This window comes from Phyllostomus discolor, chromosome 12 (genome assembly GCF_004126475.2).
Source record: "Phyllostomus discolor isolate MPI-MPIP mPhyDis1 chromosome 12, mPhyDis1.pri.v3, whole genome shotgun sequence".
Taxonomy (NCBI): Eukaryota; Metazoa; Chordata; class Mammalia; order Chiroptera; family Phyllostomidae; genus Phyllostomus; species Phyllostomus discolor.
Window position 1 is genome coordinate 6,476,486 of NC_040914.2, and position 68,794 is coordinate 6,545,279.

The 68,794-nt window shown below is 53.4% G+C and overlaps 2 protein-coding genes across 4 annotated transcripts in view; both read left to right on the forward strand.

Annotated features, from left to right (window-relative positions):
- The first annotated feature begins 8,310 nt into the window (after positions 1 to 8,310).
- Positions 8,311 to 53,195, forward strand: PAK4 (p21 (RAC1) activated kinase 4). 3 transcript variants are annotated; one of them, XM_028529815.2, is made up of 10 exons: positions 8,311 to 8,454; positions 41,428 to 41,501; positions 43,021 to 43,277; positions 46,182 to 46,643; positions 46,860 to 47,294; positions 48,560 to 48,693; positions 48,923 to 49,049; positions 50,148 to 50,273; positions 51,619 to 51,753; positions 52,273 to 53,195. In XM_028529815.2, exons 3-10 carry the CDS (start codon positions 43,074 to 43,076, stop codon positions 52,426 to 52,428), a joined length of 1,779 nt encoding a protein of 592 aa, XP_028385616.1. In that variant the 5' UTR covers positions 8,311 to 8,454; positions 41,428 to 41,501; positions 43,021 to 43,073; the 3' UTR covers positions 52,429 to 53,195. The 3 variants fall into 3 exon arrangements, with proteins under 3 accessions (XP_028385616.1, XP_028385618.1, XP_035869206.1); XM_036013313.1 differs by lacking the exon at positions 8,311 to 8,454 and adding an exon at positions 33,112 to 33,309 and having other exon boundaries at positions 52,273 to 52,607; XM_028529817.2 differs by lacking the exon at positions 46,182 to 46,643.
- A 13,475-nt stretch (positions 53,196 to 66,670) lies between these two features.
- NCCRP1 (NCCRP1, F-box associated domain containing) overlaps positions 66,671 to 68,794 on the forward strand; it is a 2,782-nt gene continuing 658 nt past the window's right edge. The window contains exons 1-5 of the mRNA XM_028530430.2: positions 66,671 to 67,048; positions 67,596 to 67,658; positions 67,742 to 67,793; positions 68,092 to 68,187; positions 68,721 to 68,794. The exon at positions 68,721 to 68,794 is cut by the window's right edge and continues 65 nt beyond it. Of these exons, the coding sequence (XP_028386231.1) occupies positions 66,733 to 67,048; positions 67,596 to 67,658; positions 67,742 to 67,793; positions 68,092 to 68,187; positions 68,721 to 68,794 (601 nt within the window). The 5' untranslated portion in view covers positions 66,671 to 66,732. The remainder of the gene's footprint in view (positions 67,049 to 67,595; positions 67,659 to 67,741; positions 67,794 to 68,091; positions 68,188 to 68,720) is intronic.

The window sequence follows — 68,794 nt, forward strand, 5'->3', positions numbered from 1 at the left end:
TCTCAATAAAAAAAGAAAACACTATTATAGGATATGGGTGAGTTTGTAACCTGTTTTTCTTTCCTACATAAGTTTAACATGGGCTTAATATCATCTCCATTCTGGGTTTGTTTGTTTTTTCATTTTTAAGCATGAATGTTATTTTTAAAATAGTTTTATATTCACAGAAAAATTTCAAAGATAGTACAGAGTTCTCATAAACCCCATAGCCAGTTTCCCCTGTTATTAAGATCTTCACCTCAGTAGAATTCATTTGTTACAATTAAGGAACTGCTATAGATACATTATTTTTATTTTACTTTTAAAAATAATTTTAAAGTATATTCTATTGATTATGCTATTAGTTTCCCTATTTTCCTCCTTTATCCCCCCTCCCTCCTGCACCCCCCTCCAGCATCCCCCACTTAGTTCATGTCCATGGGTCGTACATATAAGTTCTTTGACTTCTGTTTCCTATACCATTCTTAGCCCCATCTATTGTAGCGATACACTGTTATTCATTGGAGTCCATACTTTACTGCACTTTAAAAATGTTTAAATATAACTTCATTAAGAGGGAATTTAGTATAGTTAATTTTACCCTTTCAAAAAGTTCAATTTGAGTTTCGACAGATGTACATTCCTATGAAGGAGCCACCGCAACCAAGATTCAGAATGTTTTCATCACCCCAATGTCTTTCCTGTCCCTTTGCTGTTAATCCTTCCCTTGGTCCCCAGCCTCAGGCAGTAACCAGCCTGTCCTCAGTCACTAGAGGTTTACCTTTTCCAGAATGCTACCAGTGGAGTCAGATACAGAGCATCTTTGAAGCCCTTTGAGGTCGGTTGCTTTCACCCAGCCTAATACACGTGTAACCCATCCTCGCCCTGATTATCAATGGTTCCTTTTGGTTGCTGAGTGCTGTCCCATGGCATGGATGCACTGCAATGCATTTACCTGTAACCAGTTGGAGGACATCTGGGGCTGTTTCCAGTTTGGGCCAATTATGAAAACAATTGCTATGAATGTCCCCGTGCACTGCTGTGTATACGCATACGTTTCACATCTCTTGAGTAGATACTTAGGAGTGGGGCTGCTGGGTGCTCTGTCTCCCGCATTCTGTGGCTGCATGGGTATGTTCCATGACTTGAGCTCCACCATCACTTTATTTTATGGCATATTATTTATTTGTTCATGTGTTTATTATCTATTTCTCAGGCATCTGTTCCCTGAAAAAGAAGAGAAATATTCAAGAATTAGGAGCCTAAAGCCCGGCTGCCTGTGTGACTTTGGAGAAGTCACTTAACCCCTCTGTGGTTGTTTGCAGATTTGTCAGATGAAGATAATATTAGTGCATTGGGTTGTTGCTTAGATTAAATGAGGTAGCAAAGGGCCTGCTATATACAAAGTGCTCAGTAAATGTTTATACTTATCATTTTTCAGCGTGCTTGCCACACAGATGGCATTCAAAGAACATATTTATTGAATGAATTTGAGCAGTGTTTAAGAGCATCAGCTCTAAAGTGAAACTTCTTGGTTAAAACTCCAGCAGAGCTGCTGAGAAGTGGTGGGACTTTGCTCCACTTCACACTTGACCTCCATGTGTCAGTTTCCTCACCTGTTAATTGACGTAAGGATCTCATCTATAGATAATTGATGAGAATTAGGTAAGCTCATGTAGTGTGTAGAGATGGTCTGGCAGAGAGAGCAGAAAATAATTGGAAGCAACTTAAACGTGCAAGGATAGGGAGAATGTTAAGTACAGTATATACACCAAAACTTTAAAAAATGGTGATTTAAAAAATTTAAGTTATATATTATTGATTATGCTGTTACAGTAGTCCTGATTTTTCCTTCTTTGCCCCCCTCCACCCAGCAACTCCCACTCCCTCAGGAAATCCCCACTCCATCATGCATGTCCATGGCTCATGCATAGAAGTTCTTTGGCTACTCCATTTCCTATACTGTACTTTACATCCCCATGGCTATTCTGTAACTTCCTATTTGTACTTTGCAATCCCCTCACCTCTTCACCCATCTCCCTACACACACCTCCCATCTGGCAACCATCAAAATGTTCTCTGTATCCATGATTCTGTCTCTGTCATTCTTGTTTGCTTAGTTTGTTTTTTAGATTTAATTGTTGATAGATATGTATTTATTGGCATTTTATTATTCATAGATTCAATCTTCCTCTTTTTCTTAAATAAGTCCCTTTAATATTTCAGTCATAATAGTTTGGTGAGGATGAACTCCTTTAGTTTGTTCTTGTCTGGGAAGATCTTTATCTGCTCTTCGATTCTAAATGATAGCTTTGCTGGGTAGAGCAGTCTTGGCTGTAGGTCCCTGCTTTTCATGACTTTGAATATTTCTTGCCAGTCCCTTATAACCTACAAAGTTTCTTTTGAGAAATCAGCTGACAGTCTTATGGGACAGTCTTATGGGACAGTCTTATGTGTAGGTAACTAACTTTTTTCTCTTGCTACTTTTAAGATTCTTTCTTTATCTTTAACCTTTGGTTAATTATATTATTTGGAGTTGGCCTGTTTGCATCCATCTTGTTTGGGACTCTCTATGCTTCTTGGACATGCATGTCTATTTCCTTCACCAAATTAGGAGTTTTCTTTCATTATTTTTTTAAGTAGATTTCCAATTTCTTGCTCTTTCTCTTCTCCTTCTGGTAACCTTGATGAGAATGTCAGACCTCTTGGAGTTGTCCCAGACATTGCTTACACTATCCTAATATTTTTGGATTCTATTTTCTTCTTGTTATTCTGATTGGTTGTTCTTTGTTTCCTTATGTTCCAAATCATTGATTTGATTATTGGCTTCATCCACTCCACTTTTGATTCCCTGTAAAATGTTCTTTATTTCAATTAGCTTATCCTTCATTTCTGACTGGATCTTTTTTATACTGTTGAGGTCTTCGCTCAGTTCCTTGAGCATCCTTATAACCAGTGTTTTGAACTCTGCATCTGATGGATTGCTTATCTCCATTTTGTTTAGCTCTTTTTCTGGAGTTTTGATCTGTTCTTTCATTTGGGCCGTGTTTCTTTGTCCCCTCATTTTGGCGGCCTCGCTGATTTTTTCTGTGTGGAGCTGCTTTGATCCTGAGCCATGGCAGTAGTGTGGCCAATTGTAATAGGGTCCCGTAGGGTCCAGTGGCACAGCCTCTCCTATCACCCAAACCCGGTACTTGTGGTGCAACCTTTGTGTGGGCTGAGTACATCCTCCTCTTATAGTTGAGCCTTGGTTGCCGTTGGCAGGTCAATGAGAGGGATTTACCCAGGCCAGTCAGCTACAAGGACTGGCTGTGACCACTGACCACCAATCTCTGTCCTCTGTGGAGAATCAGCTGTGCAGGGGCAGGGTGGTGGTGCTCTGACATGGTCTGTAGCTAGCTGTCCACTAGGTACACTGGCCCTGGGGTTTCCTGGGTGGTGCAGGCCAAGGTCAGTCCCCACCTGTGTTTTGCCTGGAGCCACCCTACCTGAGCTGTAAGGCAACCTGAGATGGCTGCTACTTGTTCTGGGCTTGGAGATTCCCAGGCAAAGACAAGTTGTAAATCTAATCTGGCTGCTGCTAGTGCTGGGCCCAGGGCTCACTGAAACTAGCTGTTGCTTGTTTGATAGGATTTAGGAAGTTGTGTAGCCTGAGCCAAGACCAGCCATTCACATGGAAAAGCAGCTTGGGTGGGCCCATTAGTTGGGTGGGGCAGAGTCTGTGGGGATCTCCAAGGCGGGTAAAACAATGTTAGCAAGGTTGTTGGAATCTCAGATATGGCACCAGCTTACTAGCTCTATGGGAAAAGGATTTAGAAAAGGGACAATGGCCTCTGCTCGTCTTGTTGCCAGACACTTCAGTTTCTCCCTGTGTATCACTGGTGCCTTTTAAAAAGATGTTCCCCGGTGCTGGAGCTCAGAGGAAGTAAGTCTGAGTAGGTGAGTCCACGTGTGGGTTCTTTCAGAGGAACTGCCTGGGGCTGCAGAAGTTTCTTCACCAACTCAATCCCTGCTGGTTTTGCAGCCAGAAGTTATGAGGATTTATCTTCCTGCCACTGGAGCCCTGGGCTTGGGGGTCTGGTGTGGGCTTGGACTCCTCTCTCCTGAGATATCCCTCCCGAATTTTTATCCGCCACGTGTAGGTGTGCAGCTAGCCCATTCTGTGTCTGCACCCCTTCTATCAGTCTGGATGGATGCAGTTTCCATAGTTGTCAGACTTCCATTCAACTCGGTATCTGAGGGTTCTGGGTGATTACTGTTTTTTATTTTAGTTGTAATTTGATGTGGTAGTGCAAATTGGTGAGCCATGTTTGCCTATACAGCCAACTTGACTGGAAGTCCTCCCCCCAATTTTTTTTAAAAGATTTTATTTGTTTACTTTTAGAGAGAGGGGAAGGGGGTGAGAGAAACATCAATGTGTGAGAAATCGGTTTCCTCTCGCAGGCCCCCATCTGGGGACCTGGCCTGCAACCCAGGCATGTGCCCTGACTGGGAATCGAACCGGCCACCTTTCAGTGCAGTCAATCCACTGAGCAACACTAGCCAGGGCAGAAAAATGGTGATTTTAAAAATTCTTACTAAAAGAATGCTAACAATAAAGAGCTGACGTTTACATATTTGTCTATATCTCTTTTCCTGTAAGAACATTTCCTAGAAGTGGAAGTGTTGTGTTAAACACCAGATAGTGTTGCCGAGTCCTCTGGTGGATGGCACCCAAAGCCTGCCCTAGATCAGTGGGACAAGTGGAGTGTGGGAGTGGCTGTTATTTAGTATTTCAGTAGCACTGATTGTAATATTTAAAAATATTTTGCTAAGAGATGAAAAAAGGGGATCTGTTTAATAGTGCTGAAGAACAAAATTCAAATACACTTGAGGACCTAATTGGCTTTATTAAGTGATTCATGAGTAAGGCAGCATTTTATCTAGCAACTAGAAGGGAACTCCAAGGAGTTGTATAAAGTGGCAGGTTTTAGTAGACAGAAAAAGGGTGGAAATAAGAAAAGAGTAATCTTTCAGGCAAGGTCACCTTCCCGTAGGGGAAGCCACGGGGATTCTTACTAGGCAGATTATCTCACTAGTGTTTGTCAAGAAATTCCTGCCTGATTGGTTTAAAACTCCATTCACAGGAGAGGCTGGAGCCACAATTAGGTTAGTTATTAAGTTTTGGTTTGGTGACTGGTTTAGCAAAAGTAACTCTATTTGGGCTCTTTCTTTCTTTGTTTTTTAAAAACAATAGCCATTTTATTAATTTCTTGTTCACCTACTCCATTAGTTCTTTTTAATTGTTTGTATGTTAATTTTTTTCTGTCCTTTGCTTATTTTTCTACTGTATGTTCACCTTTCATATTGATTTCTAAATGTTCTGTACATATGATGGACAAAAAGCTTTGTTTGCCATTCATATATTGCCACTTATCTTTTTCCTTGATGTATTGAAATGTATCATTTTTATTAAGCTAATTCACTTCATTCACCTTTCCTGTTTCCATTTTTTGGGGGTCACCTCCTCACCACCACCTCCAAGAATCTTTCTCTGTAGAAGGCTTGGGCTGGGGATCCGAGGTGTGTGCTCCCAGCGCTCACTGGTGGTGCCCAGCCTGCCTGAGCACTTGTGCCCGTGGGGCTGATTTCTCTCTCCCAGGACCCCAAAGTAAGAGGGCCTGGTCACCCATTCTTAGTAAGTTCTTGGAGCAAGTCTGTAGCTAGGATTGTTCCAGGTGTCTGACCTCTGACTGAAATCCCCAGCTAAGTTATGAGAGCGCTTTCTTAAACATGGGTTCTAGAGAGTAATAATGCCTTGCAATTTTCAGGCAAAGGCTGCACCTGGCCCTTCTCCCATCACTGTGACCTGAATAAAGGTCCGTCATCTGAGTTACTAGCCTTGCTTTTTTTTTTTTTTTTTTAACGGAAACTCTGTGAGGGGATAAAGATTTCAAGAGTGCACAAAACCAAGGATGTTTAACGCTGGCGAGGAAGGGTAAATTCCCTGTGAATGCTGATGGGAGTACGAATGGGATCCCTGCAACACAACCTGGCGATGGGCGTCTCTGGCCGTGGGGAGGCAGCAGAGGGCAGTGAGTGAGCGCCTGGAGTCAGCGCGGGGGGGGAGCTCTGCTCTGCCTCTGCCTATTTAGCTTGTGTGGCTTTGAGCAAATGAAGTTACTTCTGTAAGCCTCGGTTTCCTCCTCTGCGAAACAGGGATAGTCGCAGCCTCTGTTGTTAAATTACACGGCTTAGCACCATGCATAGAAATGCTGAAAACATGGAAACTGTTACTATTATTAAATCTTCAAGATGTACATTCCTTTGACCCAGCCGTTCCATTTGTGGTAATCTATTCAAAAGAAATAATTATCGATGTGCAGAAGTATTTGGCTGCTTGTTTTTTTTTTTTTGTTTTTTTGTTTTTTTTTTGTGAGGAGAGATTATTTAACAGCAAAATATCACAGCTTAGGTGTTCAACAAGAAAGAGGGGTTAAATAAATTAGAGTTCATTGATAGAACGGCATCTTATGCAGCCATTAAAACTAATGGTCTTGAAAAATACTTAATGGCATGAGGAGATACTGGTGATATTTATAATGCTGCTTTAAAAATACACAATTCTCTTCTTTTAAAATATATTTAATTTTAAAATTATAGTTGACATTCATTATTATATTAGCTTCAGGTTACAGTATGGTGGTTAGGCATTTATATAACTCACCAAGTGATCCGTTTGATAAGTTTAGCACCCACCTGGCACCACACATAGTTATTATAATATTATGGACTATATTCCCTATGGTGCACTTTACATCCCTTAACTATTTTCTAGCTATCAATATGTGCTTTTTAATCCCGCCACATTTTTCACCTAGTCCCCCAACCCCACTCACTCCTATCTGGCAACTATCATTTTGTTCTCTGTTAAGACATACAAAATTATTTTTGTTTTTTCCTTTTTCTTTCTTTTTTTATTGTTATTTTTTCCATTACCATTTATCTCCCTTATACCCTCTTCCACCTCCCCCCATCCATTCCCCCCAAATTCTTTGTGAATGTGTTTTTCTGGTTCTGTTTAAAACTGTAGATAAAAGTACAGAAAAAAATGACTCATGCAATCATTTATTCATTCATTGCTTCTGCAGACATTAATTAAATGCCTATTATGTACTAGACACTGTACTGGGGCAGGGGAGATGCACTAAAACATTTAAGAGTATCTCTAAGGAGACAGAATTACGATTCATCCAACCATACATTCAACAAATGTTTATTGAGCATCTACATGCCAATAATGCCAGGGCGCTGGGCATGCACAGTGAACAAAACTCAAAAATCCATTCTCTCATGGATCTGACATTCCAGCAGGGGAGACAACCAAAAATCAATAACTACAAAAAGCTACTAATTAACTAGTATGCTAAAAGGTGATTTGAGCAACAGAAAATAAGGAAAAGCAGACAAAGTTAGGGATTTACTAGCATGTGAGAGGGACGTTTGCTGCTGTAGTTAAGGTGGGGAGGAGCAGTCCTGCTGATAAGGTGACATTGAGGAGGGGAGGGAAGGAGCCCTAAGGATATGCTAGGGAGTATTCCAGAAAAGGGAAAAGTCAATGCCAAGACCTTGAAGTGTGAGAGCACCTGATATTTTTCTGGAAGAGCAAAGTGGCTGGAGCCCAGTGAGTGAAATTATAGAGAGGTTGTCTGAATTTAGTTTCTGATTTCTGATGCTAGGGGTTTATTTTTATTTTTATTGTATTCATACACACACACAAATCAATTACTTTTAAAATTTTATTTAAAAGATTAAGATCAAATAGTGTCTTGGTTCCAATTAGAGTTTCCGGACTCTGACAGACAGAAGTCCATAACTCAGTATTTACTTCCTGTGATCCTAAACCAGTTAGTTAGCCCCTCTGAGCCTCAGTTTCTTTATCTGCAAAACGGTTATCAATAATAGTGAGTATTCAGCGAGACAATGCAAGTAAAGCACCTGGCTAGGAGTCTGGCAGGTAGTACGTGCTTAAAAACTGTTTCTGGCCATTATTGCGCAATATTGCCCTCCACCTCCTAACTCCTTTCGGAGGAAGGTAGGAATGACTGTTACTAGAGAATAGTTATTTCCCCTTTAAGAACTCGAGTAGGTTGGGAATTAGCCTTCCCGCACCCTTTCCAAATTTCCCAATCCCGACTCGGCATTTTCCTCCCAAAGGTCTCTGATTGGACAATCTTCACCAATCAGAGGCTGCAGAGGGCGCTGCCAGGCGTACAGCTCCTCCCTTGAGTGGGCCCTGCCCCCCACCTGGTCAGTCCCGTTGCTATGGGGACTGGTGGGCGGTGATGGGGGGGAAAGCCCCGGATGTTCGTTGGGTATTCAACATGGCGGCGGCAGTGGCCGCGGTGGCGGCGGCGCCGGAGAGCTGAGGGGGACGCGAGGACGCCGGATTCCGGTCCCAGCAACTAGACCGCGAGTGACTGCGGCACCGAGCCGGTAGGATAAGCGGTCTAGCTAGGGGGTTGGAGTGGGCTGGGGGATGGGTGTGGGAGAGGGTTAACGCACGTAGGGGGCGGGGCCGGTGGGGTCAAAGTTCACTCATGGTGGGAAGGGTCGTGTCGGGGGCGGGGGTCCGAGGTCGACACTGAGGCGGAGAAAGGTGTGGAGGTCAAAGGTCAAGCCAATAAAGGGGGCGTGGCCTGTGGGAGCGCAATGTTCGAAAATTTGAAGTGGGGGCGCATTTCGGGAGGTTGGGGCGAGTGTCAAAAAAGGAGGGTCAAAGTAATTTGAGGAGAGGGTGCTCCTCAGGTGGTCAGAGGTCACAACCACGGGGGCGGCGGGTCAGAAGATAAAGGCAGCAGTCAGCGGAGCAGATGAATGAGATATAGGTTGGGGGGCATCTTCTATAAGATCAAAGTTGAGGAGTGGCCAAAGGGGACAGAGGTCAGGCTCTGATTGCAGGACAGATCATGTTCCCAAGGGTGAAAAGTTAAAACCCAAGTGGGACATGTTGCTGGGGAGGAGGGACAAGACATCCAAGAGAGGTCCGAAGGTGCTTCCTGGTGGGGGAGAGGGGAGCCCCCTCCCGCGAATAATGAAAATAGCAGCACTGGTAAAGCACTATGTGTCAGGCCACATTCTAAACGCTTCACATATTGAATCCTGACTACAACCTTATGGTGTTCGTGCCGTTACTAAGAGGCTAAGTGACTTGCCCAGGGTTACCTGATGAGGAAGTTGTGCACTGGGATTTGAACTCTGAAGTTCCAGGCCCCAGGTTCTGCAGTCTACTGCCTCTTAAATAGTCATAGTATTAGTTAATATTTAATGAGGCCTAACACTCTCCACAGTGCCACGTGTGCCTGGACTTACTATACCCCTATCTTGTGAAGTGCGTACCAGGTACACTTTGCGGGCAGAAAAAATAAGGTTCAGAGGCAGATTCCAGGCTGGGTCTGAATTCCAGAGCTCCTGCCCCTGCTCACTGCATTGTAGACTTCCAAAGGTCTGTTTTTGGAAGCAGGGGACTGGGCAAGGCCTGGCCACTCCCTGAGCAGAAAAGGATTGTCTGTTTGGCCTCCATGGAAGGGTGTGATCTGGGAGGAGAGGTTCCCCTGGGCCTATGGGATGGGGTGTTTGTGGGTGGCCCAGAGTTCAAGTGTGTCTAATGGACTTCTGGCTGGGGAAGATGTCCTTGGGTGGTACCCTGTACAAAGTTGGTGTTCTCTGTACTTAAAACCCTAAGCTCTCATCAGGTCCTCAATCCCCCCCCCCCCCCCCCACACCTCATTTCCTGCTGCTCTCTCCTTGCCTTGGTCCAACCACCCTGGCCTCTTTGCTGTTCTTCAACTCTGCAGGCTCACGCCTCCCTCCAGGTCTTTGACCCTCCTGTTCCCCGTGCCTTGATTCCTTTCCCCACCCTGCCCCCTCACTCATTTGTTAGTCACAGCCCTACCAGGACCACCCAGCTCTCCCTCCCCTGACACTTTTTCACAGTTGCTTTCTTCCCAGACCTCACTCTGTCCTTACCTTGTTGGTTGTCATCCCCTCCCACTAGAATGTGAACCCCGTATTGGGCAGGAGTTGCGCGCTCATCGCTCCTTCCCTGAATCCCCACCTGAAGTGCTGCCTGGCAGAGGGTGCTCAGTGGGTGGGGGTTGAATGTTCAGTACTTCACTGGGTGCTGGGACTGCAGCAGTGGACAAGACCCGTGGAGTCCCTGGCCTCCAAGGGCTCTCGAGTGTCCCTCGGTGGGAGCAGACTGAACCCAGACCCCAGCTGGTGATACATGGCTACATGGCTACATGGAAGGATGAGTAGGAGGGATGGGAATCAGCAAGCCTGGCAGAGGGAAAAGGCCTGTTTGCAAGGGGAGGTCAGGGGATGGGTACAGAGTTGGGGTCACATGTAGCCTCTGTAAGACCACTAGGTGCCTGGCCTTGGAGGGGGATGGAGCAGGGGCAGATGAGCATCTTCACATGTCTGTGGAGCTGTGAAGCAGTACTGGGGAGTGGTTCTGACCCATCACTCACAGGTTATGTGACCATGGGCAGGTTGCTTAACTTTTCTGGACCTCAGTTTCCTCTTCTGCAAAATGGGCATGATAGTGGCTACCTTACAGAATTGCTGTGAGGATGTACAGTGCTTGGCCCAAGGCCTGGCGCACAGTAGGTGCTTCGTATGCACTAGTCTTGCTGCTGCTGCTGCTGCTGCTCTTGCTACTTAGGGAGGGCCTCAGAGATGGTGAAGGGGCCTCTCTCTACCTGCCTCCTGGCTTTCTCTGGCAGCTACCCTACCCCTGGTTCTGGTAGCATCACTGAGTGGGCAGGCCCTCCAGGCAACCTTGTGAGGCCAGCCCAGTCTCGGGCCTTTGTGGTGCAACCTCACTCAGCATCTGAGGGCTGCACAGGGGAAGGAGTGGTGGGACCTGGCATTGTTCTGGTCCCTGCCCTGCTACTTATCAGCTGTGGGACCTTGGGCAAGAGATTTCTTTTTTTAATTTTTATTATCTTTTAATCCCTACCTGATAATATATTATTATTGATTTTAGAGAGGAAGGGATAAAAGAGTGAGAGAAACATTGATATGAGAGAAACATTGACTGGTTGCCCACTCCCCCTGCCCCACCCCTGCGCAACCTGGGTATGTGCTCTGACTGGGGATCGAACCTGCAACCTTTTGGTATATGGGATGACGCTCCAGTCAACTGAGCCACCTGACCAGGGTGGTCAAGAAATTTTTTATGTGCCAGTTTTGTTCCTTATGATATATTTTAGACTATTGAAAAAAAGTAGAGCTTCCAATACACCAAAATACCTGCACCTCCGGTATTGGCCTGGGACAGAACACATAGAGGACACAGTTAAAGGCTCCACTGCTCTGCCCATGCCCCCACTGCGGGTCCTCCCTGCTAGGGGCAGTTTCTGAACTGGAATTTGGTGCACAGCATTTCTTTACAGGCTTTTATACTTTTGCTGTCCTTGACTGTATTCACAAATGCTAGAGCTTCAACCCCGGCTGCACATTGCTGCATATTGCAGTCACCTAGAGAGCTTTCAAAACCGCTGTTGCCCGGGCCCACCATAGAGATTCTGACACGGGTTCTTGGTCCAGGCTGGGGCCAGCAGCAGCACGCGGTTCTCGTGACCCGGCAGGCTTGGTCACCACTGGTTTACAGTTTATAGACTGTGTGAGTGGGATCAGGATGAACACTCAGCTTCTGCTCAGCCTGAGGCCTTCGGTACGTCTGTGTGTATGTGTGGGTCTAGGACAGGCTATTCATTTCCTTGCTGCCAAGTGTGTCTGTTGGTGATTTTGCCACACAGGAGTTCCATTCACCTTTTGGTGGCCATTTATGTGGTTTCCCACTGGGACTGTAACAAACAGTGCTGCAGTGAACCTTCTAGAAGGTGTTTCCTTGTAGACCATGGCTAGAGTCTCTCTTGGGCAAATGTCTCACTGGATCTTCCAAATAGCTTTCCTAAGTTATTGTACCAGTAGGCTTCCCAACTGGACTTGAGGGTTGTCTTCGCTCTGTGTCCTGCTTTGGACAAGTTTGTGGTGCTTGCTGACATGGTTTACTCAGCCATGAGATGGCAGGTTTTATGAGCTTGCAAGCCGGTGGGGAACAGCTGGGGAGATGGTTCATGGGACCCACCTACTGGGGCTTGGCATGCACCACTGAACCTCAGAGGGCTTTGACCTTTGCCTTCTAGGGCATCCGGGACAGTGGCTGCAACTTTGACCCAGGTCTTCTTGGGGGCTTCTTCCAGGGCTGATAGTTGGGGAAGGAAATTATACTGATTTGAACCTCCTCAGGAAGGAGGCAGGGAGGCAGGAGGTGAAGCTTGGAAAGGGAAGGGCAAAGCCGTGTTAAACTCTTAGGCGTCTCACCATTGGTCTCAGGGGTGACCAGCGGAGCCACTGGCCCCGCCCCTCCTTCTCTGACCCATAGTACTACAGTACAGTGAGGGGCACAGACTATCCTCAGACAGTGACAGCCCAGAGTGGTCAGGGCTGGGCTATGGGAGGCACAGGGTCTGTAGGAATCGTGAGGAGGCACCTGACCTAGCCAGCCTGGAGAGTCATTGAGGGCTTTCTGGAGGAGACATCTGATCAGTGAGAGTGAGCTAGGCCTAGAAAGACGATGGAAAGAATAGGACGGGTAGTGAGTACTGAAAGTGCAAAGGCCCTGAGGTCCAAGTTAGTTTGGGATAGTCAAGTACCATCACGGAGGCCAGCATGGCAGAGCAGGCAGCGAGGTCAGGGAGCTGGGGAGGATGTGGCAGGTGGAATGGGGGCTCTCGGGCTGAGGGGAGGAGTGGATTTCTCTTTGTGTGGGAGGGGGAGCCATTGGAGGGCTTTATGCAGTGTCTGGTTTCCTGTTACAAAGACTGCTCAGGCTGCCGTGTGTTGGGGACAGATCATGGGGGGCAGCAGCAGGGAGACCTGAGGGGAGGCCACTGCGATAGTCCAGCAAAAGAGTGGATAGGACGAGGGTGGCAGTGGTGGAGGAGGGTCCTGTGTGCTGGCCAAGCTTATGAGTACTTTAGCCACAGTAACTCCTTTAATTTTTGTGACCTACTAGGTAGGGACTGTTATTATCCCCATTTTAGAGATGAGGAAACAGAGACCCAGAGAGGTCTGTGACTTGTTTAAAGGCAAGTGGCAGAGGCAGGATTTGAACTTCACACCTTCAGGCTCCAGAGTCACTGCTTGTTACAGTTACCACCAGTGATTTGGAAGTGGTTTTGATAAGACAAGGTCACTTCCTGTTTAGTTGGTTCTTGCCCAGCTGCTCTTTAGATGGAAGCTCCTTGGGGCCTGTTCAACCTGAGTAGTTTCTGGACACTAGGTTCCTGCCTCCCGTAGGGCCCCCCACAAGCCCCTTCCCTTTTTTGTGTGTTGCCTCACATCTCCTTGTCCTGCTGGCTCACAGTGAACCAGACTTCCTGGCCAGACGCCGCTCGGGGTGTCCCCAGCAGCTGTTTCTCCCATCAGCCGAGCCGGGTGGCCATAGATGCAGCCAGCAGGAAGCAGTCTCCTTCCAAGGCACAGTTAGGGAAATGGGACCCTTCCCGCCCCAGCCACCCATCCGGGGGCTGGGACTCATTGTCTGGCAGCTGCCTTGGCCCACAGGAAGGGTTGGTGGGGGGGGCTAGGAGGGTCAGAAAGGGAGCTTTCCTAAGTCCCAGGGGAGCCAATGGCGGCAGATGCTACAGAAGCCAGCCCTCACTGCAGCCTGTCTCATGGGGGCCCCCCTGGCCCTGCCCTGACCTTCCCAAGGGTGCAAGGTGCTCTGCTGCCATCCTCAGGGGCAATGGCAACTTCCCTGCCAGGGCCACAGGGGCCCTAGCCTGACCCCCTTTTCCCCAGCTGGGGACCCCCAAGGAAGGGATGTTCATAATCCCTCCTGTTGGGAGGACTGGTGGAGATCAGGCTGTGAAGCACCTAGCACAGTGCCTGGCACGCAGTAAGCTGGTGAAAAGTGTCCTCCTCTGGACTGCAGCCTCCTCCTCACCTGCTCCCAGCCTCCAGTGACACTGCACTAACCCAGCTTCCTGCTTACTGGGCGCTGGGTGGGTGCTTTATGGTCATCGTCACAGTGGCACCACCTGCAGACCCTGAGGAGGAGGTGTTAATTAACTTCATTTCTCTTTTCCTGCATTTTAATTTTAAGGCCCATTTTTGCTCCATATGCACGTATTACCTATCCTAAATAATCAGCGAAACACCGAGCACAGCGCAGAAGGGTGTACAGTGGCAAGGATATCTCTTGCCCACTCTGGCTGGTGGTCCCCTTCCCCGAGGCCAGCCCTTGTTCTTGTGGTTCCTGCTCCTGCGCATGTTCTCCCCCTTTGTTCTTACTTCAGTGGCGCTGGCTTCCCACGTTTGTATTCTCTCCTGTCCCCTTGCACTTTCCACTCTTAAGTTCTGTGTCAGGACAAAGTGCTTGCTGTGGCTGTGTCACGTCCTGTGGCATGCACGTGTCCCCGCAGATGACCAATCAGGGCCTTCTGGGCTTTCCCTCTACTGAACTGGGCTGCACGTGCCTGTGAGTGCAGCTGAGGGTTCGCCACTGGGCTTGGGCTGGGGGTCCGAGGTGTGTGCTCCCAGCGCTCACTGGTGGTGCCCAGCCTGCCTGAGCACTTGTGCCCGTTTACATGCCCCACCCCCAAGGGCTGAGGGCACCATGGTTTCCTCACACGCTGGCCGAGCAGACAGGGTGTTAACTCAATGCTTTAGACTTTGCCTCTCGGGTAGGTACCCAATGCCCTTGTTGTAGCTCTGATTTTACTATGAGTACAGTGGAACATCTTGTGTTTGTTGAAAGCCATCTGGGCTTCATTTTCTGGGAGCTGTCTATTCATGACATTTTTACCTTCCCTAAGAAGTGGAAACTGAGGCAGAGGCTGGAAACCCCACAGCAAGTGACTGGCAGATCCAGGACTCAAACCCAGGCTTACCCGGCTCCAATTTGGAGCTCTTGACCTATCTGACACAGTGGAGTATGTGGACTCTGGAGCCAGCTTTGCCACTACTGGCTGTGTGGTCCCAGACAAGTCACTTTCACCTCTCTGTGCCTCGGTGTCCTCATCTGTAAAATGGGACATTTATGGTACCTCTTCATAGGGATGTCTTGACATTATAAATGCATAATCATCAGGCAGAATGCACAGTAAGTGCTCTAAGACTGTTACCTGCTAGCATTAGTATCTATATTACTCTATACTGTTAGTGTTCACAGAAAGTGCTCTGAGTGCTTTTGGTAAACTAACTTATTGGATCTTCCCAGCACCCCCAAGTTGTAGGTGTTACTATTCTCCTTTTACAGGGGAGGAAATTGAGAACCTGGCGACTTGCCTGGGGTCACAGAACCAGTGTGGCTGGGATTTGGCTGCTGGCTGCCCACTCTGGCTTCAGCCACTATGGCACACCACCTCCACCCTGCTTAGCTAAGCCTGAGGGATTAGGAAGCTCTCCCTCCCCACTGACTCTATTGTCTCCTCAGTCCAGTCAGGCTACAGCAGAGCTTTGAAGGAGAACACATTGACAGGTGGGGTGACCTGGTAGAGTCCCCACATGCTTTTCTCTTCAGCCCTCCCTGCTTTCTCCCCAGGTGCCCCAGCTTGGAAACTCCTGATAAAGCGGCTTGGAAACTCCTGATAAAGCGGCATTGTGCTGTGGTTTCGACTGGCTTCCCCAGTCTGGTTTCAGCCACTCCCACACCAGGGAAGTGGCCTCCTGTCTTGGGTCTCCTCCCCTCCCTCTTCTCCCTCTGCCTTTCCCTCCTCAGTCAGTGCTGGGCATGGGGAGAAAGTAGGACACTGCAGGAGGGCAGGGCTCTTTGTGTATCAGCCCCCAGGTGAGGATCCCCCCAGGGAGTTCAGCCCCCTTTCTCCCTAGGGACCCCTCCTCTGCTGCCCGCAGGGGCCGCCACAGCCCCATTCCTGCTCCCCCCACTCTCCCACAGCCCCAGGTTACTTGACTCTGAAATGCCATGTACACACACACACACACACACACACACACACAGAAAAGTGGCTAAGCGCACAGGTCAGGTTGCTAGATGACAAGGGGAGCAAACACTTCCCACGCCAGGGTGGAGGCAGAGAGCTCAGCATCCTGGAAGCCCCCATCACCCTCTTGATCACAGCCCCAGTAGTGCTCACCCCTCTGATCTGGGGGGTCACCATGTCTCCGCTTCTCTAGGTAGCTTCTGCCAGGTGTGCATCCCTGAATTTTAGAGTGCCGCCTTGCCTGCTTTTGAACTTCACATTAGTGGGATCTTTGCGTGTTCTTGCGTGTGTCTGCTTTCTCTCACCCTCTGTCCACATGGTCGCCTGTATTGGCAGTTCGTTCACCCTCATTACTGTGTGATATTCTATGATGTGAACGAGCCATGACTTCGTTCTTGCTCTCCTGCCACACTGGTGTGAATGTCCTCTTTGAATGTGCCTACTAGTGCATGTGCATGTGATTCTCCAAGGAACGCGTGTGGGGTGCATTGCTTGGGTCCGAGGGTAAGGTATTGTCACCTTCAGTGAACGCCGCCCTGCATCTTTCCAGGGTGCTTGTGTCCGTGTACATGCCCTGCAGCTGCTTCACATCCTCATCAACACAACACTTGGTTTGCCAGATTTTTTTTAAAGATTTAGTCTTTTACCATTAAGTATCATGTTTGCTATGTTTTGTTTTATTTTGTTTTTCTTTTTTTTAGAGATTGTATTTATTCATTTTTAGAGAGGGGATGGAGGGAGAAAGAGAGAGAGAGAGAGAGAGAAACATCAATGTGCGGTTGCTGGGGGTCATGGCCTGCAACCCAGGCATGTACCCTGACTGGGAATCGAACCTGCAACACTGGTTTGCAGCCCACACTCAATCTACTGAGCTACACCAGCCAGGGCTGGTTTGCCAGATTTTTTAATTGACTTTGAAACATTTTATATTCTGTTCTTCCGCAAAAGTAACATGTGCTTGTTATTGTGGCAATGAGTTCCCTTGTGGAGGTATTTCCTTGGTTATTTTTGCCCACTCTTAGCCACCCTACCAATAGGGGTCAAGTGCTCACTCCTCGATAAGCTGGGGCCACGGGACCCAGAACTGAATACAACAGGCTCTTTGGTCCGGCATGTACCTCGACAAAAGAGCGACACAGAGACAGGTAAACCACCCCCCTCCCCCAGTGACCCTGCCTGGGTAGCAGGCACCCCATCCCTCTCTGGACGGGGCCAAGAATCCGGTACCATCTGGCTCCCCTTGTCCTCTCCCTCCAGGTCCGCTGGGTCAGGGAAGCCTGTTGCTCTGCCTTCAGACTGGAACCTGGTACCTTGCATGCTTTTTCATGGTCACCCCTAATTCAGGCCACCCTCATCTCCGACCAGTCTCCTCACTCTTCCCTTCTCCACTGCTCCCACCGCCAGTCCCCACAGAAGCCAGAGGCAGCCTGGGCTAGATCATGACTCTTTCCTGCTGGGGACCCTCCTGCGGCTTTATCTCTCACAAAAAGTCTCCAAGGCCCCACAAGATTCTGTCCCGGCTTTTCTGCTCACCGTTGCTGTACCATTCTGAGGACATTCCAGGCTGGGTCCTATCTCAGGGCCTTTGTTCTCTCTGCTCTCTCTGTGACCTGTCTCTCTCCCCCACCCCTCCACCGCCTTCCCCTGCTGATTTTCTTTGTAGCACTCCTCATTGCTACTTACATTACATTCTGATTTGTGGTTCTCCTAGTGTATTGTCCCCACTGCCCGTAACTTAGCTTCCTAACTTAGCTCACTGTGTCCCTTTGCTGTGTCCTCAGAGCATGATGTGTAGCAGTCACTCAGTGAGTGCTGGCAGGCTGACTGAATGGATGAGTGAGTGAGGGAGGGAGGGAGGGAGTGAACGAGCTGTAATAAGCAGTGAGTATCATTGCCGGAATGTAGGGTGGGGGTCCTCTCTAGATGAGGAGTACAGGGCAGGCTTCCCAAGGAGGGGATGGCACTCACAGTTAGCTTAGAGAGGAGGCAGTATGGGCGCTTGAGGCTGAGGGAGCTGCCTGTGCGGGGCTCCAGGTGGGAGAGTGCAGGGGCACTTGAGGAATAGATGGAAGACTAGCATCAGTGTCGGTCTTGAGGTGCTCTGGGTTTGAATTTTGACAGCTGCTCAGGCCTCTCCATGTCCCAGTTTCTTTCTAGGACTGAGGCTACCCTGGGTGTCCTGGGGCATCTCTGAAGTTTTGCTCCTAACACACTTCCCCAGGACCTGGCATATTAATGTGAATGCAATTGTTTCCTTTTTCTTCCCACAAGTACTCTGGAGTACCTGGCCCTTAGTGGCCTCCACGGACACACTGGGATGCACAGACCCAGTAGCCACCCATTTTGGAGCCTGTCTCTTGGATTCTTGGCCTTCTGAGGCACCCCTGCCTGGAGGCAGGAAAAGGCTTGAAATAACCTTGGGCCCGGGGAGACATTATTCATTAGGCTGATTGATTAATAGGGAAAACTAATTGAGGGTTTGCATGTGCCCCGCCCAGTGGTCCACACAGTGTACCCATACTACTGGCCAGTCCTTCCTGAATCCTGGAAGGCGGCTCTGACCATGGGACCTGTGGCCCATCCTACTGCAGGCCTGTCCTGAGCCGATGGGGTGGCCTCTCCTCCTGGTGCTGATTCGCATTCCCCTGGTGGCTGGTCAGGTGGGGCGACTCTCCCTCCACAGGTTCCTCCAGCATCTGGAGCGCCTCTGCTGTGAGGTGCCAGCTCCGGTTCCAGCCTGCGCCTGTGTTTCCCTTGGGCTGTCTGCCTGTTTATTTCTTATCTCTTTGAGTTAATCCTAGATTCTGGAGGAGGGCCTTTGTTTCTAAAATGTTGCATTATCTTCTTCCAGTCTGAGGTTTGCCTTTTTACTTTTAAAAAATTGTCTTTTGATGAACAGAAGTGTTTAATTTTAATGTAGTCAAAATTGTCACTCATTTTTTTTATAGTTTTATGATTCTGCTTTTCACACTTAGCGTATTTGTTCCTGAGTTGACGTGTGTGTGCATGTGTGAAGTGGGCATCCAGTTTTATATTTTCCACCTGGATCCCTGTGTATTAAAAATGGGCCACTCTTCTCCATTGCCTGATCATAAATCATGTCTCTGTGTAGGTGGGCCTGTTTCTGGAGCTCTCATCCCTTCTCCTGCTCCGTTTTTCTGTCCCCGCAGCAATATCTCTGTCCCAGTTTCTGTTGTTGTAGTAAGTCTTGATCACTGGAGAACAGGCCCTCCCATTTGTCTTGGCCGTGCTTGTTTTTTTGTAATTTCGTTTAAATATGAGACAAGCTTCTGCCACATACACAGACATGACATTGAACGTGGTCTCTCTCCACTTATGTCTTTTCTGATGTCTCTTAGAAAACTGCCATAGTTTCCCATTGTAGTCCTTGCCCACCTCTTGTTGGATTTATTCCCGGGTCTTCATGACGTGGCGGGGGAGCCTGTGCCCTCCTTCCCCATGAGGCACCTTGCTCCCTCGGCTGGGCCTTGCTGGGTGAGGCTTTCACAGCAGCACAGGGTCCACCTCCCTCAGCCTCTGCTTCCTCCCTGGCACCACCCTGGGCCCTGGCAGAGGGCAGGCACAGCGCCCGCAGAGGAGGTTGTAATTTTCCTGAATGATTTCAAGGGCTAATTAAAGGTTTTTCTTGACTAATCAGCTTACAGTTTAATTATCTGGGAACAGACTCAGGGATGTGGGAAGCAGCTCTGGTGGGGTCTCCTCATAGTGTGGCCAGAAGGAGCCAGGCAGGACTGGGAATAGCCTGGCACCCTGCAGTGGGCCAGCTGTGCTTCCCCATGCCTGTGGGAGAAGAGGGGGAGGGCAGCAGGTGCTGTGGGGGTTATAGTGGGTCCCTTCCTGCCTAGAACCCCTCCATAGCTCCTGCTCCCCAGGGAGGAGGCCAGGAGCCAGTCCCTCCTGTGGTCCACAGGCCTGCCTCCTTCTCCTTGCTGGCTGCACTAAGGCCTGGCTGGCCTTTGTTTAGAGCACTCACTTTACTTACCCTTTGGGTCTTGGCCTGAAGGTCAATTAGCTCAGGGAAGCCGTCTCAGGCTGCCCCACCCGCCAGAGCAGGTCCCGAGCAGGTGATGAACTCTACCCTCCCCTTGCCTGTTGCCAGGGTTGCTCATTCCTCCACTGAAAAGTGCATTTTGAAGGGGGTGCTGCTATGGGGCCTGTGGTCCAGCATTTTGAGTTGTGGGGGAGGCGGTTCAGGACTGGTTCTCCTGCGTGAGGTCTGGGAGTGAGTGTGCATGCTGGGAGGACCCGGTGATGGCTGAGGCCTTCTCAGGGGCAGCAGCTGGCTGGACTGGACTGGACCGAGGATGGGCTCCTGGGAGTTGGTTGAAGGGGGAGGGGACCCGGAGATGGCTGTGCCAGGCCTGGCTTCATTCCTTGCATTCCTTAGCAGGCCCCAGACTCCCGTTGGCCTAAGGTGGGGGAGGGTGAGCAAGCAGAGAGGGGCCTCCTGGGCACTGACCCTGTCCCTCCCTTGCCCCTCCCTGCCCCTTCCTTTCCCTCCCCTGCCTGCCTCATCCGTCTATCTCATTTTACACCCACCCTCTCTAGGGGCTCAGGGCTGGGACGATGTGTCCAGCCCCTACACTCCCCCAATCCTGTGCTCACCCTTGGGTACACGGTAGAGTCACCTGGTGGGGCCTCTGTATAGGGCTCAAGCTCAGACCGTTAGAGTCCTAATCTCTGGCTGTGGGGCCTGAGTGTTGGTGTTTTTTCTTAAAGCTCTCTGGGGGACTCTGGCGGGACTCCGAGCTGGGATGCGAACCACTGACCTACAGACTTGACATCATATATATATGTGCATTTGTGATATATATGTGCATATGTGCATTTGTGATGTTTGGGACAGTTTTCTAGGCTTCTGATGTGGTGTGATTAAGTCACATCACCCCACAACCACACTGGAGGAAGATATGACATTACTCCCATGTTATGGACGAGGCAGCTGAGGCCTTTTTGTCCCTGGCAGTACAGCCTCCGTCACTGTCCTGTCCCCTGACCATGCCCCCATCTGTGCTGCATCTCTCTGTCTCACTGCCCCCTTCTTTCTTTCTCCCTGCCTCTGTCCCTCTTTTCCACCCTCAATTTCCGTTTCCCTCACCGCCTCCACCCCCACCCCTCAGAAACTTTTCCAGGCTTCCCTGTTCAGAACCAGGTTCCTGCTGAGGCCACAGAAGGGAGATGGCTTCTGCAGGCCCAGGACAGGGACGGGAAGGATGCTGATGTCATTTTGCGCCAGCCCCCTTCACTGCACCTGGAGAGGGGGAGTGGGGGGAGGGCACCCCTCCCACTAAGGTTGTGGGTACTGGGGCTGACTGTGTGACCTGTCCAGGAGTACCATTCACGCCAGTGAACCCTGACAGATTCTGTGACCCTTAGGTCTCCATGGGCCTCAAATCTCTGTCATCTGTTGGCATTACCATTTCAGGCTTCTGTGGAGTGGCTGGTGATTTAATTTCAGCAAAAGTTTATGCTGAGATGTGATCATTGCATTACAGGAGCCTTTATTACTGGATGGGAATGAGAGCCCAGTGCTCCCACGCTCGGGCAAGGGCTGGGGCCCCCAGCCTCACTTCCTGCCTCTAGCAGCTGCAGGAGAGCTTTCTCTATGACCTTGGGTCAGGCCCTGAGCCACAGGTGTCTCTGCGTTGGTTCCCGCATCTGGAGCAGAGAAGGATTCTTGCTGCTTCCCAGGGTAGCTGGGTAGGTTGAGTCAGTGTGCGTGTGTGACGCTCAGCAGAGGGCTGCCGTCATCATGTCATTATGGACACTGTTGCCTCTACTGCTGTTACAGTCATTAGAGGCAGGGGACATGTTTGGATTTAGTAGTTGGGATCCACAGGGTGAGTGATTCATAATTATTTGCTGTTTTGACTCGGCCACCTTTCCTTTTGTAAAATGTTTAAAACCTTTGTATTAAGGAAATGTTCAAGTATATTCTAATGGTTTCTCCACATCTCAATACCACCTTCATCAGTTACCAGTCACGACCAGAGTTTTTTTTTTGTTTTTTTTTTTTTTAATTTTATTTATTTATTTTTAGAGAGAGGGGAAGGGTGGGAGAAAGAGGGAGAGAAACATCGATGTGCGAGAGATACATTGATCGGTTGCTTCTCGAATGCCCCCCAACTGGGGACCTGGCCTGCAACCCAGCTTGTGCCCTGACTGGGAATCAACCAGTGACCTTTCGGTTTGCAGGCTGGCACTCAGTCCACTGAACCACACCAGCAGGGTGCGACCAGGATTTATCATCTGTACCTCACCCCTACCTCCCTGATCATTTTGAAGCAATTCTCACATATCATATACTGTATAAGGATAAGGAATCTTTAAAAAATAGTCACAATACTATTGTCACAGGAATAAATGAACAAAATAATTTCTTTATATCCTCATGTTTCCCCAATTGTCTAGCATCCTTTTTTCAATTTGTCTCTTTGGGTTGGAGTGCAGATGAGGTCCATGCTTTTGAATTTGGTTGGCAGCCCCCTCTGTGTTCTGTAATCCATAAGATCTCCTCCTTCAGTTCTTCTGCGAGCTTGCTGTTTGGGTGGTTTATCTATCCCAACCCCTGTCCTGTGGTCTAGATGCGGCTGATGCTTCTTTGTGGTGTCATCTGACATGTTCCTCTGTCCTGTGTACTCACTGTAAATTGGGACTTAGGTCTAGAAGCTTGGTTCTCTTCAGGTTGCATTTCTTTCCTAAGTGGTAGTATTTATGAACAGTAGTTCCTGAGTGCTTTTTAAAATAAATTTAATTAAGTTTTTTAAAAAGTGAGTAGATTGAAAAAAAATCTTCTGTTGCTCCTAGTAGGGCGGGGACCCAGATACAGCTGAGTTGGGGGTGGGGACCTGAAGGACTGAGGTTCAGGAACTTCTGGGAACCAAGGGCCCATTGTTGGCCCCCTTCCAGTGAACCGCTGTCATAGATGCACAGCTTTGGGATCCTGCTTTGCTGGGACCAGAGGGTCCCAGCTGAGAATTATCCCGAACCCCTACCCCCTTCAGCTTGGCCTATGGTTAAAGCTTAGGGACAGAGCTAGACTCTGGCCCCAGCTCTGCCTTTGGCCAACTGGGCCACTCAGGAATCTTTCCCATCCCTCGCCTGCTTCCTCCTCTGTACCATCATGGGCACTGTGCCTCCCTTGGAGGGCTGTGGTCAGGACTCAGTGACCACACAGTAAAAGGCATGGTGCGAGCATGTGCTCTGAAGCTGCTGTTCTGCATTAGTGTAGGTCTCTGACCTCAACTGCACCACTCTCCTCTCCCGCCCTGTCTCCCTGCCGTGTGGCCTCCCAACACTCCAGGGCTCGGCCCTTTGCAGTAACCACTCCCTCGACCTTCACTGCTCTCCCCCAGGTCCCCACATGGCTCCCTCACTTCTTCTGGTCTTGCTCACATGCCACCCCCAGACCTCCCTGACTGTACTCTCTGGCCCCTCTTCCACTTGTTATGTACATTTTTGTTTACTTGGGTATTGCTTATCTCCTCCACTAGAGTATCAGTTCCGAGAAAGAGGCACTGTCTTACTTGCTGCTGTGACCCTAGTGCCTAAAACAGTGCCTGGCAACTGAGTGCATAATAAAGAATTGCTTAGTGCATGAATGAAGGAGAGGATGAATGTGGTTAAGTGAGTGGACTTGGGCCCCGGGTCACACCTGCCGTGGAATCCTGATTCTTGATACACACTGTGTGACCTTGGGCCAGTACCTTTCCTTGCCGAGAGCCTTGCTGTCCTCCTCCGCAACACGGGTGTGTTCGCAGCACCCTACTCGCTGCCTTGTTTTGCACAAGCCTGCTGCCCACATGTAGCTGTCCTCTCAGCTGGTCTGCATCTCCAGCACAGGGCTCCAATGAGCCAGCCAGGGCTGCCCCTGCCATGGGGACACTTTATCAAATCTTAAATAACACCTTCTAGTCTGTGTGACCAGCTGTGGTGCCCCAGGGCAGGCCAGGGACTACTTCTGTGGCCAGAAAGGGCTCCCTGGGGAGTGTAAGTCATGCAGGACATGAGAGTGCCAGGATGTGGAGGGAGCTGTGTGTTGTGGCTGAGTCTGAGAGCTCTGGGGCTGGCTGCTTCCAGGCCTTTGTCTTCCTTGCAGGAAGCAGGCAAAGAGCTGCAAGAGGCCAGGGAGGACTGCTGCTCTGATTACTGCAGTAGTTCAGCCCTGGCGCGCACACGTGTGTGTGTGTAAGAGAGAGAGAGAGACGGACAGACAGACACAGCGACAGGCTGAGAGAGAGAGGGAGCCAGTGCACACATGCATGTGTAGATGAAGCTTCCAGCTGTCAGAATCGTTATCACTGGTATTTCCTGTGTGGGAGTGTAAAATATGACATGTACATAAAAGCGTATAAAACCTCCCTGTTCAGTTTAGTGAATAATTATAAAGCAAACACTCATCTATCAATAACCAAATCAAGACAAGCATCGCCAGTGCCCTAAAAGCCACTTCCTTCATGTGCTCTTTCTAGCATTATCAAATAAATTCAACCATCTTTCTTCTTTTAATTATTACCTCTTTTTGTAAATTATGAAAGATTTCAGATGTCCCAGGAGAATAGAGAATCACCTGATGAACCCCCTTGGGCTCAGTGCACAGCCAAGAGAGAAAACACCCTTGCCATGGTTAAAGCCCCCCAGATGTCCTCCCCCAGGTACCCAGAGCCTCACTGTGACCCCACCCTGGGCTTCCCTAAATAGTACACTGGATGGTTCTGCAGGTTTTAAAACTGTGTGTAAATGGCCCCAAGCCTCCAGCACTTGGCTGCAGCTTGCTCTCAATATTTTGCTCTTGAGGCTTCTCTGGGTGGATAAATAAAGTCCCGTGCCAATAGGGATGCTCCTGGCAGCGGCGGCGTGGGTCAGAGTCCCTCCACACCTGCCAGATGAAAGCAGCCTGCCCTGCTGGAGCCTCAGGAGGGCGCCCTGGGGCTGGCTGTCTGATCCGGGTCCACAGCCCCTGCCCCAGCCTGGTCTGAAACCATTGCCTCCAGGTTCTTGATGTGTAAGAGGCTTTACCTGAGCACCTGTAAGGTAGGAATGGAACTCTGGTATCATCCCAGGTCTGTCTGGAGAAAGACCAGACACCCTTCCTCCATTTGGGAATGGCCTGGGGGTGGGGTGAGGGGGTGGGAGGGTCTCTTCCTCTGTCCTCTGTGCCCCTCTGCTTCCCCTGAGGGCCCTGTTTAGTGATCGTGTCTAGCCTGTCATGGAGAGGCCGTCTGGGTTGGACATACTATCAAAGGCTCTGGATCTGTAGGCTGGGTTTGCTACCTGGCTCTGCCACCTACTAGCTAGGTGACCTCGGGCATGGGGCATCCTTAGTCCCTCGGCGTGTTTCCCCATTTATAAAATGGGGTCGTGTAAAGGTTATTTCATCAATGTAAAGCATACAGAAGAGGCACATAGAAACCTCTTAATGAGTCCTAGCTGTCAGTATTATTGTCATTATTGCCATTTACTCTTTCATTTTGTAGATATTCACTGGCGTACCTCCTCTGAGTCTAGTCCTTGGCTGGCTGATGCCTGGGACAGGCTGGTAACCTGACAGCCCGAGGTCCTACTCTATTGGAGCTAGAGGCAGTGACAGCCCAGAGTCACCTTGGGGAAAGCAGAGTCCCAAGTGGCTTAACTGTGCTGGTAGAAGTCCAGAGGACTCCGGAAGGCCCTGGCTTTGGCCTAGGAAATCAGGGAAGGCTTCCTGGAGGAGGAGATATCTGAGTTACTGGCTGCAAAAGGAACAGATGTTAGTGTGTGGAAAGGTGTTTTAAAACATGTGAGCAGCATATTCAAAAGCTGAAAGGTGGGAAAGGGTCTGGCATTTTTAACAAGTTATTATTTTAATCAAAATACTTGAAATAATTGTAGATTCACATGCAGCTATAAGAAGTAATTCAGAGAGAGCCCCTGTACCCTTTACCCAGTTTCTCCAACAGTAACATCCTGCAAATCTGTAGTTAGTACAAAACCACAACCTGCACATCGACATAGATATGGTCAAGATACAGAACATTTTTTCACAAGGATCCTTCCCGATGCCTTTTTATAGCCACTTTTCCTCCCTGGCCCATCCCTAACTCCTGGCAACCACTTATCTATTTCCCATTTTTATAATTCTATTGTTTCAAGAATGTTATGTAAGTGGAATCAAACTGTATGTAACCTTTTGTGGTTGACTTCTTTTCACTCGGCATATTCTCTGGAGATTCATCCAGGTTGTTGCCTGTCTCAATATTCATTCCTTTTTGTCACTGAGAATACCGTGTATTCTGTGGTGTAGATGTACCACAGCTTGTTAACCATTCACCCATTGAAGGACATCTGGGTTATTTCCAATTTGGGGCTGATATAAAGAAAGCTGTCATGAACAGCCACTTATAAAAGGTTTTGTGTGAACGTAAATTTTCATTCCCCTGGGACAGATAATCAGAAGTGCAGTTGCTGGGCGGCCTGGTAGCTGCACATGCAAAGAAGCTGCCACACTCTTTCCAGAGGGCTGCGCCAGCTTCCAAAACCACCAGCAACGCATGGGTGATCCCGTTTCTCTGCATCCTCACCAGCATTTGTTGTTGTCACTTTTTTTTACTTTAGCTAGTCTAATAGGTGTGTAATGATAACTAATTGGGACTTTAATTTGCATTCTTCTAATGACTGATGATGTTGAACTCCCTGTCAGGTGCTTATCTGCCATCTGTGCATCCTCTTTGGTGAAATGTCTCTTCGTGTTTTCCGTCCATTTGCTAATTAGATTTTTTTAACTAAGTTTTTAGAGTTCTTTATCTCTTCTAGATACTACTTCTTTGCCAGATGTGCAGTTTGTAAATATGATATTTTCTCCCAGTGTGTAGCTTTTTTACCCTCTTTACATGGGCTTTTGCGGAACAAATGATTTTCATCTTGATAAGGTATATGTTCTTTATTACCTTTTCCTTTTGTGGGTCGTGCTTTTGGTGTCATGTTTAAGGCCTCTGTGCCTAGCCCTAGATTCTGAAAATTTGCTCATTTGTGTTCTGAAAGTTTTATAGTTTAACTTTTACATTTAGGTCTGTGATCCATAATGAGTTAATATTTGTGCGAAGTGTGAGGTTTGGATCAAGGTTCTTTTTTCTCTCCTTTTTTTTTTTTTTTTTTTTTTTTGCATATGGATGTCCAGTTGTTCTAGCACCAATTGTTGAAAATACTGTCTTTCCTTTATTGAATGGCTGTGCTTCTTTGTCAAAAATAAGTTACCACAGTAAGATATCACTTCACACTTACCAGGATGGGTTTTTTTTTTTTTAAGGAAAATAACAAGTATTGGTGAGGATGTAGGGAAATTGGAACTCTCGTGCATTGCTGGTAGGAGTATAAGATGGTACAGTCATGGCAGGAAACAGTTCAGTAGTTTCTCAAAAGATTAAATATGGAACTACTGTATGACCTGGCATTTCTACTCCTAGGTGTACATATTTCCAAAAGAATTGAAGGCAGAGACTTGGGCAGATATTTATACACCAATATGCATAGTTCCATTATTCACAGAAGCTAAAATGTAGAGGTAACTCAGATGTCTATTAATGCATAAATGGATAAATAAAATGTGGTATATATGTACAATGGAATATTTTTCAGTCATAAAAATGGAAGGAAATTTTGATATATGCTACCATGTGATTGGACCTTGAAAACCTTATACTAAGTGAAATTAGCCAAACATAGGAGAAATATTGTAAAATTCCACTTATATGAGGTCCCTAGACTAGGCGAATTCTAGGAAATTGGAAAATGGAATAGAGACAGAAAGTGGAATAGGAGTCACCAAGGGCTGGGGGAGGAGGGAACTGTTGGAGAACTGGAGGAGAATGGGGAACTGTTGTCTAATGTGTGCAGGGTTTGTGTCAGGGGCGATAAAAAAGTTTTGGATGTGGACAGTGATGATGGTTACACAACATTGTGAAGGTATTTAATGTCACTGAATTGTATGCTTTACAAATGGCTAAAATGATAGGCATTGTATATGTTTTACCACAGTGAGAAAAATCAGTGTTTAAAAATGTTAGGTACATTTGTGTCTGTTTCTGGGTTCTCTCTCTGGTCACTGGTCTGTGTTTTTATACTGATTACTGTAGCTATTGATTGATTAGACTTTTATTTTGGGGACAGAGAGTCCTCTCACCCTATTCATTTTTTTTTCCAAAATTGAAGTATTCTGGGTCCTGGCACTTTTGGAGCTCCTCTCGGTCTCCCTTGTGTGGCAGATGACACTGTGGTTTACCCAGCTTCAAAGTCACCCTTGGCACCTGTCTCGTCCTCATTGATAAGCGTTGCTTTTTCTTGGTAGACATGGCTCTGATCTGTCCCCTTCTCTTCATGTCTAGCTGCCTTGCTACCTTCATCAATTTCCTGGAGCACTTGTGTGCTCTTGTCACTTGTCCCCATACTTACTCAGGCCTCCTTGGTCCCATCCTCCACAGATAAGGCAGCCAGAGTTACACCTTCCAGATGCAGGCTCCCTGGCTCGTCTGTGGCCTGGCTCCACCACACCCTCGTCCCTCTGGCCAGTGAGTCTTGGCCAAATTTCACATTTCATTTGCGTGATCCTTGACTCTAAGCCCCACAGGGCAAGGATCATGCTGCACCGCTGGCCCAGCCTGGGTAGTGCATAGTGGACGTGCATCGGACTTCTGTTGGTGGGATCTGTGGACGTGGGAAGAAAGTTGCATGCTGTTGGAGCCCATGCCTGGGGGCTGGGGGAGTGTGGAGAAATGAGGCTGAGAGGTGGCAGGAGTTGGGAAAGAGGCAGCTTTAGCTATGCTGGCCCCAGTTGGCTTTCAGCAGCTGAGGGACATTGGGTTTACTAAGGTGTCCCTGACCTCACAGAAAGATAGGCAGTGACTTTGAAGAGACTCTTAACAGAAAAGGAATTCTGATTGCTTTTATAACGGAAAGGGTGTGCTTCCTGCTAAGCGGAAAAATGCAGATGACACCTAGGCTGAGAGGGGCCACACTTCACCTATCTGACTGGCAAGGATCAGAGTTTGACAACACCTTGGACTGTGAAGCCCTCACATGGGACAAATTTGCCCCGCAGTTCCACTTCTAGGCATTTGGCCCACAGACACGCCAGCACACCTATGACATGACATGCGCAGTCAGTTGTCATGGCTGCCGTTTGTAAGAGCTCAAGGCTGGAAACCACCAATGTGGCCTAATGGGGACTGGCCCACAGCACCTCGGTCCTTCCACTCAGGGCTGCACTTTGTGGAGATCCAGGCATGGAGACATCACTAATACACACAAGGTCTGTCCAGAAGGCATCCAACCATGTACTGTGAGAAACAGAGACATCTGTCGAAGAAGATACAAGATACAACAAACATTGTACACAGGACAATGATGCCTCAGTCCCCTTCAAAGTAGGCACCTTGGGACCTCACACAGTTCTCCCAGTCGCCATCATCTACCCCATCATATTTTCCTGAGTCTCACCAACGGTCTGAAATCTCTTCCCTTTCAAAGGTGATTTTAGTTTTGGGAAAAGCCAGAAGTCACGGGGCACCAAATCTGGGCTGTAGGGGGGCCGACTCACCTGGGTGATTTGATGTTTCACCAAAGAACTCTGCACAAGATGTGATGCATGAGTGGGTGTGTTGTCCTTGTGAAGCTGCCAATCACCAGTTGCCCATGGCTGTGGCCTTCTGAATATTAAGCAGAGGAATGTTCACACTTAATGCAAAATTTGATGCAGGTTTGTTACTCTACTTGCTCAATCATTTTGAATGCGATGGCCACACAGTGCACATGCTCACTCAATAGCATCTACTGCCCTACTGACTAGTACAGAGAAGTCATCATTGTTCACGCATGCACATTCCAGTCCAGTCTTCTTGGCTGTCAGGTTACATCAGTGTCACACAAACCATTCTCCTTGTATTAACAATAGCTGGACTTTTTCCAGATAGACCTTGTATATTGTATATATCTTTTCTTTAAATTTATAATAAGGTTCTTTTAATAAGTAAAAATAAAACAATAACCATAAGTAGATAAATAATGTAGATAAGTATAATAACACTTTAAAATAATACAAATTGCCCTGGCTGGTATAGCTCAGTAGATTGAGCACTGGCCACACATTGATGTTTCTCTCTCTTTCTCCCTCTCTTCCCCTCTCTCTAAAAAAATAAATTAAATCTTTTATAAAAAAATAAAATAAAATAATATAAATTGTTAGTATACTTGCTGGAAAAGGCATAAAGCATAAATGTGCAGCATAACCAGTCATTACAATGGGGAGACCACGTAGTGCCCCTCCCAGTGAAGGGACAGCTGGTCCAGCGCCCAGAAGCCCCTTCCAGGCCCCTCTGCCCCAACTTTGCCGGCAGTCACTGCCTTGCTTTCTTTTTGGTTTCACCACCTCTGCGTGCTTTCCTAAACAGTGTATTTCATTCCGTCTGGTTTTGAACTTTTTCTGAATGAAATCCTAGGATGTGTTTTATGTTGTGCTGCTTTTGTTTAACATCATTTTGCTTTCGTGCGCATGCGGCACTGCTTCAGGCGCTCATTGTCCCTGTTGTGTGGTACTCCATGGAACCAGTAGGTCACAGTTGTCCATTTTCCACAGATGAGCATTCGCACCGTTTCCGGTCTCTGGCAGAATCAGACTGTGCTTTGTGAACCTTCCCATGCGTGTTCCTGGGGCCCAAGGGCTGCGTTTTGCTTGGTAGTTACCCAGGGGGTGCTTCCCAGGTCCCAAGTGTGCGTCTTCACCTTTGCTGGGTGCTGCTGAGCTCCCCCTGGTGCCAGCGGCACAGGAGAGCCAAGGAATGTTCTTGAGGAAAGCAAGGTGCAGATTAGTCTGTGTGGCATGCTGCCATTTATGGTGTTCTTAAAAGAGTGTGTGAGCATGTGTGTGCACCTGCACTCACATGCATTTGTAGGCTCTGTCAGAAAGGAAGGAAGGACTAGTGGAGGTTGCTTCCAGGGCTGAGCTGGAACAGGGCGTGGGGGGGGGCGCCATCCTATCACTGCCCTCCGGTGCCATTGGCTTTTGAACCATGTGCCTGTTTTATGAAGAGACAGACCCTGAGACGGAGAGGACAGGAAAGAAAGGGGAGCAATGAAGCCCAAATGGGCAGAATGGTAATAGTTAGGAACCTGAGTAGTGCGTTTTATGGGGGTTCACTGGTTTAGTCTCTGTTTTGGGGTGTGTTTAAAAAGTTTTATAATAAAGGTCTGTTTCGGTGTGAGAGGATCTTGGACGACCTCTCTTGGCCTCTGAGGCCTATCACCAGCAGATCCCCTCGTTTCCAGTGAGACTTCTGGGGGCTGAGGGCTCCCTCCTTCCTCCCTTCCCCTTCTCTGCCTTGTCCCTCACCGTAGGACCTGGTTCCCCTTGACTGGCCAGAACTGCCCCATCCCCGACTGCCTCCCCTGCCAGAGCCCAAACCAGCCTGTCTGGTTTGGGGAGGTTAGGAGAGCCGCCCCACTTGGCTCCTGTCTGGGTGGCTGCCTGACAGGTGCTCCACCCTGGTGGGGGAGGGGGTGGCCTGGGATCTGGGACTTCTGGGGTCCCTTTCCTGCCCTGCTGTGGCCCTAGGCCCAGCCCAGGCTTGCTGGGAGCCTCTGGCTCTCTGATCAGGTGAGGGAGGGGAGGGGGTTGAGGGATTTGCAGGCCCCCCTGGTATGGGGGATGAAGTCCTGCGGGAGTTGGGGAGTTGGCCATTGTGGGGGAATGGGAAGCCTTGAACCCAGTTCCTGTCACTCACAGGACCCCTCAGTGAGAGAGCAGTCCTACTCCATGTCAATCCCCAGAACAGGGAGTTTTGTCTAGTTTGTTCATTGCTGAGTTCTCAGGGCCTCCAACAGGCCTGCGTCATATGTGCTTGGAGCTCGGCAGACGTGTGAACCAGTGGGGGCGACAGATAGCGCTGTCACAGACAGTGACGGCCGGAGGGGCAGTGCTGGGATAGGGCCTGGAGGAGGCACCTGGCCCAGCCTGGTGTCAGGGCTGCGGGAGCAGTCTGACCTCTGCTGCCTCCAAGTCCCCCATGGCGGTGAGACATAGAAGGTCACAAACTTCACACCAGGAGCTCTGGCCTGGGCCAGCAAAGGTTCTGCAGAGGAGGCGAGACCTGAAGGGCGTTGGCCATGAGGCTGGGCCAGCATGACCCCTTCCTCATCCCCCCCCCCCTCTGAGTGTCCTGTTCTCCTGTTCTGGAGCCAAGGTTCTGGACCAGCCAGCCCGCTGCTCAGGAAAGCTGGTCTAGGGCACAGGCACTCGGACAGATGGCAGGCGCCTAACTTCCCTGCCATGTCCCTCGGGCATGTCACTCAACCTCTCCAGGCCTCAGTTTCCTCTATTGTTAATGGGCCTGACAAAGTGCCTGTCCCCTGAGGGCAGCAGTGAGGTACGATGCTCAGTGTGTATCAGTGCTAAGAGCAGGCCCAGCCCAAAGTAAGTTCTCCGTAAAGGTGGGCCGCTCACTTCCAGAACGTCAGAGCCAGCGTGGCACAGCCCTCCCCACCTTTCTCTGCCCCATTCCTGCCAGCCACATCTCCCAGCCCCACTCTCACACCTCGGGATAGTGTGGTTGGGGCTTCACCATGAACTTGATCTTTCCCTCCTGGTTAGGCCGCATGTCTCAGGTTCATCCTCATATATGAGTCGGGCAGAGCTGGAGAGGCCACCTTTGTTTTGCCTTCTCGGAGCTCTTGCTGGACTCACAGTCTGGAAGTGGGGGAGTAGGGAACACAGTGAACCCCAGGTCTCTAGCCACCCTCCACATCTGACTCCAGTTATTCCCCAGCCGTCTGACCTGCCCCCCAGACCGGGTCATTGTTTCAAACCTCGCTGCCCTGCCAGCTGCTCTGAGGCACTGTGCAGAGCCACTGCCTCCCTGGCCCCTGGAGCCTAGCCTGCCATGGGAGTGAGGTGGGGTGTGGGTGTGCTAGTGGGGGGCTGGCCCCACTGAAGGAAGGGCCGTGGTTGGAATCCCCTCTTTCTGTGTCCCTGCCTAGCCCCTCCCTCTGCCAGGACAGTTGTGGGTGATGTGGCCCAGGCTTTCCAGGCTCACCCCGCCTCCCTCTGTCCCTCCCTCCCACTCTTCCTCCTCCCCTCTCCCGTGGGCTGGAGCCACACTGAGCTCAACTGGCAGGGCAGGGCCAGGGCTGCGTCACCACCCGCAGCCAGGGAAGCTGGGGCGCAGAGCCCCGCCAGCCCTCCTTGGTGGGTGCCCCTGGACACCTGCTGCCTGCTCTCCCAACTTGAAGCCTCTGTCTGCCGGCTCCCCCACGGAGGGTGGCCCAGGCCCGAGGGAAGAGGATGGTGAAGGTGAGCTGCCCTGGCCTCAGGCAGGAGGAGAGGAGTGGGGCGGGCTGCCCTGGGTGTGAGGAGGGCAGTCCTGCGGCCTGGTCACCTGAGCCAGCATGAGCATGTGATCCCGGGGCCACACCTTACTGGGGCCGGGGCAGGATCACAGTGTTTCCGTGTGCCAGGGGTGGCAGGTGTCTTTGCTGGGGCTCACCACAGGTCTCAGTGCAGGTTCCTGAGCGTCTCAGTGGGAGTGCGACACTGGGGTCTGGTTTGCATGGGGGTGATTCTGACGCTGTGCCTGCCTGGGTCACTCTGGGTGACTGATGTGGGAGTCAGCCATGGGTGTGCCTGGGTCTGCCGTGGGGGCCCATTATATACTATGTACAGATCTAGGCTCGTGTGGGTCTTGTGATCTGACTGACTTTGGAGTGTTCCTCTGTGTGTGTGCGGGTCTGTCCTTCTAGGGAAGTCCAGCAGTTACGAAGTGTCTGTGGAATTACGTGTGTGCATACATGTGCCTGTGTCTCTGGGTGGTGGCCCAGGTCAGTATCATATATGTTGTTGGTATGTATCTGTGGGTCTCTCTCAGGAGTGTCTGCTTCTCTGGCATGTATGTAGGTCTTTGCAGTGTTTTTGGAAGGGTCCTGGGTCCATGGAGCTTCAGGGACCCAGCTGTGGCAGCCCTAGTGTCCCAACCTCTCCATGCTGAGATCTTCCCCTGAGCCAGGCCCCTCTTTAAGGCCACTTCCCCCACATTCTCCCTCTAATGCCTCACGTGTCTCTTGGGGTCACTCTGCAGGGGCCCATATCCGAGAGGCAGGAGCTGAGGCTTGGGGTGTAGTGTCCCTTCCCATGCCCAGGCTCCTGTACAGCCTCTGCCTGTGTGAAGTCGGGGTGCCTGCTGCTGTCTCTGGCTGCTTGGGGAATTTTCTGTGCAACCACCGTGTGAGTTCCTGTGTGTCTGGTGGTGTGGCCGGACGCCTGTGCTGTGTCTGTGTCACGGTCTCTGTGGAGGGCCTGTGCACTGTGGAGTGTCTTCATGTGCTTCTGTGTCTAGAGTGGGGGGAGGGGAAGGGAGCTGCACTGCAGGGGAGGGCTTGGGTTCCGGGGGCCTGGGAGGGCTCCAGAGCTTCTGTTCTACCTGTACCCTCTCCCTCCTTCCTGGCCTGCCTTAGGGAGGAGTGAATGAAGTCTAATCTGATCTCCCCAGTCCCTGTGGGCTCCCCCACACTCAGGTTTGTTGTGGCGTTTGTCCCCACCCTGGGTGCCTCTGGAGGGCGAGGGACACCAACAGGGCCCTTTGTGTCTATGCGCCGTTGTGCCTGGCCAGGAGGGAAGGGGGTGTTCAAGCCTGGGGCTGTCAGAGGAGCCAACTGGCCTCCCTTGGGGTTCTGAGCACTGGCCTGGGCCCAGCTGGGTAGAGGAAGCAGCATCTTTTCATTCAGCCACAGTCTGAGCTGTGGCCCCTCTTTGCTGGGCAGGGCTGGGGACACAGGGTGGCTGAGCTGGCTCCAGGCCCCATCCTCATGGGGGCTCCCTGTCCAGCTGCAGAGACAGACAGTGGCAGCCCGTTGCACTGCCCCATCCCGGCCCTGGCGAAAGTAAGACTCCACGGAGAGAGTGAGACTGGCACTTCTGCTCTGGCCAAAGAGGCCCCTGCCCAGCATCCTCTTTTATTTGTTTGTTCCTTTATTCATTCATTCAGCAGCAGCGATGCCAACAGTGGCAGTAATAATACAGCAGCTGACACGTAGTGAGGACCCACAGGGTGCCGTGCACTTTTAGAAATGCTTTGCACATGTCATCCAGACATTCCCAGGAGATAGGGACTGTCATTCCCCTCAGGTTGCAGGTGAGGACACTGAGGCCCAGAGAGATGCATCCCTTACTCAGAGGCACATAGCTAGGCAGTGGTGCAGCTGGCCCCTGAGCCTGGGCATCCTGCTCTCAGCCACCAACTGCCTGCTGCATCCTTGTACGGTATGGAGCATGTGAAGGCCTGCTGGGCGCCATGTAACCCATCCGCCCAGAATTCAGAGAGCAGGGGTGCTCCTCCCTCCCCAGACTGCCGACTCCAGGCCAGGGTGAGCCCAGATCTGTGTGGTTTTATGTGAGTTTACCCACAGGGAGGACTCAGAGATTTCCCGCAGCATCTCCGCTGTGTGACTTGCCTCTTGCCTATAGCCCAAATATGTTGCCCCTTCCTCAGGTCTCCAGCCCAGGCCACAGAGCTGGGGTGGGCCTCCCTGCATCAGGGAGGGCCTGGCATGGACTCCCAGCGGGGGGGCCTCTTGTGTTTGGAACACACACTTGGTTATTTATTAAATAACCAGGTTTGCTCTCTAAAGACTTTGGCCCCAGTTCCTTCTCAGGCATTAAGGTGGGACTCCCAGGCAGTGTGGAGTGGCCTTGGGGACTCCTCTGCTCCCAACACCCTTCCTTGTCTGTCCTCAGGGTCCAGCTCATCACATTGGCGAGGGCATCACTCCTTTGTTCCACTGATATTTACTGAACACCTACTGTGTGCCCAGGCCCTGCCCTAGGTGCCAGGGACACAGCAAGAACAAGACAGAGGTCCCTGTTCTCCAGGAGCCCATATTCCACTGCAGGAGGGGTGGGAGAGGGGACTGCAGTCAGCAGGTGTGTGAGGCCAGGCGGTAATAAGTGCCACGGAGAAATATTAAGCAAGGGCACAAACTGTGTCAAGGGGCCAGGGAAGGCGTCTCTGAGACAGTTTTATTTGCACTGACACCTGAATATCAAGAAAGGATGAGCCATGCAGCTCTGGGCAGAAGAAATAGTAGGTGCAAAGGCCCTGCGGCTAGAACAAGAGTCCTGTGTCTAGAACTAAAGAGGAGACCCCCAGTGTGGTGGCGTGAAGTGAGGGGAGGAGACAAGGTCCTGAGCTGGGCCGGGCCCACTGGGCAGTGCCGTGTGAAGTCACAGTTTGAGCCAAGGGGAACGCCCTTGGGGAGTTTTGCTTAACATTTTTTCAGATTCCTTCCTAACCAAAGTAGCCTTTCTGATCTGGGTTCTGGTCATTGCCAGTGGGGTTGTCTCTGCTCTTGCTCTGGTCCTGTAAACCTCTGGAGTCTGTTGTCTGGAGCAGAGGCTTTGGCTGGGCCCAGGGCCTTTGGGAAGCAGGAGGCTGAGGGGTGTCCACACGGCCTCTCTGGGCCTGTTGCCTGGTTTGGGACGCAGGAAGGAGGACTCCATATCCACCCCCTCACTCATCAAGAACTGTTTGGAGGGTTCAGTGTGGCACGGTCTGCATGGCTGGCACAGGCCCGGGCCAGAGTCAGCGCAGAAGCAGGTGTGCGTCCCCTTCATCCACTCAGCTGCCTTGAAGGGGCGGCCTGTTCTAGGTACTGGGATCTGGCCATAACCAGCTGAAGTGTGGTTCCTGCCTGCGCCATGCCTCCAACCTGAGGCATTAGTTAGGGGATATCAGTAGATACACTTATGACCGTATAACATGTTAGATGATGCTAAGGGCCAAAAGAGAGTGGACCAAGTGCTGGAACGTGCCAGGCACTGGAGGATGCAGTGATGGGCAGGACCAGACCACGCCCCTGCCCCTGGGGCGCTCACACTCCAGCTGTGACTGCAGTGGTATCGGCACTTGGCCAGTCCTACCAACTTGACCTTTATGGTGCTCCCTTCTTCCCTGCCCACTTCCTCCCCCTCCCTGGTCCCCCTGCTTCTGTCCCAACTGCAGAGTCCGTGCTTTGCCTGGGGCCAGAGGGAACCTGTGAACATCTGCATCAGGCCCCGTCTCTGCCCTGCTGCAAACCTCCCTGCAGCTCCATCTCACTCAAGTAAAGGGCACCCTGCGGCCCACAAGGCCCCACCCGACCTGCCCTCACTGCCTGCCTGCCTGCCTGCCTCTCTTCTCCAGCCCCCAGCCATTCGGCCTCCCTTCTGCTCTTTGACCACGTCAAGCATGTTCTGCCTCAGGACATTTGCCCTGGTGTTTCTGGCCGCCCAGTGCTGTTCCTCCAGGCGCCCACGTGGCTCCCTCTCCCTGCCCCTCAGGTCCCTGCTCGAGTGTCATCTTCTCAGCGAGGCCCTCCCAGACTTCACTGAAAATTCTAACCTCCCCTCACCCTCCTGATCCCTGTTGTATTTTTCTTCTCATCACTTATCAGCGGCTTCCTAGCTGTTTTTCCGACTTACTGCATCTCTTGCCAGTGTCCTTCCCCCTAGGCCGTGAGCTCTGTAAGCGCAGGGTGTTTCCGGCTGTTCTGGCCCCTGCTGGCAGCCCAATCCAGGTCTGGCAGGTACCAGCCCTCGGTAGACAGTGACATTCGGATGGTGGGTGGTGCGGGAGTGTCACAGGGTCATTTTGGGTAGAGTAGGTGTTTGCCAAGGAGGGGGGCACGTGTCAGTCCCAAAGCTTGAGGCAGGGTCTGGGGGCCAGGTATGTGAGGATTCCTTGGCACATGATGGAAAGCCTGAAGAGAGATTTGGGTAGGGGGCGGTGCAGGTGGGCAGCAAGAGCTGAGGAAGGGTGTCGGGGTGGGAATGGCATGGGAGGTCAATGTGGGAGCAGTGAGGAGCCTGCTGTCAGCCAGAAGGTAGGCCGGATTCCCCATCCATTGTCAGAGCACAGCCCAGAGAGGTAGGAGGTAAACTGAGGCAGGGAAAGGGCTTCCTAGAGCTGGCAGGTAAAGATCATGGCAGAGGAGTGAGCAGGACCTGGTGGTGGAAGCCCCGAGTACGGGCTGGGGACAGTGAGCACGTCACGGTCCCCTTCTTGGTTTAGGGATGGTTTCCGTTTGGTGGAGATGAAGGGGTGGCCATGGCCCCAGCCTCATCGCCATCCCCGGCTCTGCCCCTTGGCCCCGGAGCCTTGGCTGGGTCAGCTCCCTTCCCTGCCAGGGGAGCAGTTGTGTTTAGAGCCTGGGGGAGGCCGGGGTAAGAGTGTTACACACACACACACACACACACACACACCCAGCCAGCTTTGTCACACCGTGGCTCTTGTTTTTCCACCAAGGCTGACTTTTGGTGGGGGTGTTGGATTGTTGGTGGGTGTTTTCTTATAAAAGTCCAGAGGGTGGAACAAGCCAGTGCAAGGTGACTGGAAAATCTGAAGCTTTTGCTAGGACAGGTTGAAAACTGCTGTTCCACATGAGAAATCATTTAAAATATTTTTTTTTTTAAATTGAAACAAACACTTTAGAGCAGTATTCAAAGTGTGCCTGCACTCTTGGGATCAAATGCCGGACAGCAGAGGCGTCTGTGTCGCAGCTGGTGGCTGCAGGCCTCGCACTGGCCTCCTGCGTCCATGCTCCACCTCTGGGTCCGGGGCCTTCTCTGCCAGTTCCGCAAGTCTGCCTGGGCAGAGGCTGAGGAGGGAGAGCAGGGGCATCGCGTACTGGGTGCAGATGGATCAGTGCCAGCTCTGGGCCCAGCCATGCTGCAGGCAGGCATTTGGGGTACAGTGGGGAGCAGTCTGGATGACAGGCCCTGCTCTCCTGGAGCTGACATTCTAGTGGGTGAGGCAGATCCTGAAGAATCACACATACAGGGTGCGTGGTAAATGCAGGGAGGAGGAATGAAGCAGAGAAAGGGAGTATGGGTAGTGATAGGGCAGGAACAGGGATATTCGAGTACACGGGGTGGGTGGAGGGAAGAAGGCAGACATCTGTGTGCAAATCGGTGAGAAGAAAACTCCAGGAACTGGTAACTGCCAGTGCAAAGGCCCTGGGGTTGGGCATGTCTAGGATTTGAAGAGTAGTGAGGAAACCCGTGTAGCTGGAACAGAGTGAGTGAGGGGGGGTAAGGAAGGACGGGAGGGGAGGTGATAGGCCACAAGGCAGAGTCTAGGGGGCCAGCACAGGGTTTAAGGATGTTGGCCCTAGAGTGGATCGGACTGTCTTGACCAGGTCCAGCTCTGCTTGGCGACCTTAGTGCAGGATTTCACTTCATGAGCCTCAGGTTCCACGTCTGTAGAATGGGGAAGGAAGAAGCCATGTCACTGAGGTTGTAGGGAGTCAGTGAGCTCAGCATCAGCATTTGTGCAGGGTCGTGGGGTTGGGTCGTGGGATAGGGTCGTGGGATCCGCTCATGGTAATAACAATGTAAGGACTGGGACTGAGCCTCATTGAGCCACATTTGGTGGCAGGGACTGGCTTTCCAACACCTTTTTCACACCAGAGGCCAGTGGGAAAGGTGGATAAGGAACCACGGGGGAGTGGGTCCAGAGCCCTACTTCGTGCTACCTCTTGCTACCCCTGGGGTCCTGGGACAGTCAGATAGGAAGTAGGGACCCTCCCCCACAGCAGAGTTCAGGGTAGGAGAGGAAGGGCAAGGTCCAGTATGGGGGGTGGGGAGCCTAGGACCCCCCTTGGAGATGATGATGATGATGAGAGTCCCCTCTTGCTGCAGCCCTTGGGGGCAGGACAGTCAGATAAGAGATTGGACTTTGGTGTCTGACTCCCCAGGCTCAAATCCTGGGTGCTATGGATGAGGGGCTCCTCTCTCTGGGCCTCGAGGCCCCCATCTGTGAATTGGGGATGATGAGAGGACCTAGCTCAAGTTTGGACCCTGGGCTGTTCAGCTGCTATCTTCCAAGCTTGCCAGGGAACCTCAGCACCCATTCTTTGCTCAATCCCCACCCCCATTCCTGGTACAGGCCCCTAGAAGTAGCAGCTCCTCTCCCTTTTCTTCTGAAGCCCCCGTAAGGTCAGGAGCTTGGAGACTTGGTGGGAGCGGTGCTGGTGAAGGAGCCAGCTGTGCTCGGAGCTGCCCCAGGGTGGGGCTCCAGCCTGATCATTATAAACATGGTCAGTTCCTCTGTTTGTCCTGCCTTCCATGCAGTGCCCAGAGGAAAGGGGCGGCCTCCGGCAAATATCCGGAGGTGTGCCTTCTCACCCCCTCCCCCTGTGGGGGTCACACTTCGCTGCGGGTGGGACCTGCTGCAGTGTGCAGAGGTGGCTTGGGGGTTTACAGGTGGGGTTCTGGGTTGTCTGTCCCAGGTTCTAAGCTACCTCCTGCCAACCCCATCTGAATCCTGAGTTTTTCCCTCTCTGAGGATTACTAAGGGGCCACAGTGGCTAATCCTGTCCTGCAGAGGTCTCAGGCTGGGGGCGGGGGATGGGCAGGGTGAAGAGTGAGAAAGGCCAAGGGGAGGAGTGAGGCCAGGTCTGGGGCAAAGGGGATCACGTCTGGGAAGACAAGAGGTGATGGGACACAGGGTGAAGATCTGGGGTGACAGGGCAGGGAAGATGGGAGAGGGTCAGGTGTAGGGACAAAGCAAGGAACCGGAGCTAGAATGACAGAGCTGTGGGCAGAGAAGCTGAGAGAGAGAGACAGAGAGAGAGAGAGAGAGAGAGAGAACTAGAGAACAGGGTAGGTTGGGGGGCCCCCAGTGGGGGTCTTGGAGGGGGGCCGGACAGTGTTCAGAGGGTTGGGCCATGGCTAGGGGGTGCTGAAAGGGTTCCTGGTTTGGTGGGGGTTTAGAAGGGGTTGAGGCAGAGACAAAGGGGCCCCCTTCTGACTGGGGTTGTCCAGCCCCACATCCAGGCAGCTGCAGTCCCTGCGGCATGCAAGAAACCGGGCTGCTGGGGGAGTTCTGGCCCGACCTGGTGGTGGCCACCTGGGACCAGCTGAGGCAGGTTGACTGCTAGGTCCCCACCCACCTTCCTCCCGCTGCCAAACCGGTTCTCCCGGAGGCTGCCCACTGATGGTCCTTCCTCTGAGAAAGGGGTGGCAGCCTATCTGGCCTCACCTCACCAGAGCCGCTCCCACAGGAAAGGAGCACCTCCTCCATGGGAGGAGAGCTTGGGGCTGACCCTGTGCTGGGCACTGTGCCAGGTGCTGGGCAGCCAGCCATGAACCAGACAAAATCCCCACCCAGGGTGTTTGCCCCGGTCCTCTGGGTCTGCGCTCACATAGCACCTCTTCCAGGAAGCCTCCCCTTATTTCCACCATGCCATCTCTCCAGGCTACATGTGGTGCGCCTCAACCCCCGTCCCAGCCACTCTGGACTGTCAGAAGTTGTCTCCATTACCACTGTGTCCCTAACACCAACTCGCACAGGCTGGGCACAAAGGAATAAGTTGTTACCGAATGTGTGAGTGATAAATTAATGAATGGGTAGGTGAGTAACGTTTTCTTTCCATTTTACAGATGAATAACCCGAAGCCCCAAGAGGAGAAGTCACCCATCCAAGGGCACTTCTAGCACAGCCAGAGACAAACAAGGTCTGTGAACTCCAGGGCCCGTGTGTGAGACAGGGCAGTTGGACCTGGGCCCCTCCCCCTCAGACACTGTGAGGAGGAACCCTGACCACCAGAATAGCAAAGAGGACAGGCCCCTCCCACTGTGCCCAGCTTGGTGTCCTGCTGTGCTCAAGGTTGATCCAAAGTGCAGAGAAGTTAAGTCACTTGCCCAAGGTCACACAGAGTAAGTGGCAAAGAGAGATTCACTCTCTGGTCATCTCACTCCCCATTGTTTCTCTGGTCTCCCTGTGGGACACCACCATCAGCGTGTCTCCCCTTCGACCCCTTTGGTGTTTTTTTGTTTGTTTGTTTGAAAATTTGTTTATTTTTAGACAGAGGGGAAGGGAGGGAGAAAGAGAGGGAGAGAAACATCAATGTGTGTGTGTGGTTGCCTGTTATGCATCTGCAACCGGGGACCTGGCCTGTAACCCAGGCATGTGCCCTGACTAGGAATTGAACTGGCGACACTTTGGTTCATAGGCTGGCGCTCAGTCCCCTGAGCCACACCAGCCAGGGCTGGCCTCTGGTTGTTAAGCCAGCTTTCAGTAAGCATTTATACTGTACCTGGTACTATTCTGCATACATGACTGGAGACCCCAGACCCTAAAAGCAGACTGCTTTGTCTGTTAGTACCTGTTACGAAGTGGGTCTTCCCCACTGTGTGCTCTTGGTGAAGAGCCCTCCTCGGAGCCTGAGGCTCCTCCTGTGAAGTACGCGTGTCGTAGTGAGGCTGCCCAGGCATCGTGCATAGAACGGAGCCTCAGGAACCATTTATTGAACAAATAACCAAAGGTGTGTGGTGTTCCTGGCCCGGAGTCCAGGCTGGGACAGCAGGATGGAGGTGGCCAGGCTGTTCAGAGCCAGCCACTGAGCACACCGTGTGCCGAACACTGCTAGGCGTGGTGGGGGAGGACACGGGGACTGGACAACTGAGACCTGGACTGGGGCACTGATACTTTGGTGGTGGGGCTATGGGGATGAAATTAGTAAACACAAGAATGAATGGTGGGATTTCTACAAGTTAAATGTGCTGTGAAGTGATGTGGGGGAACGCCAGTGGGGCATGGGGGCTTTTATTTGGGGTAGTCAGGAAAGGGTTCACCAAGGACTCAGAGACGTGAAGGGAGGCAGCCGTGTGTGGGTACCAGGGAATAGTATTTCATGAAGGGAACAGCCGGCGCGAAGGCCCTAAGGGCTGAAAGCCAGTATGAGCAAGGGGGAGATGCAAGTTGAGAGGGGGTGGGGCCAGGTCATGTGGGGTGGGCTACAGGGAGGACTTGGCTTTCCCCCTGAGTGAGATGGAGCCACAGGATGGCGCCCAGCAGAGGAGAGATATGACTTGACTCAGGTGCTCATGGGGTCCCTGGGGCTGTATGTGAAGGACAGACCCCGGAGGTGGAGGGAGGAGTGGGAGACCAGGAAGGGGACAAGAATGGGCAGGACCAGGGCCAGGGGAGCAGAGAGGAATGGGCAGTCTCTAGTGAGTGGCCCCTTCCTGCAGGCCTGCTGTGGAGCCCAGGTCTGCACCCTCCTGGTACTGGGAGCCTTGGCGCCATGTTTGGGAAGAAGAAGAAGCGGGTAGAGATCTCGGCGCCCTCCAACTTCGAGCACCGCGTGCACACGGGCTTCGACCAGCACGAGCAGAAGTTCACAGGGCTGCCCCGCCAGTGGCAGAGCCTGATCGAGGAGTCAGCTCGAAGGCCCAAGCCCCTCATTGACCCTGCCTGCATCACCTCCATTCAGCATGAGGCCCCCAAGGTATGTGGGCACCCACTACCGCTTCTCCTGAGCCACACTGACCCCCACAGCGGGACCCCAGCCCTTAACCCCACACTTGACACTGTGGCCAGCATCTCCTCGCTGACCCCCATCCCTCAGGATCTCCAAACACACACCCCAACCCTCCACCCTCACCCTCACCCCCCAGTGGTGGCCTTTCACCCACTGACCCCTTACTTTGCTTCTCAACACTGACCCCAGCCCTGTGAACCTCACGCTTACCTTGTCCCTCCAACGTCCCTCCACCAGCTTCTAAGTTACGCTCTCCTGGAGTCTCACACCAGGAGCTCTGTGTTCCTGACCCCAGTGCCACAGACTTGTCCTTGGGCCCCTGTGGAGCACCCGTGGCAGTGGTGGGGGCAGACCCTGCGGTACCACCCCAAGTGCTCTAGGCTGGGCTGGGGAGGCCCAGAGGAAGCATTTGGGGTTCAAACCCACTACTTGGAGGAGGGGACACCTGAACTGAGTGCTGAGGCAGAAGGTGGGGCGACAGGGCTTTTAGTGGAAGAAGAGGCCCATGTGAGCATTGGCAGCTTTTTGGCTTGGGATTCCGCCCCCCCCCCCCCCCCCCCCCATCTTGAGCAAAAGGGCAGGGCTGGGATTTGAACCAAGGTCTGTTTAAAAGGCTTGTTTTCTTAAACCCCTTACTTGTCCTCGTGGTTCCGGTGCACAGGCATGGCTTGCAGTGAGGCCAGCCTGGGGTGGGGGTGAGGGGGTGGTAAGGCCACGCCTGCCAGGGAGCATGGACTTGATCCCAAGGGCAGTGGGAGCAGGAAGGGCCTCAGCCTGGGAATGAAGCCAGGGTTGTTCCAGGGGTGGAGGTGGGTGTGGCAGGCCTAGCGCCTGAGGCCAGGCCTGCGGCTGACTCATCCTCTCCAGCTGGGTTAGGGTCAGGGTTGCCCAGCTCAGCTTGCAGGGCGTGGGGGGGGGGGCGTTGTGGGGGGAGGCCCCAGAGGCAGTGAGGCAGGTATAGACACAAATGGGGACACTCTTCCACCAGGGTCTCAATCAGGTGGCCCACTAAGATGTTCCTGTGACCCATGCAGAGTACTTCTGAATATTTTGGAGTGTTTGTCATTGCTTAAAAAGACAAGCGATTTCATGTCCAAACTTCTATTTCTGACTTCTGCTGATGGAGCAGCTAGAGCTGAGGGGCAGCTCCTTGGGTGGCAAGGCACGGGCTCCCCTGAGCCACAGGCGCCACCTGGGCCACCTCAGTCCGTCCCCTACCCAGCCCTGTAGCTGCTTGGGTGCTGTTTATGTCCTCACTAGGGCGCCTCCTAAAATCTGGCTCTGCTCGGCCTGCCAGTCATGGGTCCTGCTCGGGGCTGAGTCCACCAGGAGGAAGGGGCACCTTGTCTCAATTCACACAAAGGTGTCGCACAGGCTAGTGCTGTCCCGGGGCCCCTGTGGTGTTTGTGTTTGCTGCCGAGTCCTCCCAGGCCTTCTCGAGCCCCTGGGCACTTGTAACACTAAAGCCTCACCAGCTGTCTGCTTTGCTTCCCAGGGTCCCTGGGCAAAGCCAGGCGTCTGGGCTGGCAGCCAAGGCCCAGGAGAGCAGGGGCAGGCCCCACAGGGGCACTGTGGCCAGTAGGTGGGTTTTGTGGGATTGGTGTCTTCTGCACAGGAGAAGCAGTTCTGACTTCAGAGTGTTGGACAGCCCTGGGCCCCTGTTCCTTTGCGTCAGTGATTGACATCACAGGGCTGGGGGCCACATTCTCTGCTTCTTGCAGTGCCCACCCAGCTCCCCTCACTCACTCAGTGGTTCAGCAGATGTTTATCAAGCACCTTCTCCATACTGGACACTGTTCCAGGTGCTCAGCTTTGGCAAGAGCAGGAAGAGGACCCAGTCACTGCCCTCATACACATGCACCAGGGGAGCCGTAGGTGTGCTGATGTCCAGTGGTTTTGAGGCTCTAAAGAAAAGGCAGGGAAGGGGGTAAGAAGTGTTAGGGGCTGGCATTGTAGTCTGCTGGTCAGGAAAAGCCTCCCTCTGAGAAGCCGAGTTTCTAGCAGAGACCTGAAGGAGGGGAGGGAGGGAGACATGGCACACCTGGGGGAAGACTTTCCAGGCAGAGCGAACAGGCAGTGCAAAGGCCCTGAGGCAGGAGCTGCCGAAGTGTTTGAGGAGCAGTGAGGTCCATGTGCCTGGAGCTGAGTGGGGGGCAGGGAACCCTGGAGGCGGTGACTCAGACGTGGCCATGGCCTGGATCAGGTGGCTCAAGTGGAGGGTGAGCACTGGGTGGATTTGGGACACACTTTACACTCTGTGCAGCCCCCACGGGCACTCCCATAGCCACCCCCATTCCTGGGGCACTCTTGCCTGCTACACTGGGCCTGGCTCTCCCTGTACCCCGCCTTCAGCATCCAGGGTCAACAACACTGGCAGACTCGGGAGGAAGCGCCTGGCAGTGCCCGGGCCCCAGATCCTGTAATTTGCAGTTCTCCAGGGCTGATTATGGAGTGGCGTGGCCTCTGCCCTCCTTCCCCTTCACCCCCCAGGGCAGGAACCTCATTCCCTCCCACCTCCCACCCCCCCACCCTCCCTTACCGCCCAGGGGAACAGGCAGAAGACAGCAGGGTGCCTCTGGGGCAGCCAGCCTCTAGGTGGCCGGTGGGGGGGTGATAGCCTGACCGAGGGTCAGTTACTCCTCCAGCCCCTCCCCACCACTGACTTCTCTGGGCTGGGGGAGGGGCTGCGGGGCCTCTGGTGCTGCCCCGTCCCCCTGCCCAGCCCCATCATCACTCCATGGCATTTCCTCATTTGTCTGTCTTGTCTCTGTGTGTTGTGCTGTCCTGTCTTGTGTGTTGGTTACATGTCCTTTGTCGCCCTCCTCCTTGCCTGGCCCCTATCCCACCACTGTCCCGGACCCCGGACCCCAGACCATCGTGCGGGGCAGCAAAGGTGCCAAGGATGGGGCCCTCACGCTGCTACTGGACGAGTTTGAGAACATGTCGGTGACACGCTCCAATTCCCTGAGGAGAGACAGCCCACCGCCGCCACCCACCCGTGCCCGCCAGGAAAATGGGATGCCCTCGGAGCAGGCCGCCATGGCCAGAGGGGGCCCAGAGAAGGCAGGCAGCCAAGGCCGGGTTGCTGGTCGCAGCGAGGGGGGTGGCAGCAGTGGTGACCGGCGGCGGGTGGGGCCAGAGAAGAAGCCCAAGTCTTCCAGGGAGGGCTCAGGGGGGGCCCAGGAGTCCTCCCGGGACAAGCGTCCCCTCTCTGGGCCTGACGTCAGCACCCCGCAGCCGGCTGGTGTGGCCAGTGGGGCGAAAGTGGCAGCTGGCCGGCCCTTTAACACGTACCCGCGGGCTGATACGGATCACCCATCCCGGGGCAGCCAGGTAACTGATCCCCCTGCCCCAGGACCCCCACCCCGTCCCCTTGCCCAAAGCTTTCCCTGTCCCCACCCACCAACGCCAACCTGTGCCCAGCCCCCGTCCATCTGCATCCTGACCACCATGTGTCTGTACCACAGCCAGGCCCTGTCCTGCTCAGAGAGCAGAGCTGGCCCCTGGCCCCCCCCACTGACAGCCTCCCTCGTCTCTTTTCTGTTTCAGGGGGAGCCTCACAGCATGGCCCCCAACGGGCCATCAGTGGGGGGTCTTGCTGTCCCTCAGTCCTCCTCCCGGCCTCCCACCCGAGCCCGTGGCCCCCCCAGCCCGGGAGTTCTGGGTCCCCATGCCTCCGAGCCCCAGCTGGCCCCTCCAGCCCGGACCCTCGCTGCCCCCGCCGGCGCCCCTGCCCCTGGGCCTCCCGGGCCCAGATCCCCACAGCGGGAGCCCCAGCGCGTGTCCCATGAGCAGTTCCGGGCAGCTCTGCAGCTGGTGGTGGACCCTGGGGACCCCCGATCCTACCTGGACAACTTCATCAAGATTGGCGAGGGCTCCACGGGGGTCGTGTGCATCGCCACCGTGCGCAGCTCGGGTCGTCTGGTGGCTGTCAAGAAGATGGACCTGCGCAAGCAGCAGAGGCGCGAGCTGCTCTTCAATGAGGTGGGCCTCCTGGTCTCCGAGTGTGCTGCCCTCGCGCGCTCCGGTGTGACTCCCCAACGGCGTGGAGGCCCTAAGGATGTGAGGATGGGAGAGGGCCCTTCAAGACTGGGCTTCCCAGAACTGTGTTCTCACTTCTCACCCCTGCTCCTCTGTGCCCACAATACCCTCAGCTACATTGCAGTCTCTTTCCCGGCCCCTCCCTGAGTCCCAGCTGAGCTCGGCTCGCTAAGTGTCTTGCAGGCCCCACACACCCACTAAGCCCCACATTGACCCTGGAGTATCTCCCCAAACCTCCGCCTGTTCCCTGGTCGCCAGTCTCAGAGAAGCTCCACCAACCCTGTCCCCAGGCCAGAGCCCCAGCCTTCCCTGGCCCCAGTGCCCCCGCCCGGCCCCCTCTTCTCTCACTGGGCCCTGCTCTGGCCTGGGCTCCCCCTTGGCATTCCCCACACAGCAGCCAAAGGGTTCGGGTGGCAGCAGGCCTGCCATGCCACCACTCCCCCGCCCTTCCTGGCCCCTGCGAGGTCCCAAGTGCTCCCAGGGTAAAGGCCTAGCGCTTTGCCTAGTGTTCAAAACCCACCCCCATCCAGGTCTTTGGCTGTGTCCAGCCTTGGACTTTGGCTCTTTCTTCCTGGCCTCTCTGCCAGGAAGCTTGTTACAAAGGCAGACGTCTGGCTCCTTCCAGAAGGGGCTCGGTGTGGGAGCAGCCTCTGGACTCTGGTGCAGGATGACCCAGCACTCGGCTGTGCCCCATAAGCCCCCGGCCCCCAGTATTACGGTGCCACCTGCACCCTGGGCTCCTGTTGGGTGCGTCCCTGTAAGCACGTGTCCCCACCTCCCCTGGGTTTTGCCTGGCTAGGACTTCTTGCTGCGAAAGCCTCCCCGCCCCCACCCAGTGCCTTTTCTAACCCAGGGCTACTACATGCTGGTGCTGATCGCAACCCTGCTCTCAGACGCCCTCTTCCCACCTTCCTCTCCCAACACCGACTTGGTCTTCAGGGCCACTCAGAGACGGCCAGCTCAGGACTGGTCACAGACAGGGGTCAGAAGGGTGTGGGCATGGGTCAGGGGACCCTCAGAATGGAGGCTTCTGGCCTGAAGCTGCCTTTGCGGTCTGTTGGCTTCGGCAGTGGGGAGGGCAGTCCAGGGTGATCCGGCTGAGCAAGAGTGATGGGTGGGCCAGGCCCACAGTGTGGTGCCTGATGGCCGGGGCTGAAGGTAGGGGCTGGTGGCCCTCCCCGCCATGCTGACCCAGCCACCCTCGCCAGGTGGTGATCATGCGGGACTACCAGCACGAGAACGTGGTGGAGATGTACAACAGCTACCTGGTGGGGGACGAGCTCTGGGTGGTGATGGAGTTCCTGGAGGGAGGCGCACTCACTGACATCGTCACCCACACCAGGTACTGCCGGGCAGCTGGGCCCTGGCTGGCACCCAGCCTGCTGTCACCTTGGGCCCCCCGAAGTGGAGCTGGGTCCCCTCAGACCTCTGCCGTGACAGGGCTCAGGCCCCTCGGGGGGGGGGCAGAGCTGGTGGGGCCGTGTCCCCTCAGACTCCCAGAGGAGGCCTGGGCTCCCCGCAGGCCCCTGGGGCGGTGCTGTTTGCCCCAGTGCCTACTCCTCCCCACGCAGGATGAACGAGGAGCAGATCGCCTCGGTGTGCCTGGCCGTGCTGCAGGCCTTGTCTGTGCTCCACGCCCAGGGCGTCATCCACCGGGACATCAAGAGCGACTCCATCCTGCTGACCCATGATGGCAGGGTGAGGATTTATTTGGTGACTTGGGCTTCCGCTGCCCTCCCCAGTCCCCCTTCTGCCGTAAGGGAAGGCTCCGGCCCCTGCTGAGTGGCACGAGGATCAGTTGGCTTGTTTGTTCCTGGTGCAACAGCGCAGAGTCAGGACCATAAGGGGCTCTGTTCATGGAGCCACTGGGGGCCTGGCTGGCGGGGGCTCTGCCCTCAGCACAGAGTGCTGGCCACTGTAATCTTGCCTTAGGCTCAGAGAGGGGAGAACGAGTTTGGGTGGCCACCATGGTTTGGCCACGTGCTTCCCCCGCACTGAGACCAAGTACCTGGGGTGGGCAGTGGACCCAGGCCCTGCCTCCTGTCTTCTGGACTGAAGTTCTGAGTCTCAGGTCTGTGGATGAGCCTCAAAGTGTCCAAACCTGCAAGTGGACTTCCTGGGGGAGGGTCCCCAGACTTTCACCCAGTTCTTGGTGCTGTGCCTGCCCTCCTTCAGGAAAGTTAATCCAGACAATGGCCTCCGTTGTCTGTCTGTTGGCAGTATGGAGCTCCTTTTCGTGAGGAGTCTCAATCCAGGGTCCGTGAACCCCGAAGACGTCTACAGTTGTGTTTGAGGGACATTTGGGAGCCACTTGAACTTGTACACACTCACTGGGCATACTTTGTGGGGTGAGAAGACCCACAGATGTCTTGAAGGGTCTGAAAGGGGCCTACAGTTCCACAAAAGACGTGGGTCCTTGTTTCTCTGGGTCGGATTGTCACAGGGGAGGCCGAGTGTCTTCACACTCCAGGGCGGCAGAGGTGCAGGGTGTGAGCTTTGGGAGCCAGCCCTGGTCTCAGCCCCTGCTCCAGCCGTGGTACCTGTAGGACTCAGGCCACCTCCCCCAGCAGCCCCAGGGCAGACCCTGTCTGGAGGGCAGATGGTGTGGTCTTGGGGCAGTGGCACCCCTGAGGGCTCCCTGCCAGAGGTGTCAGAGCCGTCCGTGGTCTGGCTCTAACCTCTGGGCTACACGGCAGAGGCCCAGCATGTCGGAGGCCAAGGAGTGAAATAGGTGGATGCCTCCAGTCACCCTCCCCCTGCCAGCCCCTCTGACCCCCTGCCTGTGCCCTGCCCCAGGTAAAGCTGTCAGACTTCGGATTCTGTGCCCAGGTGAGCAAGGAGGTGCCACGGAGGAAGTCACTGGTCGGCACACCTTACTGGATGGCCCCGGAGCTCATCTCCCGCCTTCCTTATGGGCCAGAGGTGAGCCAGAGGCAGCTGGGTGTCCTGCCATCAGCACTGGTTTGTGCTGTGACAGTTCAGAACAGCCAGAGTGTTGGGGTGAAGTGGGTCTCAGTCTGAAGAATGGGTCTCGGGGACAACTCTGGGAGGAGAGAAGGCATGCGTGCATGCATGCATTCATTCACTCATTCATTCATTCCTGATTGGGTAGTAGTTCTGAGCCTGGCCCTGTGCCTGGCAATGAGAACAGAATGCTGAGCAAAAGGGGTCACGGTCCTGCTTGACAGCTGGTACAGAGGCTGCAAAGAGGCCAGGTCCTTGCTGGTTGGCCTGAAGGTGCTTTTGTGAGCATTTTAAAAACAGAAATCTCTCATAAAAATCCAAATTTCTATGCTCTGTTGGAAAATCAAGATGTGTGGCCACATGGTGGCCAAATTCTCACATGGCAACAGTGGGCAGCACGCATGGGCCCCTGGGCTGTAGAAGGGACAGCGCCTTCGTCTTGGCTGTGATCCCCACCCCTTCCTGTTGCCTGTGCTGACCCGCTCCCCTCACTGCCATCGCCTGCCTGGCCCAGAGGCTGTTGCGCTGGTGCCTGTGGCCCTGAGGATCTCTCCACAGTCAGCGAGGCCTAGCCCAGTGCCGGCTGTGAGTCAGGCACCCTGGGAAGCACATCATAGTGGAGGGTGGGCCTCAGGCTGGAATGGGATCACACTAGTGGGGGGACTGGTGTCAAATACTGAGGGGACATCCCAGTCAGGACAGCCTGTGAGTGACACACCCAGCTCAAATGCCTTTAGCAAAACCTGAAAGCTGTGGGACCCCAAAATCGCTATTAGTAGGTAGCAGGCTTCAGGCCTGGCTGTCCGCATGTTCTCTCCCTTCAGGCCCGATCGGCTGTAGCATTCACACAGGCAGGCACTCCCCTTGTGGCAGCGGGGATGTCCCCGGCGTCTGGGACGTGTCTTCCCGTCTGTGGTACCATAGGGTATTTGGGTTACAGTCTCAGGGAGGATTGCTTGGTTCAGCTTGCATCACACGCCCGTTCCTGACCTAATTGCTGTGTCCCAACCAACCTGGTCACGCCCCTGTCTGCCACTCGCCCTTGGCTGAAAGGGAAGCAGGGTGTCCACCAGAGGAAAATGGGGATATTTGGCAAAAAGAAGGGGGACAAAGGCTAGATGGGTAGAACCCTTCAGAGGGCTCCCTGTGTGAGGGGTGCTGGGCATCAGAGCGGGTGTCTGGGTCCAGGGACTCAGTATGCAGAGAGGCAAAAGCAGGACTGGGGGCCGTCCCCCCCCCAGGCTTCTCCCAAGTCCCGGCCCGCCCAGCACAGCTCCGCCTGCCGTCCATTCCTCTGCTGTAGGTGGACATCTGGTCTCTAGGGGTGATGGTGATCGAGATGGTGGATGGAGAGCCCCCCTACTTCAATGAGCCACCCCTCAAAGCCATGAAGATGATTCGGGACAACCTGCCACCCCGACTGAAGAATCTGCACAAGGTGGGCCCTGCCGGCAGGCGGGTGGTGTGAGGAAGGTGACGCAAGCCTGCAGGGTGGCTGGGTCCCCCTGGCCTCGCAGTCAATCCAAGCAGTGGGCGTGGACAGGACTGGGTGCTGATATCTCCTGGGATGGTATTTACTGGGTGCTGCCCCCCTCCCAGGTCTCGAGCATCTATTTAAATGTAGATCCCCGTGCCCTCCTCGTCCCACAGAGGTGCTCAGGCTGGCCTGGCTGAAGGTGCACAACACAGCCAGGTCCAGAGAGGGGCCTTCCAGGTAGAGGGGTTACCTGGTGACAAGCGGGTGCCTCCAGGCCCCACCCACTGCCAGCTTCTCACCCAACCTTGAAAATAGGAAATGGGTCCCTGGGGCCAAGCTCTAGACACCTGGCACCTCCTCCCTCCTGACCCGGGCAGCAGATGTCAGCCCATGTGACAGAGGAGACAGGGCCCCCACGGTGGCGAGTGAGCCGTGGAGCTGGCACTCAGGGCAGGGGTCCTCCCCCCGCCTCCCCCACAGGTGTCACCGTCCCTGAAGGGCTTCTTGGACCGCCTGTTGGTGCGGGACCCGACGCAGCGGGCCACGGCGGCTGAGCTGCTGAAGCACCCATTCCTGGCAAAAGCGGGCCCGCCCTCCAGCATCGTGCCCCTCATGCGGCAGAACCGCACCAGATGAGGCTTGCCGCCCTGTCCCTGAACCAAAGAGCCCCTCGGGTCACCACTGCCCTGCCAGAGGCTCATAGGAGGCTGGCCCCTGTTCCTCCCGGCCTGGGAGACACTTCATGTGCCACCGCCTTCCTTACTGGGGGTGGTGTGGGGACCCTACTACTGAACTCCGGTTTTGATTTTGTGACTGAAAACACAGGGACTCGTGGGAGCAAGTGAGACTCCCAGGCCCCCCCACTCTGGGACAGGCCCTCCCTGTGTTTTCCTGTCTCTGGGAAGGACAGGCGGCCCTCCCGTCACTGGAAGTCTGCATGGGGGGCTGCTGGGGGTGCGTGCGTGTTCGCAAGGAGCGGAAGGCCCAGCCCCTCTGTCCTCCCGCCCGTGAGCAGACGTCTCTGAGACCTTGCCTGACATACAGCCCCTCCCCCACTGAGCCATGGCGGGGGGTGGTCATGAATGTCTGAAGAGTGGCCTTTTCCTTTAGCCCTGTGCCCCCTTTCCGTGGCCGGATGGGGAGACGGGTCAGGGCGTCCCTCCCAGCCCCAGCCTCTGCAGAAAATGACTACTGCACCTGGACAGTCTCTTTTCTAGAAGTCTATTTATATTGTCATTTTGTAACACTCTGGCCTCTGCTCCCCGCTGGGGACAGAGGGGCCCTGTCCTGCAGGGTGGCGCCAGGGACAGAACCACTACTTGAAGAATCAGGTTCCTGCTCCCTCGGCGCAGCCCCATTCTCCCTTGCCTCGAGTTAGTTTTACAATTAAAACATTTTCTTGATCTGTGTGTGTGTGTGTGGTGTGTGTAAGCCCCTTCCTTCCCAGGCTGTCCGGCGGTGGGGGGGCTCTGGGGTCAGGAGAGGGTGGCCAGGCTAACTCCAGGATTCCAGCCCAGCTTAGGGCAAGGGCCATGTCCGCGGGGGTGTGCTGGGGGTGGTTCCAGGTGGAAGAGCAGCAGTAAAGCTGCTGCTCATGGGGGCAGGATTGACACCGCACACCCTTCCCAGGCCTGGAAACAGGCAACCTACTTAGTCCATTTGCCATAATGACCAATTTACTAAATCTGTGATTTCTTTTTTTTTTTTGTTTACAATTTTTAAAAATTTATTTCTAGAGAGAGGGAGAGGGAGAGAGGGAGAGAAACATCAATGTGTGGTTGCCTCTCTCGCACTTCCAACTGACCTGGCCCACAAACCCAGGCATGTGCTGGTGACCCTTTGGTTCATAGGCCGGCACTCAACCCACTGAGCCACACCTGCCAGGGCTAAATCTGTGATTTCTGACAACTTGTTTTGAAAGGTTGTCTTGAGTATGTTCAGTGAGTGGGAACTGATCCATGGTGAGTTGATGTTAGTAATTGGTCAACGGGCAGTTGGGCTCTGGGGCTTGGCTAAGGTGGCTGGACCTGGGCCTGCCAGCTTCAGAGAGACTGCTGGGGGCCGAGCCTGGGTCCCAGTGAGGGGAGAAGGCATCCAGCTGGCATCGAGGTGACAGTGCGCTTCTGCACCATGGGCACTGAGCACTCCTGGCCAGTGCGGGGCTGTGTGTGTCCTCCCCAGCAGGCTGAGAGGTGTCATGGGCAGGAGCAGTTTCCCGGGGACAGCTGGCAGTGCAGGAGGGGGCCCTCTCCAGAGCCCTCCAGGCGTCACTGGCATCAGCCGCCTCCGCCTGGTTCGAGGATGGAAGTGTGTGATGAGGGCAGAGAGATTCTGGCTTGGTCCACACCTCCCACTGTCCCCCACTGTCACATGACTGTCCCCACAGCCCCCTCTCCGCTGGCCCTAAGCTCCCCCGAGAACTGGGGCGCTGTTTCTGTGACAGCCTGGCCGAGTGCATGCTTGGTCTAGATAGACCATCACAGATTTACACATCCAGTGCGGGCAGCAACTGCTGTGTGTGAGTGTGTCTGGGGAAAGTATGGGAAAGCGGCATAAGGAGAGATAGGAAAAAAAAAAGACCAAAATAACGCCCCCCACACGTATTTTTTTTTAAATACTTTGAGCTTGAATGCTTTCACAAATGAGTTCTAGCAGACTTGGAAGGACCAGGTCATTCCCACCTTGCACAAGTTGTTCCAGAAAACAGGAAAAGGGTTGTTGTTCGACTCACTCAGGAGGCCGGAGTGCCCAAGATCCCCAGACCAGAGGAGGACTGTGCCAAGCACACCGCCGGGGCGCCTGGAGGTGCGCTGTCCTGTGGAGAGGCCCGCTCAGAGACCCTGGCGTCTGCCCTGTCGGGTTGCAGAGGGAGAGCCCTACGCAGCCCGGCTGTTCCTGTGTGGTCAGTCAGTTCACTAAGGCTTTGGGGAGCTCCTCCTCCCGGCCCCCTGCCCCTGCTGCTGCTGATGCTCACGCCGATGTGTTCCCACTGCATCAGTCAGAAAGCCCTCTAGGTTCAAATGGCATTTAATGCAGGGGGTTGATTACCAAGGCCCTGGCGGGCTGTAGGGCCCGCAGAGGGCAGGAGTCATTAACGGCAGGAAGGAGCCTCCACTGTGGGGCTGGAGGGACAGAAGGGTCAGTGCATGACCAGAGTCCACCGGTGTCCCTGCTGCGCTGAGCACAACAACTGTCCAGCTTCCCACCTCTGTCCTCACTGGAACCCTCCCCTCGCCAGGACCTTACTGATCCAAGCAGGCTTCTGGCCCCGGGGACAAGGAAGTCCTCAGCAGGGCAGGTGTGGCAGAGCAACAGGCGTCATCCGCCTCAGCCGGGATGCGGCACAGGGGTCTCACTTTGTCCAGATGTTGCTGTCTGGAATTGGTGTTCTGCAAGGAGCAACTGCTGACTTGGCCACAGCAAAGGCCCAGGAGAGGGGGCCAGGGGTGTGTGCCCATCAGGTTAGACCAGTCGGACCTGCGGTCCTCAAAGTGTGGTTCCCGGACTGCAGCACCCTTGGGAACTAGTGGGAATGCATGTTCCTGGGCCGAACCCACCCCAGGCTGAGTCGCACTCTGGGTGGGCCTGGTGATCTGTATTGTAACAAGCCCCGGGGATTCCGGGACCCAATCAAGTTTGAGAGCCACCAAGACCTACCATTGGCCAAGGAGTGTGGGATTCAGCCCCACTCAGTCAGCAGGGTCCCAGCCTCCTTCCATCTCACTCTCTTCCACCCTGGCACTGTGGCCTCTCCCACCTGGCCCAAGGGCACTTGCCACCACGGGAAGGAAGCACTGCTAGAGGGCATTCCTGTTAAAGGACAGGACCCCTGTGGTTGCACCATGGTCTCATTGGGCAGAGCTCAGTCATGTGACCACACTTAGCGCAGTGGAGGTTGGGAAATGTAGTCTTATTGTGTATAGCTAAAAATTCTATTACTACAGGATTGTGCTCATTTCCTCCTGCTGGTAAACTATAAAGTTGATAGACCAAAACATTTGATAACCTAGAGGCAGGGAAGGACTTCTTAAAGCTTCAAAGGAACAAATTATGAAGAAAAAAATAAATTATATCAGAAATTGTTCAAGGAAGGACATGAACAAATGTGACAGGTTCAGAATGCGACAAAACATTTCCAAAATCTAACACTAATAAGATTTTTGTTAAGAAAAGGCACAACCCTATAGAAAAACAGGCACAAGGATGTGCACGGGCACTCAGACTCATTAGTAACCGGAGAAGTGCGAGTTCCACCTCCGAGCTGGCCCTGGGCGGCACAGGTTGAATTGCAAGGGCTCACTTACACACAGACTTCTGCCCGTACTCTTTTCCGTCCCCGCTGAGAGTCCGAGGGTGCGGAGCGCCAGCTGTGTGCATCGACCTGAGTCATTCTGTACAGGGAACTTGAGCCTCTGTGGAGTTTGCTATTTGCCAGGGGTTGGAACCAGTTCCTCTGGGTACCAAGGAACAGGGTAAGTTTTGGGGAAGTCACGGATTTTCAACTGCAGGAATGAGGAGGCCGACACTTCTAACCCCCACATTGTTCAAGGGTCAGTTGTCTTGCATATTAATATTTTCCAGGAACTCAGCTCCTGGATGACTTACCAAAGGAACTCTCCCTCAGGACCACGTGGGAGGGCACCTGAGGGTGTTCACTGCTGTGGGATTGATGGGACGGGATCTGGAGGCAGCCTGGGTGCGCCCCCACCCACCCAGGGAGCAGTGGATGCACTGAGGGGGCCAAGTGTGCCCATGGGGAGTGGGAGCCACACCAGTGACAGAAAAGTAAAATTAAGAGCTATATTATGGGCCAGGTATATAAATTACAAATTGTGTACATAAAGCAGTCACTTTGCAAGACTGATAAAGAGACCCATTTACATATCAGAATGGCTCCCAGTGGGAGGAGATGGAGGAGCTAAAGGGAGAGAATGAGCAAACCAGAGCTGGGGCTCGGAGAAGGAAAGGCCTCGAAGGCCATGATGAAGGTCTGTGAGTCAAGGGCAACCGCCTTGGGTGTGGGTCGCAGCCGAGTCACAGGCATTTAAGATGAAAATTACCCAGCAGATTGCAACAGGCAGCCCAGACTGAGAACGGGAGAAATGTCAGTTTGTCATAGTCAACCTCAAAAGTCATGCCTGCCTCCTGCCAGCACCCCACGAGGTCTCGAGAAGGGCCCAGGGAATCATCTCACACCTTCCTCCATTTCACAGATGTGGCAACTGAGGTCTGCGCAGGGGAAGGGCCTGCCCTAGGTGCTGGAGTCTAGGAGGGCCAGGCCTGGAGCTGGGTGGTGGGGCTGCAACAGTGAGCAGGCCAGGCGGTTCAGGAGGCTCAAACTCTGATGCCCCTGTCCCTCTGGGTCCAGGCAGGGGACAGGAAGTGGGGAAGTGAATGCCTTTTTGAAGGGCAGTCACTTCTCAGGCCACTGTGGCCTTGTGGGAGTTTGGCCTTACAATGCTAAATGTCCTGATTTTTCTCCAGACATTGTCATTTTCATGGGAAAGTTCTTGAGTCTTAAAGACAGGTAATTCACTCAAAACATTTAACGATATCGTGGGCCAAGCAAAATCAAGGTCATAGTTAACATGCATCAAGACCTTACTGTGTCCCTGGCCAGGTAGTTCATTTTGGTTAGAGCATCGTCCCAACACTCCAAGGTTGTGGGTTTGATCCTGGGTCAGGGCACATACAAAAATCAACCAATGAATGCATAAATAAGTGGAACAACAAATTGATGCCTCTGTCCCTCTTTCTCTCTCTCTCCCTCCCCCTGTCTCCCCTTCTCACCCTCTCTAAAAAGCAATAACAAAATTGTGGAAGAGTCAGGCTGCGAACCAAAGTGTCGCAGGTTCAATTCCTAGTCAGGGTACATGCCTGGGCTGCAGGCCACAGCCCCCAGCAACCACACATTGATGTTTCTCTCTCTTTCTCCTTCCCTTCCCTCTCTAAAAAAATAAATAAATAAAATTTTTTAAAAAATGAAGAAAAAAGATCTTACTGTGTTGGGGGTCATTGCTGAGCTCCTAATTTGACCTCACTTAATCTGTAGTGAGTTGAATAGTGCTCCCCACCACCAAGATCTGTCCCTGCAAACCTGTGACTGTGACTTTGTTTGGAAAAAGGGTCTTTACAGATGTGATTAAGTTAAGGATCTTGAGATAAGATCGTCCTGGTCTATCTGGGTGCAACCTAAATCCAGTGACAAAGTATCCTTCCCTTGTAAGAGAAAAGCAGGGGACTGGTGACACACAGAGGAGGGAGGAGATGGCTGGTGAAGCTGAGGCAGAGGCTGGAGTGGTGAGCCAGGAGCCACATAGCCCGGTCACCTCCAGGAGCTGAGAGAGGCAAAGAAGCTTCTCCCCCAGGCTTCAGGGTGAGCGAGGCCCTGCTGACAGTTTGATCTCACACTTCGGCTTCCAGAACTGTGAGAAAATACATTTCTGCTGTTTTAAGCATCCAGGTTTGTGGCAATTTCTTACCGCAGCCCCAGGAAACAAGAACAACCCTCCCAGCAGCCCTGAGGAGGCAGCACCCTCACCCCGTTTTACAGCTGGAAGGCTGAGGAACAGAGGCACAAAATCCCAACCAGGTCACACAGCAAGAAAGGGGTAGAGGCTGAGTTTGAACCTGGCACTTGGCCTGGGAGTCTCTGCACACGATCACCATGCCACAGCCTCCTGAGGAATGGCGTAGGGCCCCCTCCACTTCCACGCCTGAGGGACCACACGTCTGAAATGAACAGAAGAGTGTCAGCCTCTGTCTTCATGGGCAGTCAGTCAGCTGGACTAGGGACATGCCTGAAAAAGGGAATTCTGGGAGAGAGACGGTTGGGTTGCTCGAGGAGAAAACTTGGGGCTGGGGGATGAATGAGGCAGCAAATAGGGTCCTGGCCTCTGGTTTGGGAGGTAGGGACAGCTCGGAGCCTTTTCTTGGAAGAATGGAGGCATCAGGAGTTTGGGACCTCCTGGGTTAAACGAAGTTAAACTCGTTCCCTTTCTCTCTCTCTCTTCCCTCCCTCCCTTCCCTGTTCCTTTATCTCTGACCTTCTCTCTCTCTCTCTCTCTTATTCCGTCTTTTAATCTTATCTAGTATTTGAACAGGTAATCCAAGCACAAGGCACAAAATGTACAAGATTCCAAAGGCGGAATTGCAAAGCTCCCCTCTCTCCTCCCCTCCCTATTCTGGCCTGTCCACCCCCTCCCCGGAGACAAGCTTCTGTGCCTCCTTCCAGAAATGCACGCGTACCAGGCAACACCCACAGGCATATACAGATACATGTCCTACTTTGCACAACTCTTAGCATAGTACACTTCTTTCTGTGCCTTGCTTTTTTCTACCTAATACTGTGTCTTGGTAGTTGGTCCTGGCTGTTGCATAAAAAGCAACCTGTTAATGGCTGCTTTTCCTTGGAGCATGTGAAACATGATTTATTCATACCGTGATTTACTGAGTGTCCCAGTTGATGGCCGTCCAGGAAGCTGGCAGTGGTCCGCTGTTCCAATCAGTGCCAAGCAGAGATCTGCACGAACTTTATACTTGGCACATGGGCACATTTCTCCAGAATGTGTACACTTTGCCTCCTCCCCTGCCTGCTCTGGACTCCCACCTGCCCTCTGGCCCAGGTACCTCTTCCTGGGTACCTCTGGCCCTCTGGATCCCTCCCTGCCTCTGGTCAACCCCATCCCATTGTCTGTATGTCTCACTGTCTGTCTGTCTTTCTATGCTTCAGCCTCTCTAGGTCTCTACCTCTTCTCTCTTTGTCTTTCTTTCCGTCTCTTTGACTTCCTCCCTTCCACCCTCCTCCTCCTCTCCTTTTGCCCCTTCTCATATCCTTCCTTCTGCCCCACTCATTCCTGCTTCTCTGTTGTCCCCTGCAGGGTGAAGCTGGCTACTGCACTCCTACTCCCCACCCCTGTGGTTTATATTTTGGGAAACAACACTCAACCCTGCCTGTCTTTCTCCCACCCTTAGCACCCTCCTTACCTGAGTGGGCTTGCCCATCTCCCCCAGTCCTGGCATCTCTAAGCCCCTGTGCCTGCCCTCCAGGACCCCTTCTCCCCTCACTTTTTCTCTATCAGTGGGATTAGGCTTTGGAATGCACTGATGCTCTTGGGTGTGATACTGGCTTTGTGATGAGAACCGTGAGATCTGGTTTCCTGCCTGGGGCCAGGCCTTCTTGCCCTCGCTGTCAGCAAAGAGATCAATCAGTCCGTGTCAGCCCTGAGCTGGGAACAAATAATAAACAAACCTGCCCAAAGCCCTTCCCTGGGGAGGCTGACATTCTCACAGGGTGACACAGTTCATGACCAAGGGAACATAATCACATACTTATAGATATTTACACATCATACCACATTCAAGAAAGACAGAATGGGGTGTGGCAATGGGGAATAGCAAGGGAAGGCCCAGATTGCTGTTGATGTACCAACAGGGAACAATCACCAGGATATATTGTCAGGTAGAAAAAAGCCAGATGGGTGTGTGCATTATGATGAGGTGACATTTGAATGGAGACGAAAGCAGCCATGGGAGTGAGGAGTACAAAGCCTTGTGGGCAGATGGGGCAGCGTGTGCAAAGGCTCTGAGGTGGAAGGAATTTGTAGGTCAAGGACCAGCAAAACTCTGGGACACCATGAGTGCAGTGGAAAGCGGATGGGGAAGTCCTTTGCCCAGGGACACGCTAGGTCAGGGTGGGAGCTGCTGTCAGGCAGCCTTATGCTCTTAGCCGTGAGTGAGGACAGTGGTTCTTAGTGGGGGACCCCAGGCCAGTAGCATCAGTGTTGCCTCCCGGCCCAACCCCAGAGCTACCGAATCAGAAACTGGGGGTAGGGGAAGGGGCATGGGGCCCAGCAGTCTGTGCAGAGCAAGGCTTTCAGATGATTCTGACTTGCATTCAAATTTGAGAACCACTGAGCCAGGCTCTCTGACTTCCCACACTTTGCTCTCCCCCTCTGAGGGGATCACTGTCCACTGTGGGTTGAATGGTGCTCCCCAAAAAGACGTGTCCACATCCTAATTCCCAGAACCTTTGAATGGCATCTCATATGGAAAAAGGGTCTCTGTAGATATAAGAGTTGGGGACCTTGAGGTGAAGAGGTCATCCTGGATCACCCAAGTGGGCCCTAAATTCAATGACACGTGTCCTTACAAGAGTGAGGCAGAGGGAAATTTGAGAGCAAAGAGGGGGCAATGGGACCACAGAAGCAGAGACTGCAGTGATGCGGCCACAAGCCAAGGAGTGCCCGCAGCTGCCAGAGGCTGGGGTTGGAGAGGAAGGATTCTTCCCTGGGGCCTTTGGAGGGAGTGTGTCCCTGCCGACACCTTGATGTTGGACTTTTGGCCTTCAGAACTGTGAGAGAATAAACTGTTATTTCCTGCCACCAAGTTTGTGCTAATGTGTTGTGGCAGCCACAGGACACAAGTACACTCTCTGGTGGGGCAGACAGAGCAACAGACGCCAGCGTGACTTCGCACCTGCAACCGGAGAGGGAGCCTACAAGCCTCCCCATCACAGAGCCCGGCGGGAGCTACACATCTTCTCAGGAGCGGAATTTGGAGCTGCGGGGTGCAGAGAGAGGGGAAGCGAAGTGTTGAGGTGGATTTGGACCAACTCAGTGACTCAGAAAGTGGACTGCAAACTCGAGTCCGATCTGAGGCTGCTGGGGAGCCAGGAGGGGTTTAGGGAGAGGAACCCTGGCCAGACGGCTGGCGGGAAACATTATTCTGAAAGTCAGGTTCCAGCACAAGGAGCTTGGACCCTGACCCTGGCCACCCTCCCTGCTGACGCAGACTCTGGGGCCAGACTGTCAGCATTCAGATCCCAGCCCTGTCGCTACCTGGCTGTGTGACCTTGAGCAAGTCACCCCACTTCTCTGTGCCTTGGTTTCCTCATCTGTAAAGTGAGTTTAATGATAATACCTCTCATAAAAGGTACATTTGACTCACACGCACAGAGCATATAAAACAGTGCCCAGCACACACTAAGCATTCTGTGATTGCTGTTACAGGCACACCATGTTTCTTCGCACTTCACTTTTAGGTGCTGTACAGTTGTGTTTTTTATAAATTGAAGGCAAGACCCTCCACTGGTAAAAAAAAAAAAAAGAAATCGAGGCTCACTGTATTGCGATACTCGCTTTATTGCGGTGGTTTGAAATGGAACCTGCAGATGCTCTGAGGTTTACCTGTATTGTCGATTTTGTTCCTCCTTCAGCAGTCCATGCAGGGGTGCCCCCAGATCCCTGTCTCATCCCCAACCCACCCACTCCCTGGCATTGCCCCTTTGGATGTCCGGGAGTTAACACCTCTGTGACACAATGCTGGCTTTCCCGCCCCTCCCCGCTTGTCCTGGTCTCTGCCTTCCCTCTGGGCAAGTGGTGCCGCCTTCAAACCCTCAAGCCTTTCCACTCTGTCTTCAGAATAAGTCTTGAATCTGCCCTCTGCCAGCCTCTCCATGGTCCCACTCTGGTCCTGTCCACCCCTTATCTCCCTCCTTGCTGTATCCCTACACCCTTCCTGCCCCCACTCAGCCAGAGATCAGTTGTATCTCCTCACTCCCCAACTGAAACCTTCCCCATAGTTCACTTAGGAATTATTACCCTTAGAAAAATCCCACAGAGGTGCTCCAGCCCTCTCTCTGGCGTCGGCTCCCTTCCTTCCCTCCTCTCCAGATGCAGTGGCCTCCCTGCTGGACGCCCAACACACCGAGCTTGGTCCTGCCTCAGGGCCTTTGCACTTGCTGTTTCCTCTGCCTGGACATGCTCCTCCCCTGGCCCTTTGCACGACTAGCTCCTTTAGGCTCTTTTCAGGTCTCTGTTCAGATGTCATCTCCTCTAAGAAGCCCTCCATGACCACCCATTAAAAGAGGCTTCCCACCAGTTCCTAGTCTGTCTCCACAGCCTGTTCTTTACCTCAGAAGCACTTAGTCCTGTTTGTAAATTAAGTAGTTAATTGTTGACTTGAAGCCATCCCTCCCCCATTGATGCTTAACAAGTATTAGTTGGAAGAGTAAGAGGTAGGAAGGATAATAAGAAGCTCAGGATTCGTGTTTCCTTTATAAAAATTATTATACATTTTTAGAAGAGATGATGCACATGAATGGTACGAAGTCCAAAAGGTACAAAGCGCATAGACTGAAAGGTCTCTTTCCCGCTTGTGCGTCCAGGCCGCCACCCTCCCTCTGCCCCCTGGCTTTCTTGGGTTTCCTTCCGGAGGGGCCTGACAGATAACTTATTTCTTTTCTCCTTACACAAGTGGTAGCAGGTAAGGCCTGCTGTTCTATATCTAGCTTTTATCCACTTAATAGGCTTGTAGATATTTTCTTTCTCGTATGTAAAGAGTAGCTGCAGTCTTTTTGTTTTGTTTCTCACTGAGGTATAGTTCATGTACAATAAAATGCACCAGTGCTAAATGGACAGCCTGATGAGTCTCGGCAAGTGTCCACACCGTGTACCAACCACCGCAACCCGGGGCCGGAGCTCCCACCACCCCAGGAAGCCCACGCTTGTGCGTCTCTGCAGCCTGCCCCCCGGCTCAGGCTGCCCTCCACCTGCTCTCTTTGATTCCAGACGAATCTGTTGCCTTTTCCAGAATTTGACAGAAATGGAGTCACACAGTCTACACACCTTTTTTGCCTGGCCCTTGTCACACCGCATGATGGTTTTCGTTTTGCCCTCATGGCTCGTGTTCCGATGGCTCTGCCTTTCTCCTCACTAGGGGAGCTCCATGGCTTGGGTGGGGGCCGGCTGCCTTATTGGTTCACCTACTGATGGTCACTCGTGTTGTTCTGACTTGCGGCCACAGGTGACCCTTGAACAATGTGGGGTGAGAGGCACTCCCACCCCCCACAGTCAAAAATCCACGTATAACCTTTGACTCCCCCCAAACTGAACCGCTCGTAGCCTACTGTTGACTAGAAGCTTTACTAATAACATAAACATTTGATTCACACGTGTTGTGTGTGACATGTGTGTTGTATACTGTAGTGTCACAGTAAAGTAAGCCAGAGAAAAGACGATGTTATTACGGAAATCATAAGGAAGAAAAAATGTGTTTCCAGTACTGACTGAAGAAAACCTGGCTGTAAGTGGCCCCCACAGTTCAAACCTACGTTGTTCAAGGGTTGGCTGTATTTTGAAAAAGTGTTGTGTGGGGGTCTTTGTGGGGACACATTCTTTCGTTTCTGGAGGCTAAACCCTAGTAGTGGGGTCGCCTGGTTGTCTGGCGGATGGTCAGTTTTGTAAGAAATTGTCAAATGGTTTCCCAAAGCGGCTGCAGCACCACTCATGTTTTCTCTGCTCCACAACTGTGGAGGGGCAGGGGGCGGGGCGGGAGGGGGAGGTGCCCTGCCAGCCGACCAGACCTTGGCCCCTTGGGAAAAGGGCCCTTTGAGTCCCTGGGCCTGCAGGGCCCGGGTTGTTCTCCTGGATCCCCTGGATTTAGGTAAAAATGTTTCTCATAGAAACGTGGGTGTGCAATGCTTCTTAAATTTTAGATTGTGGGGGGCAGAGGGACTGAATCAGACTCCTGGAAAGAGGGCTTGGAAATGAAGGTTTTAAATAAGCTCCCTGGGTGAACATGATGTGCCTTAATGTTTGGGGACCTGTGAGCACGAGGATGTGGAAGAGAAGGCAGGGTGTGCCAGGTGGAGAGAACTTCTTGGGAGAGGACAGGTCACAGAGGCAGGGACTAGGAATCTGGGTCCTCACATGCCAGCCAGAGAGCTGGCACTTTCTGAGGGCACTGGGGAGCCTGGTGGGAGCCAAGTGGGGGAGTGAGCGGTTGGGTTGGGCTTTCATAGGACCCCCCTGCCTGCCACAGTGTGGGTGTGTAATCAGTCTTAGGGAGGGGAGGATGCGGAGACTGCAGCAGGCAGAGGCAAGTGGAGGAGGGATGTCGACTCTGCAGACTGTCCCCTGCAGCTCTTTTTAGACGTCTGGCTCCTGGCCACGCCCTGCTCTGGATTCCCACCTGGGGCAGCTCTGACTCCACTCACCACACTCCAGTTCTGGCTCTGCCCCTTCCTCCTCCTCCTCCTCCAGTGAAGACAGGTGGGCAGGCTGCCAGATGCGGGTGTGGGTTTGGGTGCTTCTGGTGGCGCAGAGCGTCTCTGGTTGTTCAGGTCGTCGTGGCTCTTCAAGTGTTGGTCCAGGACTCTGGTGGGACTTCCAGGCTAGGCTCTGGTGTGCATTAGCTGGTTTGCCCCTCCCGTGGGTCCTCCCTGCCTTCCGGGACCCTGGCTAATCCCCAACTTTCCCAGGACAGGTCCCGCCACCTCCCTGCCTCTGATCTGTGAATGGAGGTACTACTATCAGCTTCTGCCTCCTGGGGTTGTTGAGAGGTTCGGCGAGTTAAAGACAGACAATAAATATAACCATTATCTCTTGTCTGTTCCTGTGTGAGCCAGTCTTTCTCCCCGGGTGCTGTTTGAATCTGCGTCCCTGTGTGTCTCATCCGAGGCTGTGTATCCAACTTGACACAAACCAGCTGAGCAACCTTGTGAGTTACTAGACCTCCCCACTGTGCCTCAGTTTCCTCATCTGCAAAAGGGGCTTAACAATAGACTTTTTTTTCTCCAGGGAGGATGTGGAGACTGAATTCATGACCTCACCTAAAGAGTTTAGACCAACGCCTGACACCCAGCTGGCCCCCAGCTGCACGAGCATCATCATTAGGGCGTGAGCTCAAGTCCCACTGTCTGCAGCACATGTCCCCTCCTCAGCTCTGGGGCCGGAAGCACCCGTGGAAGCATGTGGTTAACGGGGCAACAAGGGACCGAGCCTGCGAGGGTGACCTCTGTTTCCCCAACTGTGGAGTGGGGATGACAATAGCACCCACGGAGGGTTGGTGCACAGGCGAGGTGGGGGCTGAAACACATCCTTGGCACATAGCCCCTCACATGTGCACACACATATGCTTGCTGTTACCTTTCCTTTATAATAGTAGCGTCTCCCCCTGTGGTCTTAGAGGATGAAGTGGACTTTCCAGCGCTTAGGCCGGCGCCTAGCAAGCAGTGAGCACTCGCCGGCAGCTGGTGCTGGTCATCAGTGTGCACCTCTGCCTGTGCTTCCCTGGGGTGCGATGTGGCCTGGGCAGGATGTGGCCCTGGGCATCTGGCCCCACAGGTTTCTCTACCACCCCACTTCCTCCTCACCCCAACCTCCTGCCCCCACCATCTCCGCATTCCTCACCCCAAACTTCCTGTGAACTCTGAGGGAGGAGGCTTTGGCAGCCTGTGTAGCCTGCCCCAGCCCCAGGAAGGGGTGCAGGCACCCTGAAAACCCAGGTGGGGTTGCTGCTCCCCTCTCTGCCACCAAAGTGTCTCCCGGGGGACCCCATTTTGGTGACTCCCCATCTCTGGCTCCAGGTCTCTGTCTGCTCTGCACCCCCACCTTGGTTTCCAGAAGAGGGAATGTGGGGTCCCCAAGGGTGTGTCCCAGGTGAGGACAGAAGAGAAATCAGCAGAAGCAGGGTTTCCCCCTCCACCCCCCCGCCCTTTTCTGAGGTGGTGGCAGAAAAAAGAGTTCTTCATTAATAACCTCCTGCCATGGCAGATCTTAATGAGGCAGATGGGCCTCATTAGAAAGCAAGGAGCCCCAGCGTTTGCCAGCCCGTTTGTCAAACCCCAGTCCCAGGGCCAGGTGGGGTCTCCCGCTGGCCCCAGGGAAACTGGAACAGGAAGTCTGGGAAACTGAGGAGGGCCTTGGATTTGGCCCACTGCCTTCTGAGACGAGGAGGGGCAGGGAGCCTGGACACTGGGTCCAAGGGAGGAGGGGCTGGGGGCGCGGACTCCTGGGTCCGAGGGAGGTGGGCCTGGGAGCCAAGGTCCTTCCCCAAACACACCCCTCTCTTAAATGTCAGCCGGAGAGCCCCACCCCCTCCTGCCCCAGTTAACCCCAGCCCTGCAGAGCAGCGGGGGCAGTCTCCCAGACCCGACGGATGGAGGAGGTGCAGGACAGACGCCGGCTCCGTGGCAGGATGGAGGCCCAGGAGCCCGAAGGCCCCCAGGAGCCGCTGTCGCCACCGTCGCCAACGTCGCCGCCTCCACCGCCGATGCCGCTGTCGCCCGTGGCCCCCGAGAGCCCTGGGCTGTCCCCACCAGAGCAGCCGTCCGAGGCCTACGCGCGACAGCTGCTGCTTGAGGAGTGGGGGCCGCCGGGCGGGAGCCTGGAGCTGCCGCCGGGCCTCACCTGGAAGTTTCTCTTTCTGCGGCGGCCGCTCTACCGCAACCTGCTGCGCTCGCCCAACCCCGAAGGTGCGCACGCGGCGCGGGCGGGATGGAGCTGGAAGAAACGGGCTGTCACCGGCTGTAGCTTCTTCCCCCCGAGTTACTTACCCAGACTGTCTGTCTCTTCTTTACGTCTGTTTCCTTGTCTTTCTGTTTCTGTTGCTATTTTCATCATCTGTGCCTCTCTCTGTGGCTTTGAGGCTCTCTGTCCCACCTAGCCTCTGTCTCTCTCTCTCTCCCTGAGTCTGTCTGCCTGCTTGAATCACTCCTTCCCTCCTGCCCTCTCTCCTTTCCTCCTTCTGCCTATATTCTAAGTCTCCTTTTCTTGGCGCCTCTCGGTCCCTCTGTCTGTCTCACCAGAATGCACGTCGTCCCTCTCCCCCAGGACCTTCTCAGGGCTCTCCCCGAGCCCTGACTCACTCTCATCCCTGCCAGGCTGGTCTGGCCTGGTGGGTGGGGCACAGCTTCCTGCCCTGTGCGCGCAGGAGAGCAGCCCTGGGGGCAGGGGGCCCTCGGGGAGAGTGGAGAGGGCCAGCCTCAGCAGGCCTGAGGCTGTATCACCTACTCATTTCAGGCATCAACATTTACGAGCCAGCACCCACTACTGGTCCCACGCAGCAGCCCCTGGAGACTCTAGGTGAGCGCTCGCAGGCTGGGCCCTGGGGGAGGGGCCGGTCGGAGACCTGGCACCTGCTCACCCTTCGCTCCTCCACCTGGCAGGCAACTTCCAGGGGTGGCACATCAGGACTGAGAAGCTGCAGCACAACTGCAGGTGAGTGGCTGGGACCCGGTGGCCTGCGCTTTATTCCCCCCTCTAGCCTTCCTTGCTGTGGGGCCTCGGGCAAGGCCTGTCCCTTCTTGACCCTTGGTTTCCCCATCTCTAACACCGAGTTCGGAGCGCATCCCCCTCTGAGGACATGGTACGAACTCAGACTGTCAGGTGCTGAGTAGACACTCGGGGCCTATACGTGAGCACCCTCAGGGCTTCCTGCTCCCTGGGGTCGGGCCCAGCTGGGCCCGAGAATGCCAGCTGGTCCCAGAGCCCGCCTCCCCTGCGCCCCCTCTCACAGCTGGACGGTGAAGCAGCAGTGTGTGGATCTCCTGGCAGAAGGCTTGTGGGAGGAGCTGCTCGATGACGAGCAGCCGGACATCACAGTCATGGACTGGTATGTGCCTCTGCCCGCCAGGTTGCTCACAGGGGCTCCCCGAAGTGCAGGCCTCGCCCCCTCCTCTCTTTGGCCTGAGCTCCCCACCAGGACCCTCCTGCCGGATCCAGTGCTGCCCACCGCCCCTTCTCCCTGACACTTTCAGGCCTGGAAATGTGGCAGGCCCGAGGCTGCCAGTTCCTCCACAGATGCTTGTCTTTCTCAGGACAAACTCCTCCTTATCCTCCTTACCCTTCAGGAGTTGGGTTAACATGGTGCCCCCAGGAAGCCTCCCCCGGCTAGGCCCCACCCTGTCCCGGCCATTCTCACTTGTCACAGCCTAGTGACAGGTCTGGCCTGCCACCCCCACTGAGCTGTGAATCCCATGAGGGCAGGGTGTGGGTCTGTCTTGGTCACTGCTATGTCGCAGCACCACCCAGCCTGGGCACACAGAGTGGGTGTCAGCGAGTGTCTTAAACGGGGGTTGGGCCCAGAGGTTGGGGTTGGGATGTTGGGGCTGCGGTGGCAGCTGAAGGCCTGGACCCCACCCCCAGGTTTGAGGACAGCCGGCTGGACACATGTGTCTATGAGCTACACGTCTGGCTGCTGGCCGCCGACCGCCACACTA

Coding starts and splice junctions, on each gene's coding strand:
- PAK4 (XM_028529815.2), top strand. CDS start 43,074: ATGTTTGGGAAGAAGAAGAAGCGGGTAGAGATCTCGGCGCCCTCCAAC. Junction 47,295..48,559: donor GCGAGCTGCTCTTCAATGAG/GTGGGCCTCCTG, acceptor CACCCTCGCCAG/GTGGTGATCATGCGGGACTA. Junction 49,050..50,147: donor TGCTGACCCATGATGGCAGG/GTGAGGATTTAT, acceptor GCCCTGCCCCAG/GTAAAGCTGTCAGACTTCGG.